The sequence below is a fragment of the Lipophrys pholis genome (assembly GCF_963383615.2).
Source record: "Lipophrys pholis genome assembly, chromosome: 6".
In the NCBI taxonomy this organism is placed as follows: Eukaryota; Metazoa; Chordata; class Actinopteri; order Blenniiformes; family Blenniidae; genus Lipophrys; species Lipophrys pholis.
In genome coordinates, this window is record NC_137629.1 from 23,418,394 (window position 1) to 23,474,255 (window position 55,862).

General features: G+C 43.6%; 2 protein-coding genes and 1 long non-coding RNA gene across 5 annotated transcripts; 2 read left to right on the forward strand and 1 right to left on the reverse strand.

The window, feature by feature from the left end:
* The first annotated feature begins 13,002 nt into the window (after positions 1 to 13,002).
* On the forward strand, positions 13,003 to 18,975 carry fgf16 (fibroblast growth factor 16). The gene is made up of 3 exons (XM_080465647.1): positions 13,003 to 13,496; positions 15,782 to 15,885; positions 17,739 to 18,975. The coding sequence occupies exons 1-3, from the start codon at positions 13,193 to 13,195 to the stop codon at positions 17,982 to 17,984; spliced, it is 654 nt and encodes a 217-aa protein (XP_080321773.1). The 5' UTR covers positions 13,003 to 13,192; the 3' UTR covers positions 17,985 to 18,975.
* Positions 18,976 to 22,820: 3,845 nt separating this feature from the next.
* Positions 22,821 to 48,633, reverse strand: atrx (ATRX chromatin remodeler). Of its 3 annotated transcripts, none has more exons than XM_080465630.1 (34): positions 48,203 to 48,633; positions 46,746 to 46,807; positions 46,598 to 46,647; positions 46,389 to 46,510; positions 46,220 to 46,300; positions 45,943 to 46,052; positions 45,776 to 45,843; positions 43,149 to 45,433; positions 42,963 to 43,026; positions 42,583 to 42,749; positions 42,332 to 42,493; positions 42,098 to 42,212; positions 41,908 to 42,007; positions 41,443 to 41,625; positions 40,690 to 40,831; positions 40,465 to 40,574; positions 40,028 to 40,174; positions 39,752 to 39,929; positions 38,346 to 38,483; positions 38,042 to 38,217; positions 37,835 to 37,952; positions 36,727 to 36,857; positions 36,361 to 36,455; positions 36,138 to 36,274; positions 35,789 to 35,939; positions 35,592 to 35,692; positions 34,671 to 34,779; positions 34,357 to 34,534; positions 33,896 to 34,087; positions 26,312 to 26,461; positions 24,701 to 24,817; positions 23,844 to 23,939; positions 23,627 to 23,755; positions 22,821 to 23,359 (listed from the first exon to the last, which is right to left on the reverse strand). In XM_080465630.1, exons 2-34 carry the CDS (start codon positions 46,800 to 46,802, stop codon positions 23,135 to 23,137), a joined length of 6,384 nt encoding a protein of 2,127 aa, XP_080321756.1. In that variant the 5' UTR covers positions 46,803 to 46,807; positions 48,203 to 48,633; the 3' UTR covers positions 22,821 to 23,134. The 3 variants fall into 3 exon arrangements, with proteins under 3 accessions (XP_080321756.1, XP_080321755.1, XP_080321757.1); XM_080465629.1 differs by having other exon boundaries at positions 42,098 to 42,215; XM_080465631.1 differs by lacking the exon at positions 46,746 to 46,807 and having other exon boundaries at positions 42,098 to 42,215; positions 48,203 to 48,247.
* A 6,151-nt stretch (positions 48,634 to 54,784) lies between these two features.
* Positions 54,785 to 55,303, forward strand: LOC308110988. Its single transcript, XR_013935422.1, has 3 exons — positions 54,785 to 54,839; positions 54,969 to 55,079; positions 55,198 to 55,303. It is a non-coding gene; the product is annotated as an uncharacterized lncRNA (long non-coding RNA).
* Positions 55,304 to 55,862: the final 559 nt, after the last annotated feature.

Below are 55,862 nucleotides of genomic sequence, written 5' to 3' on the forward strand. Positions count from 1 at the left end.
AACCAGTGTACCAGTTTTAGAGGTAGAAAAATGACAACTGCTTTGTTTTCTGTTGTTTCTACCATGTAATGGGCCTGCTTTGCTTCTTCTAGAAGTAGGGGCATGCTCTTGTGATATGTGTAGGATAGAGATTTGGAAGGAATATTAAGATGATAATCCAAAAATAAAATGGCTTCTTAAAACAATGAAACAAAGTAAAGTCCAAACTGATACCTGGATCCGGGTGAACTGAAGAGGAAAGATAGCAGAGGAGACGACAGAACGTAGGAGAAAACTAACCTGACCAGCTTGTGGGTGGCACATACTGTACATACTGGACAATAAGGACTGTCTGACAACAATCAAGGGAAATCAGCGATGGTGAGGCAGCACATGAGGGTGGAGCAACAGGTCACTGAGCTGAACACAGGCAGGGAACATGATTATAACTAGAAACTTTAACAAAAACAACATGGAAACCTGAGGATAGCAGGTACATTCTGTATGAGGGGAAAATTAGAAAATACCCAAGAATTAAGAAATAAATAAATTACGAAAAGGATTGGCAATGTGACAGATGGATTTTTGAGGAAAATGATTTGGCCTGTAAAGAGAAAAACAAGTTAAGGGGCACAACCGAGAGGAGAATGACTGAAAAGGAAAGTGTGGGAATAGCTTGAAGAATAACAGAGTTTCAGAAACAAGCAGCAGACGGATTAAAAACAAGAGATGAGTACAGACGTCAGACTGTCAGACTTTCTACCACAGTACAATACAGGAAGAGTCTTAATTAAAGCTGACAGGCATTTTATTTTGTATTTAATTTCTCTACAAACAAAAAACTTTATTTTTTTTTACTATTGCTGTTTTAAATAAATATTGTAATTATAGACAATGTATGTCATTCTTAAATTTGAGTATTTTGGTGTAACAGTTTCTGCATTGAGCAACTCTGTCAAATACAGATATATATGTGGATTGTTTAATGGGTGGATGGATGGATGGATGGATGGATGGATGGATGGATGGATGGATGGATGGATGAAATCATGATGACTAAATGTAAATGACCCTCTTTGCCCTGTTCGGTAGACATAGAAAAATCTCCCGTCATCAATCTCAGTCACAGAATAAGCATATAAAGAGTGAACTTTCCCGCTGTAATCATGACTCATGTCCTTGTAATCAACTCGGCAGACTCTGAGCACCTTCTTGTTTTCGACTTTGTCTGTAGTTTGGTTAACCTTTTCCTCTCCGACCCATGAGTAATATCAACATATAATATTTTTTTTAATGTTCCAACTGGAACCAAACTTTCACTTAACCACAGCTGACTTTAACGGCATTTTAAAATTAAAACAAAACTGACTTTGAAATAAAATTTTACTTTAAAAGTAAGCATTATGTTGCTAAAATTTAAATTTCACACCAGTGAAGATATTTTTAGGGGAACCAACATTTACATTTCATTCAACTAAAATTTAACTTAAAAATTAAACTCTAACTCATCTAAAGAGTAGGATTTAACTAAACTGAACTTTCACAAAAATCTACTTCACTCAATGAAAACTGAACTACAACTTCAACAGAAATCTAAATAGGATAAGCTTCAACTGAAATTTAACTTTAAGATTTAACAAACACATTAAGTTTCACTGAACTAAAACAGATCTTTAAACTCATTGTAACGCCATTAAAACTGAAGCTTAACCGAACTGAAACTAAATGTCATTAAACAAAAAGTAACTTGAACTGAAATCTAAACAGAATAAACCTAAAATGAAACTAAAGCTTCACTAAACTTACTCTGAACTGGAACTTACAACTGTAGCCTGAGGGAAAAAAAATCCTTTAACCCCATTAAAACTACAACTAGACTTCACTTTACTTAACTTACCTTATTAACATTTAAGTTCATTTCAAAGAGTAAATTACACTCTCCTGGGGGCAAAAAAAAAAAAAAAAGTAGATGAGTCAGCTTTTTACCATCTCAAAGCTTGATCCTAATTCTAAATCTAAACCTCTTGAACCACCAGCTCGACTGGAGGTGCCCCATAAAGACTCCGTTCAAAGTGAAATGGAAAATCAGTGTAAACTAAAGACCTTTTGTTCCACCGCCCTGCGTCTGATAACTACTTTTATCTCTCCTCGCATTTTTCTCCCTTCTAATCCTCGGCACATCGACTCAAACAAGGAAATGAAAACTTCCATTTGATTCCATAAATCCGTTTGGCACGTAAACAAAGCCTCCTCTCAGTGTGTGATCTCCAGGAGAGGCAGCGCCTCATCAAATTACCACAGCTATTCATATCTGCATCGGCTCCACTGGAAAGGTTAAGGTAGAAACCAATCCCATCTTTCCTCGCCAATCTTCAAGTCTCTCCTAATTGTCCGCTGTTTAGTGCCTGGATTCAGTAGCATCGCCTGTCCAGCGGGCGGGAGTGTAATGAGCCTCTTTATGTGAGCGAACAAGGAAAGCTCACATATTTTAATTCATATTGTTTTTACTTTTATCAGCAAAGTTCAACTTTGATAAACTTCTGGTCTTTAGTCTGATCGTCCATCAACTCTGATGGTTTACATGATTTACATGTGTGTAAATAAATAAATAAATAAAAACTGGTGTAATTTATGTATAGCTCATTCTTCTGAATTAAATATTAGTTCCATAGCACCTTTCAGAAATGTAGTGTGGTTCAATGTGTTTCACATGTGACGGACACAAGGTAAAATAGATGGATCTGAATAGACACAGAAACATACATCTACTGTGCATATGTGTATAACTGTGTACGCACACGTGCAAACACTGAGTAATACAAACAAAGCCATGTATTCATCCATCCTTCTTAAAATATACAGCACAGACAGACAACCAATCACACCTACAGGCCATTTAGAGTCACTGTTTACCCTCAAATATATGTTTTTTAAATTAATAGGAGGAAACTGAAGTGGCTGGAGTGAGCGCAGGAAGATTGTATTATTAACTGATTACATGAAATAATCACTGACTCGTATTTGGACATCGAGATCTGTTACGACAAAACATTTTGACATCAGAGTCAAAATGCTGCATACAGCGGGGTTTTAAAACGTCTGAATTTGTGTGCACTTCAGGTGGACATTATTCTCAGGTCATTTATTTTGGACAAAGCAACATGAAGACTTTAAAAATCTAAACCGAGAGCTGGAGGACTGACGTCCTGCAGGGCCGCTGTTTCTTTACTTGAAAGCAACTGTGCAGTTCCACACCGTCTCACACGGCATCCCCACTACACTGTGTACAAAACACATATCTATTTCATGGAGCTTCACAACCCCATAAGGTCCAAAGCCCGATGTTGTAATCAGCGCTTTGGCGTCCATCTGCAGTTTCAAAAGGCCAAGAGTGAAATGTAGTTTTTTTTTGTTTTGTTTTGTTTTGTTTTTTAATCACATTAAATTTCAACAAATTTAATGCGAGATGGCACTTGTGTTTGTTTGGCGGCAAACACCTAGATTGATTAAGCTTTTGCATGAGAGTCGAACAACAGGTGTCTTTGTGCACATAAGACGGCGGCGAGCAGAAAGCGGTCGGCGCTTAGAGTTTCATTCTTTGAAAGTGATATGGGTGAGCTGCTTTTCTCAGGCCTAACCCCAGATCTGCCGTTGATGGACAGACCACCCAACTCTCAGCCCTTATAGCACACAGTGGGGCCGCTCGCTGCAAAGGCAGTCCCCTGTCATTCTCCTTTGGGAAGGAAATGGATCAGCCGACTGTTTGTCAAGTACACTGTCAGGGTCTCCTACAGAATCAAACGGCCGGCGTTACACTAATGGACGCCGCTGAACTTCATTCAGCTCTTTACAAACTCCTTACATTAGTCTCTCAAAGTGGCTCAAAAGTGTGACAGCAGCAACACCAAAGGAAGAAAGTTCATTGTCGCCCTTTGTTGAAGTACAGAAATGTATCTTGTAGGGAAAATGGGACGCTGGAATCAAGCAGAATCCCCAAAGATAAATGACATTTTTATGGTGATCTGTCCCCTTTTCCTGTCAGGCTCAGCCCAACGCCCCCCTCTTTCACTTTACTGTGGGACTTTATAGGAGGTTTCTGCCCCGTATTCTGATCAGAATAAAGATTCTCCCGGGACGTGGCCGTGCCAGAGCGCAGGATGCCAGAGCCATTGGTCAGAGGCGTAGGACCGCGGCTCAGCCTCCCCAGGCCACTCAACTGACAGCAAGCTGCAGCCAAGAGTGGACTCAGACTGAGACAAAAGACTCACACCCATCCTCTCATCTCCAACAACATCTTTCTCCTCAAGCTTGCCCTCTTATTCTCCGCGTTCTGAATTATCCGACATCTGCACGATGATCACACACATACGGAAACGAAAAGAAATCTGAAGATGGAGGCCGGACCTCGGTTCTTCTTTAGCGCAACAACAAAACGAGAAGAGCCAAGCGCTGCGTCAAATGTGAAGCCAAAACGAGCTGCTCAACGTCTCGTCCTGGCACATCAAGCGCTCTTGTCTTCCCGGACACAAACCCCTCAATCTATCTTTCACCAAGATCTCGCTGTGTTTTATCTTTTGTTTTTTTCTTTTGCTGTCAGAAGACATGTTGATAAATACATACTCACACTGAGCGCTCGATCTGTGATAGCATACAAGCTCTATTTGGCGGGCGAAAGGGTGTGGGGGGGGGGGGGGCAACTCTGTAAGGACAAATCCTAAACATATGTCACCCTCCCCTCGCTGGATAAGATCTGAGATACTGAAAATTACCTTCATGGCGTTCCTGGGGGCGGCTCTTATGAGGGAACCCCTCCCCAATTAAACCGGGGCCCCATGTGTCTCTCCAATTGAGGGAAATGTAAACTAGATTGAACAGTTCGGCCAGCAAATAACGCAAGCTGCGCAAATGGAAAACCTACCCACACCATGAGGGGAAAAAAAAAATTTATATCTGACCTCCGTTTAATGCGGCTTATGTCAACATTAGCGTTTAATCCATACGCTTAGGAAAGTGTGGACAATTTCTTGCGATGAGCTTTGAACCGGTGACTTAAAGATCCCACCGTGAAATCAATCACTCTTTTGCCACATAAATCAAACAAGATATTAAACAATGAGGCCGAGAAGAAATGGAGCTCATGATTAATTTTTCTCTGGACATTTTTGTCAAAACGCTTACTTCATCCTATGCTTTATTCATTACTCAAACACATCTGGCTGACAGGTGCCGTGTCTGTTAAGCGTTGAGTAATTTCATTCCAGCAAAGAGGAGCGAATGGAGAGCAGTGGAGGATAAGGTACTCTATCTTCTATCTGTGATGACATCAGGGCTCCGAGAGCTCGTTGGAGATGGAGAGTCACAGCGGCGTTGCTCGGCTTTCTACAGACAGTAATCCAGCCCGCCGCTGTCAGTGTCCTTTCAAAGCACTGATTACTCCATTTCCAAGGGCCTAATCTCTGTAAACAATCTCTGTTTTCATTATCTTTTAAACTGATTAGCCCGATGAATATAACTTTCCAGCGCTGGTCTCAGACAGAGAAAAAAAAAAAAAAAAAAGCCCTGCCATATTGATGCCAGCTGTAGCTGCATGACATTACAAGAGAAATAAAGCTGTGATACAAACACAGATAGAGGAGCGGACCGCAGGGAGGAACATGTGTGACTGAGGCGTGCTTAAGAAGAATGGCGGACATTGGATTGAGAAGGGGAAAAAAAAAGAAAAAAGAAAGATTTGCTTCGGGAAAATCTTTAACCTGTTTGTGGTTTTGCACAATTTGCAACAGAATTTTAGAGTGAAAACCTGGGAATAAACAAAGTCTCAAGCAGATTGAATTGACAGCACAAATGTAAGTGCCTAAAGATTGTTGCTGTCTGCTAAACCTGACGTAATGTAAAACTGCAGTGCTTCGACGCTCAGATATTACGGTGAAGATTGAGAGTTCCCTTATCATTTTGTACTGACCTCCTTGTCCTTTGTGCCAGTGGGATTTAAAAGTTGCTCTCCTCTCGCTCTGGATGCGGTGAGGTAACGTTTGCCCGCAGCACGTCTCCATCTGGTGAGAAACACTTCCAGCGTGCCGAGCACAACATCTTGGCCCTCGGTCTCCTCCATCAGGATGTGATGAACGTGGTGCACCTGCCTCAGCCTCCAGCCTCGTTTCTGGCAGCAGAAAGTCTGTCTCAACCTTACAACTATTCACCCCCCATATCATCAAAGACAGAGAAGCTTTTGGATCAAAACACAGAGTTTCTTTGCATTCCTTCCCGTTTTAACCTCCCAATACAAATTATCAACAGTGAACTCACTCAACCCATTAATCCTTTCAGTGTTTTGTTTTTTTTTGGGGGGGGGGGGGGGGGGGGGGGGGGGTTGGGCCAAAATTCATCTTTAAGTCAGTTAAAAAATCTCTGGTAACAGAGCTGTTTAACATCGATGAGAGAGCAAAAGACGTGTCTTTGGTTCATTGTGTTTGGTAAACAATCCGTGGGTTCTTAGGCACGGGCCCACACAGTCACCCCGAACTGTAAATCACTCCAGACAGTAAATTACCTTCACTAATATACCAGATCTGAGTGTTCACTTAAGTCAACAACCAACCCAACAACAGACGGGGAGAATAACAGCAAAGAAACGACGTCAGACGCCGAGACGGCCTTGATTACAGAAACTGAGAGAAAAACTCAACCAATCACGCCAGGGGAGTCAGAGAGCTGGACGGCGTTTGCATCGTGACATGGAGGAATGTTTAAAAATGAAAGCAAAAAAGAATAGAGGGGGGAAAAAGTCGACCTGCGTCACCCTGCTCTGAACTCCCCACTTTAATTAACTAATGTATCTCCATTTGTCATAGCGTGACATTGCATGATTCTGAGGCAATCTGAGCTGTTGGCCGGGCCCTGAAAAGGGAAAACATCAGCACCCTCTACTGACGAGCCAGCCAGCTTCAAGGCCCCAGCAGACCTTTATTTCATTTCCTTTCATTTATATGAAGGTTGCTTGTCTAATTATCGTCTTGTGATAATGTTGCCACTGAGCTGACTGCTAATGAGGACCAGATTCATCGCAGAGCTGGAAAAACTCTGCACTGGTTCACGTCGTTTAAGTCCTTCTGACTGTTAATAAACCTGGAAGATTAAGAAACTGAGTGCCAGAGAGAAGGGCGGGTTGTGCGTTTTCTGTTATTTCTCAAGGGAGGACAGTCTTATTTGTAGGCCAATGGAAGAGTTTGGTAGAGTTTTCGTCCTCCTCGTAAAGTTGGGTTCAAAAAAAGGTACATTAAGATGTAAGCTGTCCCGGTTGTGGGCCTCGGCCTGCTGCGATGACTCACTGCAGCATCAAATCTGCTCACAGCTTTTAGTGCTCGTCTGTGTGAAGCCGTCACTTAAGAAATCCACGTTCTGATCGTGTGGTTTTCACAAAGTGAAAGAATCGGACACAATGAATAAATGACGATGAGCCCAAGACCCGAAAATGCCATATTTCTATAATGTAAGAAAACTGGATTAAAACAGGAATGATAACACGCATACAGTAACAGTATGACCACATCCTCAGCTCTGCTGCTCATCCCACAAATGCATGCTCCTTATAAACGTGGCACCAATAAAACTAGTATAGAAACTTTCCATTAGTATAATATTAATTGCCAAGAAGCAGTGTTACAGTGGACTTTGTATGTTTATTGAGTCCAGATGGATGCAATTTTATATTTCCACTATTCTTATAGCCGAGATTATTTTAAACAAACAAACCTTTGGTTTCACACTGATTTACAAAGCTACCAAGAGCTTCGGTCACCATCGTGTTCATTTTTCTATAACTTGATCTCTGATTTCATATGCTCAAAACTAAAGATCTGCAATATTGCACCTTCAAGACCTCGAGTTTCCCCAAAACAACAAGAGATTCCGCTTTGACTTCCACCGTCCCTGTAGGACTATAAACTTAATAGATGACTGAAATAAAAATGAATAATTCACTTCGCAAATAACGTCAGTCAAGTTACACAAGCCACGCTGGATGAAACAGAAGTGGAAGGCATTTTATATCACCTCACAAGATTAGTGAGAAAGCAAAATATAAACTATGATTCCGGGAATGATTATCATTATAAATCCTCCTCTCCCACATCTGCTGCAGCCAGAGGGGACAATAAGTCATTGTAGCAGAGAGAATTTTGGGGGGATATATTTGGCTTTTCTATGAAAGGGGCTGACTAAATATAAAGTGCAGGGTAAAGGTTTGCGTCAGTTCCGAGATATTCTGAGATACGGGACGCCTGGCCTTTTTCATCTCTGTGGAACTAAGCCCGCATCGGTATGTCACTGTCTCCTGGACTAAACAAATTAGTGTGTTTGATTGATCAAAGTTTATACGAGAGCAGGTATTTGATTTCAAACAGCAACGGGGGAAGAGAGGGAGACCGAGTGGGAACGGGAATGTAGATGTATGGAAACAGGCAGAGTGAGAGGGCAAAACAGCGAGGGGAGGAGGGAGAAGGGGGGGGGGGGGGGTGAGCAGCTGGATTGCCATGTAAATAGCTGTGCAGATAGGTAGGGTTGGGCTCTGTTCCAAAGGCTCTACAAAGGGCTCCTAACATCTGTTGGAGGGTAGATTCCTGCTCTGTGTTGTAGTAAGAATAATAGTCTCGCTCTGAGGGCCTGTTCCCTCATCAGACGGGATCATGATCACGCATATACACTCTCTAACGTCAGACTGCAGCCCTGCAGAGCCGAGAAACAGGCCAGCCCGTTATGGCTGTCGTTACCCGGCTCCTCAGTGGGCAGCGCGGACACACAGGTGGAACATCACTCAGATAAAGAGGGCTCATAAAACAAGAGCAGACTAATATGCGACCGTAATTAGTGCGAGTCAAGTGCCTGTATAACACTGTAAATGTCTTTTTATTACCCGACTGGTGGCTCTTTGAGTGCAGCTTCAAAGAGCAATGCATGAAAAAGCATTAAAATCTCACTTATATCATGGATAAGTAGGAAGGTTAAGCCATGAAAAATGGCTTTCAGTGTTCCAGTTGAAGACATCTCATGAAAACAGCAAAACCACAAGTTTGGAGTACGGATAATTAACTGTTAAACCAACATGTTGGAAACAAACCCACAATATTCCTACCATGGTTCCCTTTGAGTGAGGAAAAAAAAATGGTGGGACATCTCAGTTGGTGTCATGACAAAGATCTTTTTTTTTTTTTCTTCCCCCTCTGCCCAAAACATATGCAAGCAATTTGTACAACAAATGTTGGTTTTAGACCGTGTTCCTTGTATACAAGTGGCTTCTTAAAACCTGGAGGGCTCCATTCGTTAGTGCTTGAAAGCAAAGCAAACACATTAATTAACACTATCTTTACACAGCCAAGCCAAGGAAAGCAGGCGCTGAAATGTTACACCATTACCTAAATTCGCATGCATCTGTCCGTCCCCCCCCCCCCCCCCCACCCCCACCCCCACCCCCCGCCCCAACACCCCCGCCCCAACGTACCCTCCCAAACCCTGCCCCAGCACACGGCGCCCTTGAACAAGGCCGGAGGACCACCTGTGTGAAAGTGGAGACCCTCTCTGTTATGTCTCTGCTAGGGAATGAAATAACATGGAATCCAGCTCTGCAAATAACTCACAGTAAAGATCATTTTCCACATGCTGCTTGACAAAAGGTAAAATAAGAACAGATGATATCCTCTCCCTCTCTCGCTTTGGGAGTTTGCAGCTCTGCTCTGCAGCCTGGGCTCGGCGGCCTGTGAGCCTGGCTGAGCAGCTCTGCTTACAGGCAGACACAGGGTTTGACCTCTTTAGTGGCCTTGTTAACCGGCTGCTATGAGACACAAGCCCTCATCCCTGGTAGCCGCCGACACTGAGTCAGCCATTTTTTTTCTTGCCCTCTCTTGGCTGAGGTGAAGAAGGGTTTCGAGGAGCCGGATCCTAGATGTGAGGATGACGTGTCAGCCGTGGGGAACGGCAGGAGGTCTTCTTCTAAACTGGGCACCTATCAGGAAGCGGGGGCTGTTACAAGAAAACTGGAGGCCTCCAGGGAAGATTTTGATCCGGGCCAAGAAATAGTCCGGCACACACTCTCCTGTAAAACTGTTGTTGGTTTTTTTGTAGAGATTAAGCAAACAAGACGCAACATGTTAATGATTGAGATGCTGGTTGGCGCGCAGTGTTTCCAGTCTCCAAGCTAAGCTAAGCAGCTGCTTTCTTGAATTTCTGTACAGACATAAAAAGCTGCATCAACACCTTCCTCTAGCCAAGAAAGCATGTTTCCCACAAAACACTGAGCCGCTTTCTTAACTTCAACAAAGACTCTGAGAATTACACTCAACCACCTCCAGCATAATCGAATCAAACCCTTCTCAGTCTGTAGATCATGTTGGCTTTACTTATCTGACCGGACCTTTGCACCGCCCTCCGAGGGGGACGCATATGAAGTTTGTCTAATCCAAATAAACAGGTGAGGCACTTATTAGCCCCCAGTTCCAAATGCAAGTGTAACTTCATTTTCAATTTTGACTCTCTCGCCATGACTCATGGGAGAGTGACTTCAAAGCTGCTGCTATACACTTGAGGTCATTATCTTCATTTCTATATCCTCTGCAGGTTCTCAGCATATGGGAACATTTTAACTCTGGATTTCTTTTTTCCTTTTTTTTTTTTTTGCATCTGCAGCCATAAATCTGCCATGTCAACTATAAAATATGGCTGACCAGCAACAGATGTAGCTCTAATAGCTACCAAAAAAAAAAAAAGAAATCAAAATTTACCACCACTAGATTTTTATTGTAACTCTAAGATTGATTTCTGTTTTGTGTAGAGGAGATGCACAGTGAGCGAGACGCAGGACACACACTCACGAGGAAGGGAGAAAGGAGGATTGGGGTGTTTCCTTTTAATTTTCTGTTACCGTGCTTCACTTGCCCAATTTCATTCTTTCTGCTTGTCTCTCTTTTTTCTTTAATCGCTCTCCTTCCACCCTTGAGCTGAGACGAATTCTCCTTTCATCCTCTTCTCCGGCGAGGGCCCTGGTGTCTGTTCGCACAAAGCCCGGCCATCAGTGACTCCTCGTCAACCCCTTGCCCAATTCATCAAGCAGAGGCCCATGGGCATTCATCACCCCCACCACCTTTCATATCCCGCACCAGCTGAAAGCCACTGTCCCTCCTCTGACTTCAATGCAGCCATGACACACCCGTAAGATTTATAGTGGCATAATTAGTAGCAGTGAAAAGGGCCTGCGTGCTTTGGGAGGTCAATCATACTGTATCCCACTCAGAGGAACTCTCAAAGCCAGAAACATCTGCTTCAGAATAGATTGCACCACCGCCGCCACAGAAGTTGACGGATTAGCCCAAAAGACAAGAAGCCAAGGAATCCATCGAAAGCCTGACAAGTGACATCAAAACAATCATACACACTTTGCGTAATCTCAGCACAGTATTTGTCACCGTTCACTGGAAGCGAGACACTGTCATAAATCCTACTTCTCCTCCGCGGGGAAGCTGCTGCTGCCTGTGATGAGCTGCTCTGAGGTGAGGACTCCCCCTCAGGACGGGGGTTTCTGCAAACAGCTTGGAGGAGGTCTAAAATAACATGCCTAATAGTTAAATGGTGTTATTGATGTAATCACGCCCTCCCAACCCACCCAACCTGCTGTCACTGATATCTCAAGAACAGTGAAGTAATTAAAACACTCCCAGAGTTTGTTTTCATTTCCATCTTCACACAGAAATAAAGTCTTCACCAAACAGCTGCGTTTGTCTTTTTTCTTTTTCTTGAGCTGCCACAAGTTGGGACCTGCTGCACCATTGTGCACACTGGGGATGCAAAATCCCCATTCAGTCATAAATTACACCCATTATTCATTAGTCCTGTTGTGGCTTCCTCCGTGTACTTTTTCATGTGCATCATTAAATCATCATCAAATGCTTTCACTGTACCGCATTTGTTTCACCACTGTGTTTATGATTTTTCCATCATGTCTCTGCAAAATGAAGCACGATAAAGTAACAAGTAATCTTTCAAGGAGAGTCAAAAGAGCTGTTTAAATACACTCATCTCAGCCTGTGTATGAACGGACCTGTGCTACATATCAAGCATTTTTCTAAGACCAACTTCTTTTGAGTCTTTCCACAAACTTCAGCAGATGTTTAATGTCGAAGAGGCTGAAAAACACGTCTGAAACACTTCCTTCAAAAGTGTCCCCGATGACTGTAAAAGATAATTTATCTCTCCACCAGTGGACCAGATATAATATCACGCGTCATCAGCATTTTGGATTTTCCCTTCTTTCCCCCTCCTTGCCAGTAGTATGAGTGGTTAAGCTGCTGGTTTGCTGGAGCACATTGCAAACGTTGTGCAGAGGGGCGAGGAAGCACCTGCTTCCAACAAGGAGGTGGAGAAAATGCTCTCATGAAAAGGTCCAACTTCACCGGTTGGCACTGAAACGTGTGCAGGAGGTTGGTTTACTCTGAGATTATACACAGGGTATTTCGATAATCTTCTGGGGTGCACGTTGCTTTGTGGATTTTCTTTTCTTTTTACTAACTCCAGGAGTTTGTGGCTTGACCAAAAACCGACATGGATAGCTTTTGTGGTGATCTACTTGTTACAGTTTAATGACATTTATGGTTTGACGATGATGGTCTCTGCTCCTGCATCTGTATCGCATTTCAATCCACCATAAACTGTTGCCAGAGTTTCCTCCTCGAGGATAGGCGATGCGCTTTTATCAGGCAGCCACGGCGCGCAACGGGAGGACTGCAGCCGCGCGGAGGCACTTCTGGACTCGGATTATTGCGATCTGCAAGTAGATAGAGCTCTCTGAGAGAAAAAAGTGACATGGTCGTATAGACAGCGGCACCATCAGTCGTAAAAGTTGGGCTGAAAGTGCGCGTAAAGTAAAAGCAAACTGATGCGCGTAAGAAGGGATGCCAGCCAGGCGTGGCTTGTGCGTGAACATCCAATGTGAGAATGCGTGGGGAGCATGTATATAATAGAGTCTTCCATTTGATAAACACAGATATCAAACTCATGATTATAGCAAAGGACTGTCAATAAACTGAGAGGACTCGGTTGGGCTTTTTGTCTTTTTTTTAATTTTTTTTTTTGTGTGGAGGAACTCGGCGCGCTGGGTACACGCTTTGTGCGTGCATGGACCGGACTTGTGTGAACTGTTCTACCTCCCTTACTCCACCGTACATCCTAAATGCCTTCGCTTAATTTGACAGCTGTACACACGATGGCAGAGGTCGGAACTTTTCTAGGGACGCTCGACTTGGATTTACAAAGCTTTCCTGCGCTGGGGAATATTCCCTTACCGGAGTCTCCAGTCGGGCTGAATGAGCAGCTGGGGCAGATTGAAGGCAGGCTGCAGCGGGGGTCGCCCACAGATTTCGGGCACCTGAAAGGAATCCTGAGGCGGCGGCAGCTCTACTGCAGGACCGGCTTCCAGCTGGAGATATTCCCCAATGGCACTGTGCACGGGACAAGGCAGGACCACAGCAGATTTGGTGAGTTTACACTCATTCTCTAACTTTTTTTTGTTTGTTATTGTTGTTGTTGTTGCCGTGAACTTTGGAGACTTTTAGGATTGTGATATATTTGGATAAAATATGTTTGTAGATTGATTTAGTGGTTCCCAATGATAACACTACCTAGCAATTGTTGCCTAATATAAATACTCTTATGTAACGTGTCGTTATCAGTTCAGCTTTGTATTTTTGCAGCTGTTGCCTGCACTCAACAATTAGGAAGCTTTTTTTCCTGCGGCATCCCCAATGGACACTCGCTCGTGCGTCACTGTCACCTGGCGCGCAGGAAAGCGCAGCCACACACCTTTTTTTTTTTCACTCGGCAATCCCCGCTGCGCGTGGGGCGCAGGTGTCTCTGATGGAAACAAGAATGCTCGTGCTCGTCTGGCGGCCCCAGCAACGACGAGCGTGCATGTGAACAAATCCATCCAGGGTGCACCGGTCCATCACACAGAGATAGTGATACACGCTTACATGCACACCTGAGGTTTGTGGGTGCATGTGCTCAGGGAGACTCCACATAGAAAGGTCTGAATACCACAACCTTTTTGCTCTGAGGTCAGAGTGTTAACCGCAGCACCACATCAGTGAAGAGTCGGTGGCTCTAAAACGCCTTCGTTGTTGCTGTTCCGGGTTGTGACAGAAGGAAAAACAAGTGTAACTCCTCACATTTTAAACGACCCACACTGAACACTTTGATCGTATGTCGCCCAGTCTGAACTTGTGGCGTTGAGCCGAGATAACGTCGTCCAACCCGTGAAAAGTCCTGTCTGGTAGTGTGCTGAGAAACGTGGAGAGATAAGCTGGGTGAGTTGGATTGAGGTGAGCCCAACTGGTTGGATCAGTAGTTTTGACCCCGCTGTGGTCGTCAGGTGTCTTTGACCCGAACACTTTCCCACCCTTGAATTCTTTCATCAGTAATGCCATGGTGTTTCGTCACCAGAACCACGAAACACCGGAGAAAGGTGTCGTTCTCTGGGTGATTGAGTTATTAGCTGAAGATCAGTGGACTGTCATGGATGATGGAGCTCCCTGAATTCTAAATCCGAGTGTACTCCTCTCCCCAGCAGGCTCGCTGGCATGCCTCCTCCAGACCTGCAACCTAAAACTCGGCTTAAGACGTCTGAGCATGCAAGGAACACATCAATCCTTGCCTTACGAGGAGCAAGTGTGATAAAAGTGTGTTAGTCGAGGTGGAAAGTATCAGTCCACAACACACCACCAGTCAAAGACATGCGTGTCAGAGGTGATGTTCAGCTCGTGGGAGACTGTCGGGCTAAACAAACGGGGTCGGAGGGCAGACACGCACACGCCTCACATCCATGCAGTCATGCTGCAGGTGCAGGTCAGCTCAGTCACTGCTGGGAAAAAAAAAAAGGCAGAATAGCTCTAAATTAAAGCATGACCACTGTGGAATTCAGAGAAGGTTTAACATTCAGACCTGAGCCAAAACAAGCCAGTTTACAGGGATGGGTGGTCCGCGTGTTTGTTTCTGGCTTCACTTAGCTTTAAAAAGCAAGGTCTTTTGTCAAAGCTGCAAGGAGGACATGGCTTTGATTAAAGGGATATGAAACACGCTTTTCACCCCACTAAAAATTAGAGGGATCTTCTCTGTCGTCCTCCGGCATCAGATGAGGTCGAAGAGATGGGGACCAGGTGGCTCTGAGCCGGCCCCTGCCAGCCGGCACCGCCAGCTGGATCCTCTCTCACTAACCTCCCGCATCACAACAGCCGACGGCTTTTCGTTTTACCAGTTGTTTACCGGCCTTTGAAGTGGATGTTCACTTTGCTGCAGCTTCCTGTAAGTCAGCAGTTCGCTGAACAAGTTGCCCACTTCTCAGCTGCATAAAAGTGACTTGTGGGTTTGTTATAGTAGCCAGTGGGAAACTCCCACAGTCGGAATAAACACATTTACAGACGACCTCAAGCCATTGTGATGAAGTGATATGTGGTACTTAGACAAGACTCAACAGAAAGCTTCTGCCAGTCTGTGTTTTTTTTTTTTCTTTTCTTCTTTTTCTTATGTCATTAATGAGAATGTAAATCTTTTTGTAGCGTCAGAAGTGTAATTGTTCAGGTAAAACATGGGGTAGCCAGGAACTCTACCCTGATTATTTCCTAAACAGGAATTCACAGCTTCATCAGTACCAAATCAAAACCAGCTATAACTTAGGCGGAGGCCACCTTGCGGCTGTTTCCTTCGGGCCGCCGACACTTTGTGTGTTTTCTTGACCAGTTGGCACCCTGTGTGTGTTTGACCTCAGGTATCCTGGAGTTCATCAGTCTGGCAGTGAGTCTGGTCAGCATCAGAGGGGTGGATGCCGGACTCTACCTCGGCATGAATGAGAAAGGAGAGCTCTATGGGTCGGTGAGTTCAAAACGCCTCCATTCAGTGGCAATCCTGCCCACACCATCTCAGCTCAGGCAGTTATTCAGCAAATGACTGTGCTATCAAAAAGTTGGACACCAAGGTTCAATACGTGGCAGATATGAAACCCGCAGTGAGACAAAACAAGTGTGTGTTTCTTTTTATTCTTTATACTCGCTTTGCACGAGAGAGGATTCAAGGAAAAGCAGCTTTCTGAGAGAAAATCCACCTCTTCCTTTAGTTTTCAGATTATGCAGAAATATTTACATATTTTCCCAAAGTGGAGGCAGGGAGGTTTTGAGTCACGTTGGATGTGAGCTGCGGGTGATTTTTGGTTGAGGTCACGTCCCGGTGCACTCAAGTCTGGTGTGCAGTGTTTGCAAAAGTTTGTACTCCAGTTCCACGAGAACATCTTCGACATCCTGAATGACTTCTTCTCATAATCGGTGGCTAGATGGACACAGAGGAGAGGGGAGACATACAGACAATGAGGGGGAAGTATGTGAGGGCTACCTGTATCAGGTGTCCCAGGGCATTACCTGAGGGCCTCTCGGGGTGGGGGCGGTGGGGGTCACACTCCCCCATGGCTCTAAACATTTGGAACAGAGGCGACTTTTAAGACTGGCCATTATGTTGAGGGTGCAGATATTGTTACTGCGAGCTATCGGAGTCTTCCATCGTGGAGCTTTGACTCTGTGGGAGGAAGGGGGCAGATGGCGGTGGGAAGTGGTGATTTAGGGGTGTGGGGGGTAATTGCACACCTGACTGAGTCACCTGACTGACATTGAGAGATGTAGGCATGTCTGTCTGAATGCGAGGGGCCGGGGGGGGGGGGGGGGGGGGGGGGGGGGGGGCAGGGAGATGGGTACTTCCGTCCCAAAACCACCACCAGACCTTGACAAGCTTTTGATCCGATGAGGGTGTGTGTGTGTGTGTGTGTGTGTGTGTGTGTGTGTGTGTGTGTGTGTGTGTGTGTGTGTGTGTGTGTGTGTGTGTGAGTGTGTGTAGTTGGCCCAGTCATGTGCCCTCTGGGCTGTGTTTACAGACAACAGCTTCACCACACAGCCGCAGCCAAGCAGAACCTGACAGCCAATCAACAAAATTGCCTCTGGAATTAAACACAACACTCCTGCACAAACACTTGCCAGGGCAGTAAAGTGTGTGAAGGGCAGAGATTGACAAACAGATGGATGTCTTCGCTGCCAGGCCAAGAGAGAGTGGGAGGTAGAAAGTTTTGTCAGGACACCCCCTCCCGAGACGTGATTTGCACTTTTGGCTGTGGGTCCTCGGTGACACCTTTCTATTTGAGTCCCGGGTCTCTCAGAGCAGCAGAGACTGAACGTTCTTGGCAGGAGAACAGTTCTAACCCCGATGTGTCTCTCATTGTTCTCGCCCGCTCTCTCAGCCAAAGCACTCTCTCACCTGCTGAACCTGCAGCCATCGCTCATGTCTGAGAGAGAGAGAGAGAGAGAGAGAGAGATAGAAAGAGAGAGAGAGAGAGAGAGAGAGAGAGAGAGAGAGAGAGAGAGAGAGAGAGAGAGACGGGGTATGCCTTCTTACTGTTTTCGCTGCATCACAGGAGGAGAAGTAATTCTCCGTGCGCTGAGGAGAGGTTAACAGGTCTAAAGAGTGAGTGTGGAGCGTAAAGAGAAAAGCTGCACATAATGACTTCCCCTCTCTTGACATAATGAGCACCTGCCCAAAGAGTTTCCACTGGTCCATTTCAAGTCCGAGCTGCAGTCCAGGATAGTTGAACTTGGTGAATTAGTGGAATCTGCCTGCTGAGTGTCATCTCCACCTGTATTGTTGTGTGTCTGTAATCCAGACTAACCTGTGGGTTTCCTCCCCTGCAGAAGAAGCTGACGGCGGAATGTGTGTTCAGGGAGCAGTTTGAGGAGAACTGGTACAACACCTACGCTTCAACTCTGTACAAGCACACGGACACGGGACGCTTTTACTACATCGCATTAAACAAGGACGGCTCGCCCAGGGAGGGCAACAGGACTAAGAAACACCAGAAGCTCACCCACTTCCTACCCAGGCCGGTGGAGATCGAGAAGATCCCTCAGGCCTACAGGGATGTATTCCAGTACAGGTGACCAGCGCTCCTCGCTGGGAGAACTGGTTCCGTTCAGAGGCACAGAAATAAACAAGGAAGAGGAGGAGGGCGAGGCGGGGGTGGGGGCGGGTGGGAGTGTTGCGGATATTTTCGACCTGGTACAGAACTGTTTACCCTCGACTCCCCCCCTGAGGTCACTCTGTTTGCACCTCGGCTCGCTGCCAAGCACGTACGGCGGTGACATAAACATTGTTCCTGGATGTCGCTTCCTCGCCTTCGCAGCCGAGGGGAAAGTCGTCTTGTAAAAACCACTGGGAAACGAAGAACGCCCCCCCCCCCCCCCCCCCCCCCCCGAATGTGGGCTGATCAGGAAAAAATGAAATCAGGTGCCTTGTTAGTCTCAATACTCTTCAGTCGTGTGTAGATAACTGAAGTTACACAGAATGAGACGTGGCTCTGTGCAGCACTATACTAAACTGACGCTTGACAAAGAAGAGACTCTGAGGAGCGCTCGCTGACAGAGGGCGCTGCGGGCGACACGCTCCAACCACTACACACTCCGCCACAGAAGCATTAATGTACGAATGAGAGAAGGTACGAGTCAGAGGAGCACAGACGATCTGCTGCGTTGGATTGTCGAGTACTGCAAAATGGGTAGGAAGAAAGTCAGAGAGCAAACTACTGCCAGACAAACTGGGGTTCTTCAAGTTTTCTTCAAGTTTCAGAGACGGACGAGGGGAATAACATTCCTGTGGTGGCTATCGGATCGATGACACGGCACTTACTGCACATTCAAGAGTCCCACCCGGTCTAAACGTCACGTACATCATATTTAAATAGATCAACTATCCAAAAAGTGTCCTGTAGGAATTATATGCAAGACAAGTGATTAAGCTGGGGATGAAAGCACTTCTCTGTCGTTGTAAAGATTAAGCAAGGGGATTTTTTATTTTTTTTTTTATATAATGGATGGCGACTTGTAATGTTCAGAGTGTCGGGAACATTATTAAAAATGCAAGCAGCTGAGGTGTACATATGGGTGATCCTATTTATGAGATGTACAATATATTTATTTTCTACATATAAAGTATAAATGTAAATCTATATATTTATTTATTACAAAGACTTTATTTTGTAATGAACTTGAAGTTATCTGGACTGCAGATTCTACTGAAATGACACCAAAAGAGAAAAAAAAGTAAACAGAAATATGAAGAACTGCAATGAACATGACAATAAAATTGTCTTGCTATCGAGAGCTCATTGTGAGAGACTATTTTTGCCTGAATTAAAGTCTGATGTACCAATTAAAGCCAGATATATAATATATGTGAATGTTGCATGTCTTTCCTTTGATTTGATGTGATTTCTTCAGCCTGTGGAAACGACGTGTTGCTGTGAGGTGCAAGATATCGAAACAGAAAAAAACCTTTTTTCTTCATCCCAGTAAAAGAGGCTTTACATTTGAAAGATAATAATGCAGCAGCAGTGTCACGTGAACCATACCTCCTTCAGCTCCCTAATCTAGTCTTTATACCCTCCAATCTTCACTCTGTTAACGTTACAGCGGCAGATCGCTCAAACATCTGCAGATAAATGTAAAGTAAAACTGAAATCTCTCACCTGTTTTTACCCTTTTTAAATGAGTACTTATCAACTGAAATGAATCTTCCGTCACTTGTTTGTGAAGACAGTCACTACGCAGTGTTTTACAATCTTGTCCAAAGTAGAGACGGATTTATTTGAAAAGATAAGAGCAGATTCTTTCCCAGAGGAGAACAACCTCCACAGTCTCATGCCAATTTGCCCCCCTAAACCCCCGAGCAAGCGAGGGTTACATTATCAAGTAATGTGCACAGTCTCTCCCTGTCTCCGTGAGGTCTTAAGTCACCCTACATCCACCGTACAAAATCAGATTCCTTGTGCAACTGGATCCCGACTCGTAATTGGCTTTACACATCAGCGTGGATTAGGAGCAGTGATTGGTTGTTCATTGCAGGGGCCTCACAGACTCCACGCTGCCGTCTGCAGCGGGGCCCGGCTGTGCAAACGGACAGAAACAGCTGAAGGCAGAACCAGCGGGATGTGCCTCGGACCCGGAGTGGCGGTAATCTGGGGGTGGGGGGGGCTGAGAGGGGGGGGACGGGATCAACATTTCAACATCTGCAATAGTTGTAATGTTTCTCCACTGGCAGATATCTGTAAGCTGTGAGAGCAAGCTCCCCTGGGGGGGAGGGAATGGAAAAGTCAAAGACATGCAGGGGGAAAACCCTGGCAGACTGAAAAATGAAAACAATACCAGGCGAGGGGGAAAATAGATGAAAGATTGGAGGGAGACAAGGGAGAGAAAGAGACAAAAGGCACTTAGTGCTGCGCGTGTGAAACACGGCGACGCCGTCGGGACGCTTCGGCCGACTGCTTCCTAAGCGTTTGACATTTCCTGTTGGAAATTGAATTGATATGAAACCGTGAGGTTGAGCATGTAGTGAGTGTAGTATGTAGTGATAAATAAAACTCCATCTACAGGTTAACGTGACAAAAACCAGAAATAGATCGACCAAAGACAGTTGCGTTGTGGTTTTGTGCAGGGCAGCGTTTATCAGCTGTGAGCCTGACGGTTAAATAGCAAACATGTCTGGTTATAACCACGTGTTTACTTGTATCTTTATTTATTTTTTAACGCAAAGTAAGCAGCTCTGTGCTGCGTTTACCAGAGAATTAAGAGCCGTATTAATCCTGGCAACAAAGCAAACCTAATCCAAACACAAGACCGATCCCATCATGTAAAATCTATTTCTTAAAATCAGTCCTTTTATCGTTTAGTTTTTAGTTGGACGTCATTCCTCACATCTTAGTTTTTTTTTTTTTTTTTAAATCTTTGATTTGGATGAGAAAGGCCTGAAATGAAAAGACAATATCTGTGAATCAGGAGAACTAAGCGCTACCCTTTTATAAACTTGGACGGCTCAATGTGAATTTCTGGTCAAGGTTTCACTCATGACTCAGATTTCCTCCCAACACTTGTGTCCCCTGATAAACGGTGACGTCTCCGTCCAGGACCGTCGATGTGGTGACTTGTTGAGTGTCATAAAAACCGATCTGGGAGGAGCCGCTTTCATACAAATCAGGTTACATGTGAGGTTTAGAGGGATCTTGAAATGTCCAGCCGCTGAAAACGGACCAACTCATGTTGGCGCGAGAGCGAACACGCATCACAAAGCTCAGAATCACATTTCAGAGATTTTTTTTAATTTAACGTCGGGGCGCGACCTGTCCAAGGTGCGTCCTGCCAATCGCCCATAATGAACTGGTGGAGTTTGTGCTTGGACAAACTATTATAGTGCTCTTTAAGATCGTGGTTCCACCAAAAACTGACAGCCTGAATGAGTCATTTCACCGTCCAGCCAGTGTCCGGTGGCGACATTTCTACAATAAATGTAGGAACAGGAGTGAATGGTGTCCGGAAGGTACCGGAACAGCGACTCTGAAAGTGTTATTCCCACTTGATGTTTGAGAAGAAATCATTAAAAAAATATATATTTTTAGAAACACATTTTTATTACTGCATATAAGTATGATGGGGGTGGGGGGTGGGGTACTTTGAAAACAAGCTTCAGTACAAAAGCATGAGTGCCACAGTTTGACAGATGCAGACTTTACATGAAGACGTAACTAAAAGCTTCTAACTAGCACAAGAATTGTCTTTATTGCCTTACGGGTCCCTACAGCCATCAACAGTTATACGAAGTGAAAAATATCAGGAATTCCACCATTTTACGATAAGTTGGTATTCGACACGAGAAACTGTCACGAGAGCACCGGCGCCAGTGATACGAAGAAATGACAAACACGGGAGATGCTCATCCTTTTGGTCACTTTATTAAATGTTCTATTAAATACTTATCAAGATAATAGCAGATCAGATTCATGGTAAATCATGTGTTGGGGGGGTATTTGCTAATAACATTCTTAAGAGGAAAAGAAGAAGAAGAAGAAGAAGTAGAAGAAGAAAAAAAAACAACTACATTTTTGAAATAAACTTTGTGCAAACAGAAGTCCAACAGAGACCGAAGTCGCCTCCATGTGAGGAAGATTTATGGTTCCTCACGTCTGACAGCTATAACCAGCTTGAGCATCGAGAACCAAGAATGTGCCAAAGTAGAATACAAGTAGTCGGGATGGGGGGGGGGGGGCTTCTAGAAATGTGCATTTACAACTTCGAGAGACAAGAGATCAGGTTTTTGACACCCCCCTCCCCCCTCTCCCACCTGACTGCAGTGAATGCTTTGTGAGACCCAGTAACTCACACAAACCTGGGAGGAACACACGTGGAACGAAAACGATGAGCAGGACGCACGGTGCTATGCTAGACAACACGTGACAATGAGAGCAATGTTACAAAAGGGGGGACCGGCAGGCAGTTTTGAACAACACAAGCATTCCATTATCATGTTCAGCAACAACTAATGTAAACACTTAAAAGTATAATAGAAAAGATCTCCAACATAATCTCAAATCTTTACAGAGCTTTTTTTTTTTAGGAAATTATTATAAGGCCATTTTTTTTTTCTCCCTCAATTTTGTGGCTTTCTTTCTTGTTTTTGACTTATTAGTTTCCAAAAAAAGAGCAGGACACTGCAGCACCGACTGCACCGCTAGATAATGGTGGAGGAGTCTACTGGGGAATAACCACAAAGAGCTTTACATCATAAAGTCCTGTCACCAATGATACTGGTCCCACTCAGGTGTAGTTAGGCATTTAAAACAGTATAAAAAAACTAAGTGAGTTTAAATAATCAGGAAACCTTTCTTTAAGGGGAAAACAATCCAATGCTTAGAGCATCGGAGGGAACTTGTTTGTCCTTAAATACATGAAAAATGAAGATATAGAACTTGAATAACATTAAGGCGATATATACATTTTCTTTTTTTTTTTTTTTCTGCTGAAATTCCTAACAGACTTCTCACATAGTCATTTATACATCAAATCCCACCGTCTCTCAGTGAATTACAGAATGAGAGTCTATCCCACCTGAGGCCCCAGACGACAGTAGAAAACTACTCCGCCCTCTGCATGGTGCACTGGTGTCTTGCGAGCTCTGAGCGGGCTCGCAGTGCAGTTTTCTTACAGAGATCCGGGCCGCCGGGAGCCGACTAGCCGAGCAGGGCGTGGCAGAGACTCCACGCGACCTACATGCCCTTGGAGGGGCCGGGGTTCTTGCCCATGCCCTGACGAGAGCTCTGGCCGTGGAGCTGCTGGTAGAGCCCGAGCAGATCCATCTGGCCGAGCCCGCCGCCTCCCATCATGCCGTTCTGCATGGCCAGCTGGTTGAGGTAGCTGGCCTGGTTAGCCAAGGCCAGCTGCTGCTCCTGCACCTTCCTGTTCGTGATCAGCTTCTGCACGATCATCATCAGCTGCAAAAACACAAACAGAAGCACTTTGGACGAGCACAGAACGGCCAGCTGGACAATCAAGACCTTGCATATCTGGAGCTCGATGTTTACTAAATATTTCATATAAACTTATTAATTTGGACTGAAGGAAGCACTTCTGATTTGAATCAAACAAACCAGCAAAATTCTGGTTCCAAGTTTGTGTCCTCAACATCTTCCTTAACAAAAAAATCCTAATTTGGGAGTGATTGCGGGCTTCTTCTGCGGGTTAGGGTTAGTGGCTCTTACCGTTTGCTGTCTGGTGAGAACGTCTCTGTAAACAGCTTCTCGGTGTTTGATCTCCAGATCCAGGTTGGCATGCCGTCCCATAGCCATGGCCTGGACCTGGTTCTCCGTGAGGGACGGGTTCTCCTTCCACTGAGGGCAGACACCACCATTCACGCGTCAAGTCAAACTTCTTGTTCAGATAAACATTCACAGTGAAAGTCAAGAGGCTGTAACTCACCACTGTGGCGATTATGTCTTCAAGTGACTCCCGCGCTATAGTTTTTAGAGCGTTTGTTGCTTCGATGACTTTCTGCCGTCCCTGGTTTATAAGGTCCTGGAAGAAAAGACATTATTGACTATGAGCAATGCATTGTGGGTATTCACTGGCAAATGCACACTCCCTTATTACTTTCATGTGCCACACAGATTATTTTAAATGGGTAATAATCGGCATTTTGGAGATTAAAGTAAAATAAAATGAAAAGGTATCGCTCATCGTGACAAACCCACAGTGAACTATCTCCACCTGTGCAGCTCCAAAGAAATTCTTTTAGCTCATTATTTTCATTTTTACTGCCTGCATATTTACGGTGTTGTTCAGTTTCACCACTTCCAGCAACTACCAAGAAAAAAAAAAAGAAAAAAAGCTGCAACTGATTAACTCTGCTCGGCAGACAACGTTAGCCACCAGCTAATCCTGCTCCGCGTCTGCTGGAGACAAAGTGATCGCAAAAATCCCTTTGATATTCGCCTCAAACGATATGCTTGGAGCCTGTTTACCCAAAAAGTACTGATGAAATAGCATAATATCTCACATGTGATAATCACAAGAATTCAAGAAGGCGTGCAGTGTTTTTTTGTTTTGTTATTTTCTTGTAATTTCTTTATTGAAGTAGGCTTTTGTCGTCCCCCTCGCTCGTCGCCTTATAAACAGCCGCTGGCCCAGACGCGGGGCGTTATGGAGTGTTAGGTGGACGAGCTGGGCAGAGCTCGTCCGCTACTAGACTGTTGTCACAATTAGCAGTGAGGTCTGAGGAATGTCGGGGGGGGGGGGGGGGGGGCAAAAGAGAGGGGCATGTGGAGCTCATTACTTACCTCCAGCTGCTGGTTACTCATGGTGGCCAAAGCCTGCACGTTGTATGAGAAGTAGCCCGAGGAGCCCATGTCCATCTGAGAGTAGGCCGTCTGGTAGTTGTTCCTCATGGACAGGCCCTGGGAGATGAAAGAGAGAGGAGGCGCCGGCCAATTAGGCAGGTGTTAGGAGTCGGCCAAGGCGTGATGGGAGGGCACGTAAACAATCGCAGTGCTTGAACCGATTCGACTTTAACCTCAGTCACAAGTACGACTCGCTTCAGTCGGGAATTGTTTATGATCAGACTGCTCCCGTTGTATTCGCCGTGAGGAGTGACCTGAAGTAAACAGTCTTGTTCCTGTAAAGGCCAGCAGGATGCCGATGTTTGTATGTAATTGAGTCTCTGCTGCAGATGGTTGTCCCGTGCCCTGTAATCTGGCCATCCGGTATGTAAGGGTGTGTGTGTGTGTGTGTGTGTGTTGGGGGCCAGCAGGGGGTCTTTGGACCTGGTCAGAGACAGGTGTGCAAACCCAAACACTACAAAACCTCAATAACAACAGCGAAACCACAGCACAAGTGAATGTACACAAACACAAGAGCGCTGCGACTCTTAAAGGACTTGGGTTGCGTCCTCGGATGCTCCGCGAGGTTTCCCGCGACGTCAGACAGACGGATGTAGAATCTAGACCTGACTTAATTTCCAACGTCTGAAATATGAATTTGTGACATGAGCCCCGCTAAGCCTTGCACCACACTGAAGTCATCCCCACGAGACCAAGGGCTCTTGGGTTCAGTTTCATTTTGGGCACCCGATGGCGTTCTCAGTTTTTCCCCATTTTGCCGAGTTGAAAATCTGATATTCACACGCATAGCTTTTCCTGGCCGCCGCGCGCCAACCCTGTAAGTTGTGAAGACATTAGCAGAGGTTGGGTTACGTTCCAGCTGTTTCTCCTACAAAGCACTGAGTATACAACACGACACTGTGCCGCCTCTCGTGGATAAGAACCAACAACTCTGCATCTTCTACAGCAGGACTGTTGCGACGGTAACTGAAGCCTCCACATTTGACCTCAGCGCCGCCGTGGTTCCAGTGAACCCTCTGTTCTCGTACAAAGCAGACGAGCTCGGAGGGAAAAGCTGCTTAAGACACAGAGGGCAAGAGAGGGAGAGTGTGTTGGAAAAATAATCATTAGAGTGAATTAGAATCTAGGATTACAGGGGGGGGTGGAATGCTCCTGCTCTCTCACAGCATCACCCCGCCCCTCCACACACTTCTCCATCTCCAAATAAACCGGACCAATTGCCCTACAAGATAGGAGAGGGAAAAGGAGACGTGGAGTGTGTGTATGCAGAGGACGAGTCCTTGAGCCTCTATGGATCCACAATCTTACACTAAGTAGCACTGATACTGCTCAGACTACCTCGGTGATTTATAGAGCAGATCTTTGACCTGTCAGGGAGCCAAAATGGCCGTCACTTCAGTATGGCGGACACCATCAGAGTCCAACATCATAACAAACATGAAAAAACAAAAGCGGGCCCCTTGCTCGGCTCACTTTATACTTAGATGCCAATTCTTTAGAGATTGATGGAGATAAGTGCAGGATTTATCAGCCGTTTCTCTGCTTGCCTACCTTCTTCTCTGCTTCGTACTCGGCCCATGCAGCCTTGCGATCCTCCTCGCTCAGCGCTTCCTCCTCTTTGTGGTCCAGCAGGGAGTCGTGCTCGTGGTAAAATGCAATCTGGTCCTTATTGTTTTGTAGTAGCTCAGCCAGGATGGGATCCTGCAGGAAACAGGAAAAATTAGGTGTCATAAGGAATTATTAAAGAGATTAAAAGACATGACACTTAAAAAAAGACAAAGTAATTAAAAACAGAAAAGTTGTGTTAAAGGAGCTTTTTGGGCACATTTTCTCCGGTCTAGTACTCTCCCATATTGACAGATAACCTCCAAACGCTGAGATGCTCTTTGCACTCAAATATCCCACTTAACTCAAACACTGAATATCAAGTAGCCTGTATGGATCAAATAGCGTCTTTATCGGAGGACGTGCACTGAAAAGAAACACTGCTCTGTTTTGAAGAGCATGGGTTACATCTTCATTCATAAGCTCGCCTGCAGCTGGACATTATGTATTCCTTTTAGGAAACCACAGCACAAGCGAGCATATGTTCAAATGTCAAGCAACAAAAAGAGGCCAGTAAGGCCTGAACACACCACTCCAACTGCATTTCCAAACACAATGTGGGCTCCAACAACAAATACATAAATAAAATAGGCTTTTTGGGATTGTGGTTGCCATGGCTACATTGTTATGGAAAACAATACCTGAGTAAAATTGGGAGTTGGACCGAGCTCCACTCACGCAAACATGGTTTGAATTAGCCTCCCTACAGAACGTTTGCTTTTCTTTGTCTCGACTCGGCTTTACATTAAACTGGAACTTCGCAATCTGGAAACGACGTCATGCAGAAGTTGCATCATTCACCTCCACCGGGGCCAATTCACCAAGGGCCACGTCTCTTTGAACAGTGACAATGAGTGTGAAGGTGCAAACAGAATAAATCTTAGAAGTCACTGTAATTAAGGATTGAGAAAACTAAACAAGACAAACAAAGCAGAAACACCAAACTATAAAATTAGGCAGTGATTGCAAAGCTGTATTGAATAAACAAAAAGTAAACATGAGACGAGCCTGAGTGAACCTGCATCCATTAAAGGAGAGAAGTGATCTGTGAGAGCACAGACAGCCAGGTTATTTTTTGTTTTGTTTTGTTTTAAACTCTCAGCCTTCAAGTAGTGACAGACAAGGTGTGTGAAACCAGTGGAGGAGCTTCTCACCTGCACACACTCTGCTGCTCCTCACTGACATGTGTTTATGTTTTGCAGCATCACACCTCATCAGGACTAAACCAGGCCACACCTGAACAGCCAGACGGGAGGGAGCGGCGGCGCAGCCTGCTGCTTTACTCTCTAATTAGGACATAAAAGCACAGAAGAGCCATGCTGGCCCGACTGATAAAAAGCATCCATTGTGGTTTGTTCTGGCAGAATAAGCGAGCACGAGGTCAAATAAAGGTCACAGCCAATGCTGCTGCAGACACCTTCACTGGCCCTCACGCAGATGCATCTCGCCAGACTGAGGCATTATGCATATCTGCAAACCAAGTTTGACTCGGTGGTGACAATACAGGTTGTTTCCAGTGAACAATCTGTCGCTGCTTTTACAGATTCGAACAATCTGAAAGTTTTGACTGGTCTCTTGCCTTGTGGAGAACTTTACTATCTGCATTATGTTAATTACTTAAGGCTAACAAATGAGCTCCTGCAATATTTTGTATAACTTCATGATTTCTTGAACAGGTCCGCTTTAAAAGGTGAGCATTCAGGAAGTGAACCACAGCAGCAGGGAGCTCGATTGTTTCCTGGCACAAACAGAAAACTGTTCTATTCCTCATCTTATGTAGAAAAAAAACCAACCTTGTTTTACTATTCAGAACCACAACTGAAATATCGATAATTTTTTGAAAGAAGTCTGTTGAGAGTGTGCAAAGTATGTTTATATCTAAATTCATTAAAAGAAGAAGAAAAAAAACCCAGCAACATTTCACTGGTAGACAGGTCAGTGGAGCTGCAGGTCAAATGACACCATATGTTCCCACTGGATCACGAGCATTCTGGGATACCCAAGTAATCCCCACCAGCAATGCCTCTGGGGTGGTCTGGTCCATCTCCCATCCCACTGCACTCCCTGTGTGTGTGTGTGTGTGTGTGTGTGTGTGTGTGTGTGTGTGTGTGTGTGTGTGTGTGTGTGTGTGTGTGTGTGTGTGTGTGTGTGTGTGTACGCACACAAGTCCATCCTGAGGCAGCACTAATGATTGTAGGTAACCTGACCTACACCATTGTCATCCTGCATGGGGAAGCCTATCATTTTACTGTGGGGGGACAACAGAGGGTGGAAGGCACTGGGTGGGCAGATGCTCAGTGAGACGGAGGTAAATCATACGAGTTGACTGAACTGGCAGGTCTCGACCCTTTGAGTAAAAATAAGCAGAACACGGACGATGATCTCAAAGCTGACATTTGGCACCACAAACCTTTGTTCAGATATATTAATGTAGGCGGGAGGCCACATCAGCAGCATGCTTTGACTTTCTTCAAGTAAGACAGAACAAATTCATATCCAAGGCCTTCAAAACATGAAAAGAAAAAGTTAATCCTTATCATGAAAACACTCCCACTAAATGTGAAAAACACACAGACCTTCACTGGGGCAATGATGGCTCTGCACCCATCAATCTTAATGGATGGAAACTGACCGGTTTGAGTTTTTGTCCCTTTGAATGCGGAGAAGACGACGTGAAAGAAGTTCAGACCTTAGATCAGCTTCTAGAAATGCAGAGCAGCTCTCGTTACTTTGCAAAGTCGGCAAAGCACAAAACTCCTTTTTCCAAGTAGAGAAGATAAGATCATCAATGCGTCCATTGTTTGTTTTCCCCTAATGAACCGACATGTGTTGCAAATTCACAACAGGACCAGTTTAAACTGTTTTGATGTAAAATATTCACTGGCAAGCCCTTTTGCATTGTTTTGTCCCTTTTTCGGAATGCCATAAAAAGTCTTCGATTGCACAAAAAGCTTGAAATGTCAAGTTTTCGATTAGAAACAGCCCTCTTGTGTAGAAAGCAGCTTCACCTGTATAATGTGACATCAGCTGAAATAAAGTAACTCTTAGTTCAGAACTGATGTGTTATTTTTAACCTGAACCAAAGGTTTGGCTTAAGAAGCATTCGGCATATATTTTACACCCACAATGTGTGAAAATCCTACTCTTTTGACTGAGAGAAAAATGTATGCCTCCTTCAAGCCAAAAGCTTGTACATGTATGAAAGCGGCTTTACTGCCAGCAGCTCGCAAATGATGTAAAGCGATCAAACTCGGCAGCTCTCGCGTCACAGAGATGAAAACCTGCGAGTCTACATAAGCGGGCCTCATGTAGCCTTTACTACTTGGCACAAGCACTCACATGTACTTCACCAATAGATTTTAGGTGGCGATTAAGTGTAAAAGGAATGATGCAATTAAACACTGGCCTGTATTAAGAGGGCCACATTATCAGACACTTTCTCCAACTGCAAACATTCTCGGCAGTGTTAACCCAATTTCCTGCACCTTAAATGACCATTTAATGTGCTGAGAATGTGTTAACCATGCTTCCATGGTCTCAGTTTATTTCTGTCATGGCCGCAACAGTAGAGCGCTACTTAAACAAGGAGGAAAACAAGAGTCAAGCGATAAAAATGTGCAGGAGGTGAGACTAAAGCTTGGATTTACAGGGCTTCTGATAAGATGTCAACATAAAGACAAAAAATTACAAAAAATAAACCTTGACGGTGACAGAATTTCTAAGCAGTTTTGGTCAGGAGTATTTGAATGCATTCAAAACAGCTGGGTCTGCCAGAAACCGCCTCTGACGCACAGGTGCTTTAACCATAGCAACCGAGGGGTCCGAGACAGGATCCCGACAGCAGGAATGCAAGCGTCTAAGATATTTGTAATACCTAAACATAGCCAGTCAAAACTCTTTCACCCCAGCTGCACACCAGCGATACGCTTAACTCTGCTGGGGCTGCTCTAAACCTCTAAACAGTTTCTCTACAGATATGCACTTTGGTAAGGACACTGAATCTGACATCAGGAGGAGGCCGCCGCCGTCGCCGCCGCCCTCGCCACGAGAGGCTCTTTATACCCTCTGGGGCACGTCAAAGGGTTTATCAAGCTGTCAGACTAATACAAAGAGGAAAAATCAAGCGTGCCACAATGGGCTAACAAAAACAATAAACATAGCACATTCCTTTACAAACAAGCCTCGGCAAGCAGCAGTATCAAGGGGGGGTGGAGGATTTCTACAAAAGGCTTCCACAACATACAGACGGCTGAAAGAGGGGGTGCAGAGGACAATAAATGATCCTCTTCCTCTTCGTGGTAAGGTGTGGGTGGGCTTAACTTGCATTTCCATGGAAGACATTAGAACTGGACTTAATCGCAGTTCAATTCCCATTTCTCATCATTTATGTACAAGTAACCACTGGTAACACTGACAGTATCCAAGCACCTTTGATTGTACTATTTGTGGAGGAATCAGTAATATATAACAAAGCTACTATATTGGCCTATTTAATGAAAATTCCCTCAACAGTCCAAAACTGGATTTCCTTGTTGCCATTTAATTCCCCCGTTATCATTGCAAACTGCGGGAGGTTCAGAGTCACTCAGTTCGAATCTCTGCACTTACTTCTTTGTTTGTCTTAAACAATCAATTCACCAATGCTTGTAGAAAAACAACTATTAAAAAAGTGAATCCCAGATGGATTAACGTGATGATATCGTGAACCATCTGAATCGGGCCGGTGGCCTCTGAATACACTCTGGATACGCAGGACTTAAGGTTATAAATGAAAGCCTGAGAAAGAACTTCTCTTGAACCATTTGTCACTTTTGTTTGTACAAGCAAGCACAGCACTGCAAATAATTGAAGAGCCTTTTGAAATGGCTATTAAGACATTTCTCGGAGTGATCACAGATCACATTTATTACATGTAGTCATAAAGAGACAGATGTGGCCGTCAGTATGAGGACACTACAGCCACTGTCAGGACAGAGTCTGTGTCCCATCATCAATACTACACAAAAGACATGATCAACCATCTTCGTCGTGTCGTCCGTGGTAAAAAGGTAAGGGGGAGAAAGGATTCATCTCACAAAAATGGCAGTCTACATGAACCAATGTGCAGAAAACAGGCCATCCATGATACAACGCAACAGGCTAAGGCATGCTTTCTGAAGGCTGGTAAAAGGTCTTATGTAGGCTAAAAAAAAAAAACATTTAGTTGAAAAGATTTAACTGTGGGATACATAAAAAAATAATTTATGACCCTACATTCACAAAATAATTTCTGCAATCCACTGATATAATGTGCAAAAGGACACAACGATTTCCCTTTAAGGTCAAAGTGACTTCCTATCCCTAATGAGACGAGCATGGTGTGGTTTATTGCTCCAGCCTATACGCTGCAGAAGTGCAGCCTTCCCACAACTCGTGGGGGCTTAATGACCACTCCAGCCATCGCCTGCTGAGAGAAAATGCACTGAGACAAGACCTCAGCATGCCAGCTTGACCCACAGTGACACAGTGCAGCAACGTTGGCAGAGAATGCTGCTGAATCGAGTTCGACTAAAACAGTCCCAAGACTGTTCAGGTGATCAGGTAGACGGTAGGTAAGAGCGTCTCTGCAGGGTGGGAGCCTTGAGAGGAAAACATTTCATGTCTGGGCTACGAGAACCTTCTTTGTCATTACCAGGAAGTGTGCCTTCTTCCTTTGTCTCCAATTAGGTCCCTCCCCCCCCTCCAAAGAGCAGAGAGACATCTTTAAGAGAGGGGTTTGAATAATGACCCTTCATCATGTAAGGGAGGCCAGAGGGAGAATGAAGAAAACAACCAGACTGAGCTCGCTTTGAACATTTGGAAGCAAAGTGACGAGTCATGGCAACAGATGGCCACAACAATGGCGGTGAAAACACGATGTGAGGAGTGAACGGAGACACAAGTAAAGACATATGGGAGGTTTGGTAAAACTAAGGTAAGAAAGTTGAAATAATAGTTTAAAAGATAGAATATGAATGGTGAGAAAACCCACAGGTGGGAGTGATGGCAGAGAGACGTGAACTTTTTTTCTTTCAAGTTTTCACTCAAGCAAAAGGAAACTGAAGTCTTCTGCATCAACACCTGCTCCTGTGCCCATTTGACCTGGATTTCAACATGACGTGGCCTCTGTGGCTGAGAAAATGGCACTTCATGGTGTGAAGAGGTGGAGAAGAAGGACAAACTCTGCCTTTTGTGGTTTCACTCCTCTCCTGTGCACAGCGGTGTTGGCTGAAGGCTATGGACGCCGTCTGACTCATCTTCACATCATTCCAGACGGCAAATTCCTTCCGAAATACTGCAGCCCCGCTGCCACATCATAGTTAACCCCCCTGGCCAAAAGCAGGTTGGGCTTGTTAAAGAGCTTGTCAGCCTCTCCGTCTTTAATACGGTGTCACATAAATGTCACTGGGCTCATTAAAGATCATACACATCTAACAGGCAGCAGCACAGTGAACACATCTTTCCTCTTTAAATCTCCAACTGTGCGCCACAGCATTTTAAGCAGGCTTCGGAGGAATAGAGAGGGCGAGAGCAATGTTATCAGCAGTCGACTGAGTGGATTCATGCTGTGCTCCTACCTGTTAATACTCACAAAATGATACATCAATAGCAAAGATCCTATAAAAGCTGAAATATAAAACACCTGATTTCTGGATAACGGTGCTCTGAAAGGTCATCTAATATTTGAGTATAAGGACAGGGAAGCTGGATATGCAATGTTTCCTATATTGATTCAGTTTACAGGTTTTGTGTCATGTAAAACAGGACAAATAAAGCAAAGAGGTAAAATCACTCCAGTGACAGATCTGAATAAACCTGAAGACTGCATCAAGGGAAGGAGTGGGAAAAGATGGGAAGTATTCCAAGATTAACAGAGAAGCAAAAGACAGAATGGAATGAATGAAAAAAAAAAAAAAAAAGAGTGCTGGTTTATAGCAGGGCAGCAGTAGTGTTGCAATGAGAAGACTATTTAGTAAATAGCTGTAAACAGAGATCGCTGCAGCTGTACCGAGTTGGATGGCCTATCTAAGGGTTGTGTTCCTATTAAACCCCAGGAGGCTTAAATAGTGACACAGCACCTGCATTAAGTGGAGAAGAAGCGATTACGAAAGGAAGCAAGGAGAACTAGAAAGATCCGGGAAAGGCCAAGCAGGATACAAGCTGGCATTGTGTCTAAATAACAGTTTATCACTCAAGTGCTAAACTTCAAAAGAAAGAACATAGAACTTGTAGCAAGTTTGGGAAAAACAAGCTTGGCATTTAAAATGGCATTGTTTGCCATGTTTGCAGGAGGAAAAACAAAAAAAAACAAACCCTAGTGCACTACTGTTAATAGGTTTCAGCTTGCTTTCCTGCATTTCTGTAAGGAAAGTAAGATCTTGGTGGATGGTTTCTCACAGCTCAATTACATGTCCGATTTGGACTAAATTTAATTTGTACAAAGATTCTTGGCTCAGCATTGGGGGATACCATAGCAGAGAGAGGACATTGATTCAGCGTGTGCATGTTTACCTTGGGGAGCATGGGCGTGGCCTTCTTGCTCTTCTTCTCAGAGGGATCGTCCAGCAAGTCCGGCTCGAAGGTGTAGAGTTCAGCCAGCTCGTTCATTGTGAAGTGCCTCTCGATCTGCTGCTGGTCCACGACCCGATATGACAGAGACTGTTTGGTTACCTGCCGGTCGTAGATCTTGTCCTCCATAGTACCCTGACAGAGGACAAAACATGGATGAAGACCGACCGAAGTGGTTTATGAACTCTAACAAATAAAAATTGCAGTCTAAACTCCAAATCACTCAGGCATTATTTATTGAAAGATAGTTTTCAGCTACGTTCAGCATATAGGTAAAAGTACTTTCTATTAGCAAAACAAATCAGGTAAAGAAAACAAAAGTGGTATCTCAGATACTACATCTCATCGGCATACCGTGTTAGCTGATCACTGAGACTAGAATGTGAGAAAAGAGAAAGGCTCACCTGGGCCAGAAACCGGTAGACGTAGACCGTCTTAATCTGACCAAAACGGTAAACTCTGAAGATACTCTGGATGTCATAGGACGGATTCCATGAGGCGTCAAAGATAATGACCCTGTTGGCTGCCACCAGGTTGATGCCGAGAGAACCGGCTCGCGTTGAAATGAGGAACAAACGACCTCTGTGTCAGGAAGTCAAAGAAATGAGTGATCAGCATCAGTTTGGTCTCAAAATGTTTAATTTGAGGTTGTGCAAGGAAATCATTTAATATTTAGGTCTTGTATATTTGCATGTTATGACGAGTGAAGGCACCTCACCTTACGTTACTGGTGTCATTAAACTCCTCAGCCCACTTCTTCCTGGTGGTGGCGTTAGTGGAGCCGTCCAGACGATAGTAGTCAATGTTTCTGAACCACTTGCCTTCACCTTTGCAGGGGGAAAAAAAACAACAGCAGCAAAAGAGTCTCTTTAAACTATTTGTCACCATCTAAGATCCATAAAAATCTTCCAGAGCACATGTATTTCCATCAACTAAGCCTCTCCTTTGTCAAAAACACAGACTTTGCGTATTAACAGAGAGCAGATAGATGCCTGTGTTGGTTAGAGGCCAGAAGGTGTTTAGCCTTCAAGATGGCCAACCGCCCCCCCTCCGCACCAGCCTTCACAACCAACATTTCAGCATGTTTCCAATTACGGCACTGTGATCTTTTCATTACAAATTACAAACCCTTGAGCAAACATTTTTTTGAGGAATAAAAAGTCAAGGTCTAATCATTTTTAAAATGAAAGCAAAGACAGCTGCTGAAGTTTAATTAGGAACATGACCTTACACCAGCGGCAATGTGTACGTGTGTGGGTCTGTGTGTGTTTAAGGGTAATAGGCACACCAGCGTGTACAAGATTACATGTTGCATGCTGGCTGTCTTACGAGTCTGAGAGCTACATCTCTTGTGAAAACATGGCGTCTCTTTATATCTCACAGACAGTTTAGTCTCTTTAAAAAAAGAAGTACATTGCAAAACCATAAACATGAGCCATGAGAAAGAAACCTCATCATCAACAACAACCTGAATATCACTCAGTATGGTGCTTATTTTATTAAACACTGCTTTGTCATTTTAGCACATCGTGAAACCAAGAACAGACTCCAAAAACACAATAGTGGCATGCGGCTCATGGAAGACTAAAGGCCAACAGGCAAGTCGACAGAGCGCCTTTGATTAAAGCAGAAGACCAACCTTTGTATGGAGAGACTTTTTCTTCATCTTTAGCCCTGCAAGCCAGCTCCAGAAAGTCTTCGATCAGGTCCAGAGAGATGAGAGACTGACTGAACACCAAACTGAGGACAAAGAAAAAGAAAAGGCGCAATCGTTAATTCAACTACGCGTCACTCTCTCAGGTAACAGAGTCTCATCCACAGACACTGCACACTTACACTTTATCTTCGACTTCCTCGGCCATGCGCAGGATCTCAAAGAGGATCGTCAACTTCCCAGAGTGCTCCAGGATCTCGGCGTCGGGATCAGTGACAAACTCTCTGTGCCAGTCAGCAGTGGGGCTTCCTGGTGTCGAGTTCACGGGCCGAGCTGTTTGAGACGGTCATGGCGAAAGATAAGTGCCTATTCAGACGCTAGAGCTACTATTCTCACTAATATCTTGTTGACCTTCTTGCACTCACAACTATCAATAAGTGGTCGATACTTCCCTACATAACTTCATATCATCTATATGCATTAAGTGGCCCGACACCCACAAAAGGAATAAAAAAGAAAAAGAAAACGTACGTTCTTCAACAGGCTCCGGTCGGCTTCGACCCTCTCCGTTGCGACCACGAGAGCTTGAGTTCCACTCTTTGATAACCTCCACTTCGTCACTGTCCGAGTCTTCCGATCCCCTCCTTTTCCCCTTCCCTTTCTTTTTCCTATTCAGGAAGAAGGGTAGATGAAATGAGCATGGCTACCGGATCACAGAATGGACAGCAATAAAAACAGAAGCGAGTGGTTTTACTTCTTTGCTTTCTCTTCTTCAGAGGTCACACTCATGGAGGATTCTTCAGTTTCCGACGCGATGAACTCCTCCATGCTGTCCTCATCAAAGTAACCCTGCAAGAAGGAACGCTTGAGTGAGGCTTGACTGAGAAGTGATGTAGGTCAACCAAACAGAGCTGGACTGTGGCGTGCACAAATTATGCACAAGGAGAAAATTCTGCTGCAGTGGCAACATGCATGTTGCTCTCACCTGGTGAATGACCTGCCAGCAGTATGCTTCAATTGTTTTCCCAGTGTGTGTGGGTGTGAGTGTGTGTGTGTGTAATTTGTGCTCATAGAGTCCTAGTTTTTAGTTTGTGTTTGGTCTCATCTTCCCCAGCCCTACCCTGTTTTCTTTACTGATGTAGTCCAGCTGAAGGCACCAGGGATGGGTCCAGATTCTGCTGAGTACTTGGAAATCCTGGAAGAGTTTTGTCCCAGAGCGGCCTCGGCCCCCTTCCATAGCATTTCCCACACCTGCACGTAAAGGGGAGGGGGGTGAGTATGAGGAGGAACATAGCTGCATGCTGTTGACTTTTTATTCATTTATTCAATTGGAGAAAGACCAACAAAATGGAACCTTGATGTCCATCCTGAAGCACATGACCTCGATCAATTCGTCGACAGAAAGCAAACCAAGACCATGTCTTTCTGTTCACAGCAAATTATAAAAAGCTTTCAAATCTGTAATTAATGTCTCATCTTGGTTCTAATCAGTTGATTCCTAAAATGAGCAGCAGTGGTTGAAATACTAACTATCTGCTTTGTGAGCCTTTTTTTTTTAACCTCAGGTCAAAAGTTATCCTGGGTTTTACTCCAGCAGCAGCAAAAGTACTTAACGTTTACTGCCTTTCCCACACTGCAGACCAACCGACTGGTGGTCTTTGGTTCAAAAACACCACTATGGAGGTCTCGAGCCACAGTCACAACATCAGGACTGTGGACAACCTGGGCTAATGAGCCACAGCACATACCACCAATCCCCCCATCACCACTTGCGCTCTTACATACCAGGTCTCCTGTTCTTTGTTTTCAGTTTTGGTGTAAAACCTCTGGCCCCTGCTCCCTCCGAATTTCCTTTATGCCCTCACCCCCGCCCCCCCTTTCACCCACTCTCTCTCGTTCCTCTCTCCCAGAGCTCTTCATTAGGGAGACGTGGGAAACTGGGCTTAAACCCTGCCTGCGGCACTGTGCCAGCTGCCACTCTTACACACACACACACACACACACACACACACACAGACATTATACACACACATAGCTCCTGAGCCATATTCTGGAGTAAAGTCCACTAAATGACTTAACAATGCGGCACAAAAAAAGTGAAGGACCAGAAGGTGCTTTCATTTTTCTTAAAAAAAAGAAAAAGAAAAAGTCCCAGTGAATGACATGCAGGAATAAAAAGAGCACAAGATCCTGTACAACATAAAGCCCCAGCAGAGCGTGCTTCTCACCTGTAAAGTGCTCCAGGTAGTATCTGTACAGCTTACACTGAATCGGAGTCACTCGAATCGACAACACGTATTCGTGTTTTGGAGGCAGGAACTTAGTGAGTGCTGTGTAGTCTTTTCTCTGTAATATTAATACATAAATAAATTGTTGTATCTAGTAAGCAAGATCAAGGAGAAGACAAGTGGACCACTTTAGAACGGTTTTCCTACCTGGACGCAGCCTGCCAACATCTCATAGAGAATGTGAGCCCTCTTCTTCATGATCCGCACATCGTGAAGAGTGGAGTCGGCACACTGGCCGTTCTGAATGGGGTTAATAAAGCGGTTCCTGAACTCCTTGACTGACCCAAGCAGGTTTTCTTTGATGAAGTTGACCATGCAGTGGTCTGTATCAAAGGAGGCAGAAGTCAAAGATTTTGTGTTATTGTCCAGATAAAAATCACCTATCTAAAATCATGCATGTAAGACAGTGTTGAGGGGGTTAAATCACACAGAAGATGACAATAAAGCTCACATTCAACAAGGTTGTTTTGCAGAGGAGTTCCAGTCAGTACAACCCTCCTCCTCGTCCTGATAGAATTCATCGCTTTAGACACAGCTGAAGCCTCATTCTTCAGGATGTGACCTTCGTCACAAATCACCAAGTCTGGACCTGGTTGAAAATGAACAAAATGGCAGGTAGACTGAGGTCAAAGCCAAACGTCTGAAGAGGCACCCACAATAAACAAGTCATCACTACCCGTGAGCATAACAATGGAAAGCCATCAAATGTGGGCTTATGGGGTCATTCAACATTTAATCTATTCATTCTTTTTTTAAAGATCACTTGCTAAATGTTCAGCAAGGGAAGTGCCATCTGTAAGGCAATTTATAGGTTTTAAAATGGATCCTTTGAGTTATTCTGAACATTGCAATGTTCTTCCGGGGTGTAAAAAAATTTTCTTTTGAAAAAGAGTGAGAGAGCGAGAGTGAAAGGTCATAAAAGTCTGCCGGTACAAACACTGGCATGTTCATGAGTTTTGAAGTCTGTTTGAGATTTTCTAAGTTAGTGAGGTGACCTTAACAATGTGTTATTTACCAATTACAGGATTGTTTTTTATTGCCATTTCCAGCACTAGAAGATCATGTTTTTTGTTCTAAGAAGAAAAATACAACAATTTGTAGAAAGCCAAACTATTTGAAGCATTCAGAGTTTTGCAGCCATCTGTTTCTGAAGACACTTTACTTTGAGGTATTATCGTCAGATTTAATTTACCCTATGTTTACTTGTGTTCTTCATCAAAACAAACCCAAGTCAAAATCATTTAAGTTCGGGGGCCACAGACATCCATGTTTGATCCCAATTGGGCCAAACTGATGAAACGACAAGCAGTGTTAAGACGCAGTAATAATTAAATTTTCACCCTTTTTCAGTGGAAAGATATATTTGCACATTCTGAAATTCTGCACATATTGAATGTAGTTTCTCTGTCAACACATATTATCAACAGCTTCTCTCTTTAATAACTATATGAAATCCAACCGTGCCACAATCATTGTCTTCAGACCTTGATGGCAACGTTCTCAGGCACTGCAATCGAAGTGATGCTCATGCAATTTTGTCTGCCCTGCTTACAGCTTCCATGGCAGCAACTTACAGATAAGCCATTTAGTTTTAGATCCTATATTGAAAATTTGAAGCCGCAAGTTACTTTTAATCCCCAACCTAATGTTGATTCAATAAACTTTCCTCAAAGTATACAAGACAAACTCTCAGTTTTCCTGTCATCACTCGTCATTCCCACTCTTTATATGCTCAGCCAATAAGTGTGAAAGTAGTGGATGAAACTCACTGAAATATATGCTGGGCTGCACAAGCCGGCAATAAAAAAAAAAAAAAAGTTCTCACATGGTAACATATATCGTCATACAACACCATACCTGGATCGACCAGTGTCTTCTGGAACGTCTCTTTAAGCTTCTTGCTCTTGATGTTCCGGCCCTGAGTCAGGTTTCGATACATTTCGTAGCCGATGATCATGACCCCACCGTCCTCCTGCCACCGCTGGAGAGCATACGATCGCTCCTGTGGCCTCTTAACTGTGGCCAGCTCAGTCACCTGTTAAATACACAAAAGGTCAATTAATCTCAGTGAAAGTTTCAAAAAAAAAAAAAAAAAAAAAAAAAGGGGGGGGGGTTACAAGAGCAACTCTTCACCTCTAAGCTCTCATCATCTTCCATTCCTTCCTGCCACTTCTCAAACTCATTGAGCCAGTTCAGGACAGTGTTGAGGGGACAGACCACAAGGGCTGTGCTGAACTCCAGCTTCTCGCAGAGCAGCAACGTATGAAGGAATGCCACCACCTACAGGACCAAATGAGAACTGCAGTCAGAAATCTGGCCAGATTTATTCAAAAAGGTTTGTAAAGCGCCACCTGATGGTTTCATTCGAGATCACAGCAGCTATTTAATGTGCACCTTTTAAAAAAACCTGTTGAGGTAAAGAAAGTCACTTTAGCAGTATTCACAACCAGTCCACGGTGCTTTTTGTTTCTTTTATGGAAATATTAATTTATATGTAACCTTCTAAAGTTTGTGCATTTTAAGTATAGCTTTAGCATAATTTACAGCAACATGAGAAATGTGTGGCTCACCTGCAGAGTTTTCCCCAGACCCATACAGTGAGCAAGGATGCATCCAGAACCAGAGGACTTTTTAATCTTTTTCATCGATTCACAGCAGCAGTCCCACATAAACTGAACCCCTGAAACCAAAGACAGTAGTGGCTTGACATCAGTTTTGGAACATCACAGGCTTGTTTGGGTGATATTTCAATGGGGCCCTCATATGTTTAAGGATGGAATCTACTTTGTTCTTACCATCGACCTGGTGAGGTTTGAGTTTTGTAACAAGGTTCCTGTGCACCTGCAATATGGGCTCCTTGGTCTCTTCATCTTCATCCAGCACCAACTTGGTGGTGATGGGACAAGTCATCTGAGAAGACTCAGTCACCACAATCACCTGATGACAGACGAAAGGGAGTCACACAAAGAGGGGAGACTTTGGTTTTCCAAGCCAAGGCTGCTTTTCCCTTAAACAACTTCAAAATGTATGTGTATGGGATGCGATTTTGTATGCATACAGTCACAAGTTCTCGATTAAAAAACGCGTCACACAGAGTTTTTGAAATGTGATCCAACAAAATACCCTCAGCCAGTCTGAAGTGATTCCTGTGTTACCATTACACCAACATCCCCAAAGTGCAAATGCATCAAAATTGTCAGAGGGACATATAGAAACCAAGAAAATGTAGTGAACCAATAAACGAATTGGTTGTAAATCTACAAAATGTTTAGGTTTTTTTCTTTAAAACAACCACATGATGAAAGAAACTATTAAACAATGGACACAGGAGAAAAACTATGAAATAGTTTTCATTGTGTGAAGCTTTTAGGTGGCTGAAATGGTTATCTTATGAGACACTTCCTAATTTGAAAAAGGTATCAGTCTTATTAACTATTTGTAATGCCTTGATTGGGAAATGTAATTATTTTCAGTAAGTATAGGTAAAATGTTTGAGACCAACAGCTCCAGGCTTTGATCCTATTCCCTAGAACATGTCACGGTTTTACCTCTCGAAGTTTCTCCCTGAGTGCTTCTCTCTCAGCGATACGCTTCCTCCTATCCTCCTCTTCTTTCAGAGCGTCTCTCGTCTCTGTCCGCAGTTTGTCGTCCTTCAGGATTTTGCGGATCTTCTTCCGGCCTTTGCGACCCTCTCCATCTGGGTCGCCATCCTCGCCATCTTCCTCCCCACTCTGTGAAAACAACCATTTAGCTCAGCCCTCTGATCTTCAGCCCTCAGGACGAAAAATTCACTTCCTATGATCAGAGGCTGAGCAACCCTATGATTCGTTTGTGCCCTCAATAATCTGCACAAACCACTGCAGGGGGAAGTTCAAATAACATTTTATATGTCATGCATGACTTGACTAGTGAACTGTATTTGGGCCCATAACCTCTGCCTAGTAATCCCGAAATGAAAAATTAAACCTTGGTACAGTTCAAGAGTAGTTGCAAGTACATTGCATTTAAAATACCTTCTCGTTGCTTGAAGAGGAATCCTGAACTTTGATCCTGCGTCGCTTCTTTTTCTGTTTATAACTTCTCTGTTTTTCATCGTCCTTCTTCTTTGAGGAACTACAAACAAAGGAAAAGTTCTTATAAGCAGACGCATCCCTTTAATCCCGTACAATCACAACCAAGGATTAAACTGTTTTCTTTACTCACCGAGTCTTTCGACGTTTGCCATCATCCTCTGATTCACTAACTTCTTCACTCATTGCCTCCGACTCTTGGCTGGACTCAGACTTTTCAAAGTCGGAGTCTGCGGAGTCATCGCTGCCTACTAGCAAAAAACAAAAACGAGAAAACAACCAAAATTAATATTATTTTCAAATGTGAGGATTTTTGTCCTGACAGTGTCACGTTGCATCCAGAACGAAATAAACATTGGAAATGAACCTGTGCGGCTCGACTTCTTCTTTTCCTTCTTGCTCTTCTTTGTGGAAGCTTTCTCGTCTCCCGATTCGCCCTCACTCAGTGACAGTTTGTGACGGAGCAGTTTGTGACGTCTGCCGCTCTTCTTCACTTCAACATCAGAACCAGAGTCCTCGGAATCCTCGTCTAGAAAGTCAGAAATAAGAATGGTGATATAATGAGCAGTGAAGCGGGCTTAGAAAATAAAAAGGAGGCACATTTAGTACAAATAATACCTTGCTGCTCATCTTCATCATCATCGTCGTCGTCATCATCGTCATCTTGTTTTTTAGCTTTCTTTGATGACTTCTCTTCTTTATCCGCTGCTTCATCATCAGAGGAGCTTTCTGCTCCAGACGAATAGTTGGATTTTATTTGGGCGAGAAGCATTTTCTTAGCAATCCTTGAGGGGGGAAATAAATAAATTAGAAAGTTGTATGTGATTTTTTAAATAATGGCTCATCAAAAGATATTGCCAGAATGTCGCATTGCGTCACACAAATGAGTAACAATATACAATTGACTGTTCTTTGCCTGCATTTTGTATGACTTTATTGTTGAATAAAGTCTCTATACTTTAATGGATATGATTGACAAGTCTTGTTTTTAAATTCACCTGTTTTCAGGATCGTCGTCATCGTCACAACCAATGCCGGCTTCTTCTTTGTCAACTTCATCTCCTGAACGAGAAACACACACATGCAGGTTATTAAAAAAGGTCACTTTGCACAATAAAGTAAAAGCCTCTTTAAAACTATAAATTAGTTTTAATCCTATTTCACTAGATGGAAAGCTAATTTACCTGAGGACTGATGAAAGGGTCCACTGCCTCCTGCCACGTTATCGTCCACAATGGGCTTGATCTTTTGCACGTCGCTGTCCTCTCCAGAGTCTCCTTCAGCCTGCTGCCCTTCCTCCTCCTCGTCCACCTCATCGTCACTGGAGGACGACCGCAGCTTTGAGGATCCTTTGGAGCTCCTTCCCTTCCGCTTCTTTTCATATGACCGCTTCCGATCACCCTTCCTTTCCGGTGAGGTTTTGTCTTGCTCCTTCGTTTCCTCTTGTTTCTTCACACGACTGGACCTCCTCTTTGACGTCCTCACCTTGCCCCTCGTTTCCTTCTCGTGCTCAGAATCGGAGTCGGAGGAGCCGGATTCTTTCTGCTGCTTCTTCCTTTTAGACACCTTCTTGCTTTTGCCGTCTTGGTCTGAATCAGAGTTTTCAGACTTTCTTTTGCGCTTGGACGATTTTTCGGAGTCCTGTTCAGAGGTTTTGTGCGAGCGCTTTTTTGGAGAAGTATTTTCGTCTTTCTCCCCAGCCGAGCTGTCGTATGCTGCAGCCATCTCGATCAGCGCTTGTGGGTATTCATCTGAATCGGAGTCCACCATCTTTTTCTCAGACTTAACCCGTTTTGAATCCTTTTCCTTGGTGTCCTTGGTTTTTGTGGAGGACTTGGCCGTGTTCTTACTTTCCTCCTCTGAATGCGACTCTGAAGATTCCTTTTCATCAATCTTCTCAGCCTGTTTCCTCAAAGGAGTAGTTTTCACTCTGCTTGACCGACGACTGGGTGGTGGGCTGGCCGTACTGTCTACTGGACCAGAAGCAGCATTGTTCTTCTCTTTGTCCTCCTTCACTTCTTCCTTCGTGTGTTCTTCCTCCTCCTTATTCTCCTCGTCCTCTTCCTCAGGCTTTCCCTTAGATTTTTTGGGTGTCCCTGTATCGGCTTTTTTGCTTTTAGACCTGGATGAACGTGACCCACATGTTTTCACAACTGGCACAGGAGTCAGTTTGACTATGAGGTTCTTCACCTTGGGCTGGGAGCGCCGAGAGTCTGTTGGGCTTTCATTTGACTTGGCGTCACTGTCTGCAGGCATATTAGTGGCCGTCTGTGAGAGCATGGAGGAGTCCGCAAGACTCTCCACCATCTGAAAAAGCTCCTCGGGAACTGAAGGAGGCACGGACATGATGTCGTGATCCAGTGACATTTCAGTGGCCGACACCAACTCATCGTCACAACCTTCAGTTTTAATTACATTTTTGGTTAAGTCAGTTTCTGTTTGGTGGCATTTCGTGTCAGTCTCATTTGATACTTGATCCGTGTCCACATCCTGCTTACTACGGACTTCTGGTTCAATGGACTGCTCCTGTGTGTCTGGTTCAGGATGCTGCAGTTTGCTTGCATCCCGTTCATTACGGTGGTCCTTGTCCATGTCCTGCTCACTATGATTTTCATTGTCCATGTCTTGGTCGTCTTCCGGTTCATTGTCTACGTCCTGGTCATCATCCGGTTCGTTGTCCACCTCCTGGTCATCATTCGGTTCGTTGTCCACCTCCTGGTCATCATCTGGTTCGTTGTCCATGTCTTGGTCAACATCTTGTTCGTTGTCCATGTCCTGCTCATTCAGCTCTGCCACTTGAGCCACATCGGGCTCATCATCTGCCACATCATCAATGTGATCATTTTCTGCAGAAGCCAAAAAGTTTACAGTCTTTTTCACAACATGCTGCATTTCGTTGCCATTTTGCAACTCCATGCTTTTAAACTCGGGATCCAATGCCTCCTCCAAAGCACTGTGGGCTTTTTTCAAGTCCGAGAGCACTGCCCTGAAGGCTTTCAAATGTCGATACCTGATGGACTTATCGCCCTGCTCTTCGGCTGACTGCTGGATGAACTGAATGAACGTATTGTTTAAACCGGTTGTCGTCTCCACAAGCTTTTTTGTTTTTTTAATAAGTTCTTTGGGTACTTGCAGTTTTTTGTAGGAAAATGTCATGGTCCCAGAGCCTTCAGTGTGTTCTTTCCCATTGACAACTGCTTTGTGCTCTTTGGCTGCTTTAAGCTTGTGCCTCTTGCGGTCTCGCTCTTCTGTTTTAGGTTGCTTCAGTTCTTGTTTTTCCATGACGCGATGGCATTTGGAGACCAGGTCCTGGAGCGGTTCTGACCTGCAGACATAGCAATGCCATTTGGAGTTCTCATCGGTAATGTCCGACAGCTCCTTCCGACCCAGGTTGCGCAGAATGCACTTCTTGCAGAAGGCGTTGTTGCAGTAGTCACAGCAGATGAGTTTGCCACCTTCAGCACACCACCTGAGGGGAAGATCAACAATGTTTGAGGGATAAAAGCAAAAAAAGAAGTATTTTAAAAACCCAAAACACTTTTACACCCCTACCACATAATGTTATCTAATTAAAAAAAAAAAACACTGCAAATCAACTAAAAGTTTAAGACAAAGGTAAGGGCAAAACTATTTAGCAAATGTCACTGACATTAATATAAATAAAACCATATTTTTTAAAGCTGTATTTCATATAGTGTTATGCTCTTGTCCTAATGTATTAAAAAAAGTTTAATTCTACTGCCTATGGCTCATCACTTTGGGCTACTGAGTGAAATGCAGTCTTTTCCCGATGAAGCTTGCGATTTAGTACCTGCACTGCTCATCCATCCCATCAGAGTCTCTGCTGATGTCATCACTTGTGTAGAAGTTGTAGCACGCCTTAACGACAAGGAAATAACACATCAAGAATGTAAACACTCAGGAATGGTATTATATGGCTCATGAAAATTCTCGAGATGTGTATCTGGAGTTTCTTACCTTGCAAATAAGTACTTTAAGTGCAGGGTGCTCATACACCGAGTTGCGGTTAAACTGGTTGACTTGTTTCCCGCAGGCGGTGCAGTTTACCTTCTTTTGCAGGGTATCATCTGTGATCAAAGACATCAATAATTGACAATTCATCCCAGTGACTTTCTAACCTTTAATACGTAAAGTAGATTATTCATTCCCATCAGGAAATCAAATTCATTCACTCTACATCAGTTCACATGTGATCATCAATATTGTACACAAAATGATTTTAAATTAAAATCACCTGATTTTTTCTGTTTGAAATCCACTCTGAGCTTCATGGCGCCTTTGTTGTCATTCCCAGCTGGCCTCATCACTAAAGTGCCTGAAGAACAAAACAGTTGCATCTTCCATATTAGCACAGTTATCGGCAGGTACAACACTTTCGTAAGCCGCCCCCTCATTATTCCCACCTTTGGAATTGCTGCCCGTGTTCCCATCGGACGGATTGTCAGAAGTGGCACCTTCATTGTCACTTTCAGCTGAGGCATCCGAGTCATTCACTTCAGTGTGCTTAGCTACTGTGGAGGACTTCCTAAAAGGAATAAAATGTTAAAACATTAACATAACATCGACACTAAAAAGCCTAGACAAAATTAGAAATGGGAACAATTTTCTTTACCTCTTGCTGCGGGAAGAGGACGGCTTCATGGTTTCTGTTGAGCTGCCAGGCTGGCGAAGACACAAGAGTTTAGTGACAAAGCTGAAATAAGCAAGTTTCAAGTATTAGGTCTTCAAATCACATTGACTGCCAAGCAGACCACACTAACCTCCTCTTCTTTATCTGCCATTTTATCCAGATGAGATTCAGATGAAGCCAAAGTCATTCTACCTGCAAAGACATTTAAATTGCTTTCTGAATAGAAAATATAAGCAATGTTGCATTATAGTCATTCAGTTGTGTGTGCAAAAAAAAAAAAAGAAAGACTATTTTGTATTTATTGTAACCCAGGCAGACAACAATGATCCATTTAGGATTTATACACTGACCGGGGAACCATATAACTCAGTTATACTGCTCCCTTTGCTTGTTTGTTAATAATGGATTAATATCACATTTGTAGATATTAAATGTATCAAAGGTTGGATCATCTGAAGGATAATATGTATTGAAATAACAAATATTACACTACTGACATCATAGATCCAAAGAAGAAAACCAAAATCAAAACATTTCGAAATATGCACTCAATGTCAAAAAGCAGGGTACATTGTGTAATAATCGAGCAAATACACATACAAGACATTATTCATACAAAAGTCAGACATAACAAGAGCGATCTACAATCGATGACCTACATTACATGTATACGGAGGTGAAGCGAGCCGGGGGAAAGTTTAGTGATTATTACTGATAAAATAAAGTGAAAATCGTGATTAAAATGCATGAGCACAAAAACTAAACCCTTAAACGAGTCAGCGAGGAAACAGGCGGACCTGTGCGTTGCCTGGATGCACGAGATGTGCAGATGTTGAGAGCACATTGTTGCTGAGACAGAGGCGCCGCTGTTTATTTTGCGGTGTTGCGTCATCATAATGTGCTGATTAGCCGCGCGCTCCGCGGTGCCACCAAAAACGTGTACAAAGATCTCGGTGTCAGTGCGGGAAACGCATCGCTCTCACTTTCTGTGTCTCGAGCTCAGCCCCCGCTCCTTTATCCTCCGTCTCCGGAGCAGTTTCCTTGTTTTGACAACACGGAACCTCCTGACCGTCAGGGACACCAAGTTCACGAGCTGGATAGACGGGCGTCCGTGTAATGCAAAACTACTTCTTTCCACAGCCCCCACGTTGCCCTGGCAACCTCGCAATCTCGGCGGTGCATGCGAGGTCCAATGCATGGCCATGCACCGATGCATGCACAGGCCTTCCTCTGACGATGCCATGGCAGGAAAAGCGGGGGGCTGCCCGCAGCCTGGCACTGCCTCGCAGTGTCCAAAGTGGCCGTGTAACAGTTCGCTGTTCGGCTCGGCTGCAGTGTACATCAATTAAATACGAGTTCGTGGGCAATCACAGTTCATGACGCCTGGTTTCTTTGTAGAACTCGCGATCACCCGGGAAACTGCGAGTGCGCGAACTTCAACATTGCCGGCTGCGTAGCTAATGGCTAAGCCCGTGCTAAGCTAAAAGCATAGCCTGCTAACTGGCGTTATGTTGGCCCGGCTTGCCGCTAGCAAGGGAAGCGCCGCGATGAACGTCTAAACAAACACACTATAAACCCCGTTCCTACCTGCTGCCCACTGTCGTCATCGCTTAACTGATGGAGGCGCGTTTCGTTTCGGGTATTGGCAGCCCGGACAGAACCAAAGCGCGGATGTGCCGATGGTACGGGGGCAGGAAGAAGCTCTCAATCCCGAAACAACTCCGGTCAGGGCAGACAAAGCGAGGGGACCATCTTGCCGGATGGCGGTGGACGCAGTAAAATGGCGCACTAGCCTCAATCCTCTGCGCCTTCCCATTGGCTGATGGCGCCACGAGCTCAACTCGGCTCTGATTGGTCTGTCACGTGAGAGCGAAAGGCCGCTGCTACACGACTGATAAACATTAGAGCCGCGGCAAATTCAGTCAAATCCTGCACAAATCCAGCTGCAAAAAAGCATGTCAACATGCAGCTGCATATCATTGAATACTACTTGTTAGCATTAAGTCCATCACGGACTCCAGCAGTTCATCAAAGCGAAAGTGAAAGATCCTGCAGGAAATAACAAACATCAGACTGGTTTAGATATGCCACTTCTATCCTTATCTGTTTGTCTGATGCTTTCATCTTGATGGTGAGGGTCGCATTGTGGTGGAGAGATACAGAGTGCATGCTTTAAGGCCTTTCTTTGAATTTGCACATGCTTCCTGTGTGCATGGGTTTCCTCTGCACACTCAAATTTCATCTATCACTTTTGCATTGCATCTAGAACTGTTGAATGTAATCTCATGGTTTCTAAAGCAGCAATAATGCATTATGTAAAATGATAAATGGACTAACTTATACAGCACTTTACATAGCTCATCACATTCACCCATTCACACACCATTGGAGGCTGCAGCTGTGCAAGGCCCTGTCACTCCAATGGAAGCAGTTTGGGGTTCAGTGTCTTGCCCAAGGACACTTCTGCATGTTGTCAGGCAGAGATGGGAACCAAACCTGCAACCTTCCAATTGGGAGTTGACCGCGGCGTAGAGGCAGAGCTGAACTCTGGAGTGCTGACAAAGGAGTTGAGCGATCACGCCCTCCTGATGAAACCCATTTGCAGTTTTTCTCAGTGGCTTTGGTACAATTCTCAAACCATCCTCGACATTTGTAAAGCAGTAAGTGCGTTTCTCAAAATGATTTGCACAAACAGCGAAACATTGTGGATCAGTCTTTTGCTCAAAATCCTTAGTTCATTTCTCAATAGTAAATATCTGTGTCAATGAACATGTCAGTGTCATCAGAATGACAAGTCTTTGTGTCATTGTTTACGGATAAGACGGTTAAATTGCAGAGTCATGTTGTCAATATAACAGGAGAGATGTTTTAATGTAAACTATGGTTAAAGTTTTGATGACAATTATTCTAAACTGTAAGTTACACCTTAGTGTCGGTGGGAGATTGATTGCAGGAGATTCACATTTATGCCTGTACTATTTTTATTGTTATCTGATGATAGATCATATCATTGAAAGGTAAAGACAGCACAGAGCACAAAGGTAAAAACCAAAGTAGAAATATGAATATTGACCAATCTCTTTAGAGAAAACTATACATGCAGTGCTGTTGGAATTACAGCGCAGTCTTCCTATCACATCCGGACGTTCCTGTCTGTCGGGAAACAAATTCTCATCCACGTCACAACGAATGCCTTCTCTTGTGATGCAGCATGGAAACTTTCTGAGTGTCTTATCTGCAGGCATCTGCTGTGATGTCATCACACGCCGCATCCATGGCAGCCAGAAGGGTCACCTGTGTATGCAGCTCCCGATCATAAACTTTCCATCGTCATGCAGAGAAAAATTCCTCAATGGGATTAAGGAAGGAGGTGTAGGGCGAGAGGAACTCCATCAGCATCCTGTTGTGGGGTGTAAACTATTGCCTGATGATGTTGGAGTGATGGAAACTGACAATGTTCCAAACTATCACGTACTTTGGCAAGTCCTCCAATTTGCCAAATTCCGATCTGACCCCTCTCTTGATCAGGGATGACATCCCCGTACAGAGTCTAAAAAGGTGACAAGTCTCCGTATTGTATAGCCCAGTAGTGGGAATAATATGGTGGCCAAGAAGGGCCAACAACACAACACACCAACAAAAGTCGCAACACCATTCTCAGAAATAGCATCACCCATGGTTATGTTTCCACTCCAGTGGCCTGCCACTGATGACATTTCGACCACAACGTCTGCATTTTATTAGGTTAATGCCGACCTCATCGATGTGGAGGAAGTTGTGCTGTGGTTCACTGGTTTCCAGTTCCATTTTACTCTACATCCAGAAGACTCATTTCTTTCAAGTGCACAGCTGCTTCATACAGATAACATCAAGATAGCCTTTAAATTGTAAAAGAGAAACAGAGTTGATTTTATACTGGAGTCAAGACAAAAGTACAGCTTGGATTAACACATATTTTTTATATATATATATATATATATATATATATATATATATATATATATATATATATATATATATATATATATATATATATATATATATATATATATAAAATATATATATTTATTTTATTTTTTATTTTTTATTTTTTTTATTATTATTATTTTTTTTGACTGCAACCCCCAGTTGTTCAGAGAAAAGTTCTAAATAACATATTGAACGATCGAGACTGGAATGACTAAGAGGCACCAAATTGGACAGAATGATGGAGACTCGGTCAGCCATGAATGATGAGCTATGATAAGATGATTATGTCTGAGTATGTCCTAATGACTCGATTAATGGAAAGAATAAAAAAATAAAATAAAAAAGAGATCGTACACACACGCATTTCTACCTTATCTGATCTCAGTAAAAGTGAGAAAAGGAAAGTTTAAGAAAGTTTAGTTCATGGCATTTAATGGAAATGATCACAGAATGATTAAACCTTTCTCACAGTGTTAATCATCAGTATTTCATGGGGGTTGTACACTGACCACTGTGGAGCAAATTTTAATATGGAGCTGGGGTTCCCCACATACTACACAAAATGTGAGCATTATGTTCTAGGTATACATGATGCTTATACTGTATGAGGATTATTTAAGTAATATACTGTTCAAAGCTAATCAAAATTAAATTTATTTTTTTTTTTTTAAGTCCATTGTCTTGCAAAAAGAGACATATATTTCTCCACTATATGATGGACTACTTAAAGTATTTACCCGCCATTAAAATTTGCCCGATGGCTAAAATGAATGTCACATCCATTCAATAATTAATAAGAAAAAGCTAAGTTAGTTATAAAAAAATAATAATGAATTTCTTTGACTTTCAGCCAGAGTTGTGGCTCCCTTGTGAAACATTGGCTCAAATTATGCCCCAGAAAGGTAAATCTCTGTAATCTGAACTGAGTTCAAACATTTTGATGGTCAGAAGTTCCAAAAAGTATCGCGCCAATAACTGTCAGTAGAAATACAGAATTTCAACTTTATGAGTTTACTACACGATTATGCAAAAAAAAAAAAAAAGCTTTCAAACGATTTAAATGAAAACTGAATGGGACTACTTGCAGTGTCTCTACTGTGACTTACTAAAACAAAATGACGTGGCAGAATACTTTAAAGTTTAAGTTACAAACTAGAACCTGAAGATGGAGCTCTTATTCAAAGAACGTCTCCTTGTAATGGTGCACAATAGATGGATAGATGTAATGTACTTTATCAATTCCAGTTAAGAGAATGTCAGCCTTACATCAGTAGACGACAATGCAGCAGAGAAATCTATTTCTCCTGGGTATGATAGGAAAAAAAGAGAGAACAAAGAAAAATGAGAACACTCCAGATTAATAAAAGATTTCCAACATCTTGACTTCCTCAGGAAAAATAGTCTTTTCCCTCCTTTACAGGCAGGTTGATGTTGATCCTCCATCTTAGTCTATGTCGACACCCTCCTCCTTGATATGAAGGTCTTTATAATGATCGGCCTTCATTAACAGGAATGACTAGAGTCATTGACTAAGTGGAAATTGTCATCACATTGAAGATACATTCAGTTTAAATTAATCCTTTCAACATACATTTATGAGGCCCTTCAATGGGTGCCACTCATGTCATATAAATATTTGAATAAATGCAAGTTTGGGGACAGAATTAATCTTTCGAAGAGTAAATTCACTGAATTAAATGAAAGTATTTCACATAAAACACTTTTTTTGTAGCTTCTTTCAAAACAGATAAAAAAAAACCTGGAAAACAGCTTTTGCAGTTGTTGTTTGTTCCCGGACATCACAGGCAGCGGATATTGTTCAGTCTGTCTTTGGTTCATAGGAGCCATCTGAAGTAGCACCTTCTCTCAGCTTCACAAGAAGACACTGGCATTGCAAACTGAAATCTGGTGTTAGTCCAGAAGTGAGAAAAGCAAATAAAGCATTCTTCTTTAACTTGGTCTAACAACCCCTGCACCTCAACTAGCAGCCCTTGGAAATCTCTGTTGCCCATTCAATACTGCAAGAGAATCCTCTAACTCTTCATTGAAGGGTGCACATTCAAACTTTTGCAATGTCATTAGTGCCCTCGCTGCATTCGCACAAGAGATTCAACCGCAAAGGCAACGGAATGATACAAATCTGTTTACCTGCAACAAATGACGTGTTTGCTTCTATTGAAAAGTGAAAAATGATTCAGATGTCCAACTGTTGTTTTAAATGAACATTTTGGAAAGTACTTACTCACTGTCTCTCCTTCACTTCCACTGATCCACAGTCAGCCTATGTCGTGTGCCAGCATCAAGTTTTTTTTTGGGTTTTTTTGCATTTCACTAAAGTGACCACCTCTGTTAATGTACACGGACACAATGAGGAAGATATGGTCAAATCCCACCACTGATTTGTTCTATTTTCATGTTTGATAAAAAACTTGACTCCAAATAATCAAACATTTTCATGAAACTTTGACAAAATAACAACATGCCTGCTTGTAAATACACACTAAACAAGTTTCAGTGAGATATATTCACACATGAAATCCTAATCACGGTCATGTGAAATGCTGAATCATTCAATCAAACTGACTAAACACAAGACATACAACTGAAGTAATGAACACACAAATGGATAACTAACATGTAGACCATCTGTACATGATGTTTTTGGCAAGCTATGGATCGTAGTTAAAAAACAAACAACACAATGGAATTTTTAGCAACTCACCACGTTGTGCACATTGTGTGAAATATAGTTCCGGATGAGAAAAATACGTGGGCAAAAAGGATGTGACACCTGAATGTGGCAGAGGCACTCACTCACAGTCACAGATCTTCATGCTGGTATGTGAACTGTAAAGCAAACAGGGGCAAGATGTGTGTATGTTTCCTATTCAATGTTCACCATTACACAGGTTGACGTAAAAACAAGCAATTTTAAATCTTGAACAAAATACTATGTTCATGAATCAAAAATAAATGACTGGATAAAAGCTGGTTGCTACAAATCTAATCCTTGTGCTAAAAGCAATGAGTCATAATTTGGACTCCTGGTACCAAATGTGAACGTTTTGTGGCCTTCACAGTGATCAAAGCTGCAGTCGAGGGTCCAGGGATATTTTGTGTTGCAGTACCAACCTCTCCTGCACCATCGTCACAGGTAATGTGCAGGCAGCCGCTCTGTAGTTATTGAGGCCTGATAACATCGACTCTTGAGACATGCGCGCCACAGCAACATATGTACAGCTTCAGTTTTGGTTATACCAAAGAAAGTCAAGCAGAATCACTTTTATTTTCATGGCAACATGATCAATAATATGGATGTGATGTGGCTGAATTTGGCTCCATTTGAAGTAATCTTGGACAGACGTACAATTTGAAGTTTAGCATTTCTGTTTTATTTTTCTTCTGTTTTATTTTTTTTTTTGCCTATCTTCTTAAAAAGACAAGTAGGCAGATAATTAAGAGTCCACTTACCAAAAGCAAAACTGAGGTTTTTCTAAAACCTATGTCATAGTTCCCTTATGATGTGGAGCATGAAAAAAAAAGAAACTTAACTTGACTCATAAATATTTCCCAAGTGCCCACACATGACAGTCATTTTTGGAATTTGATGCATGAATGGTGCAATTATTCAAATAATGTTACCAATATTAATAATGATGAAAACAAATAGACTAACACACTTTATCAAATTGACCTGAATGATATCAATGACACAGTTATGAAAAAAGAAAAAGAAAGATCTTTGTTGATTTTGTTTGATTACAACATATAGACGAAGAAGGGTTTCATCAGATAATAGAAAGGATACACATCTTCCTGTGGTCCTTATTTGGTGATTTTCTTTTCCGATTAATCTGTATTTTGTGGTCACGGTGTCACTGTGATGACACTATAAGTAGTAGCGTCTTAGAGTGTGCGGGGTATTCAACTCTACCGGGCAACCTGAAACAGCGAGGCTCAAAGGTGAGAGACATGAAGATCCTCGGCGTTCAGAACTTTGCACTGATGATGGCGACGGTGACTGTGATGGTCTACCCAGCGCCGCTGAGTCCGCACAGCTGCAAAGACCGGCTGCTGCAGATCAAGACTTGGGCCAACAATAACGAGAAGCATGTGGTGAGAAACCTGTCAACCACATTCTGTTTTTGTCTGTTGATTATTTGGTCGTTACCATACTGACACTGTTATCTTACCACTGAAGCCGCTGGACAAACAAGTGGCAAGAACACCAAGGAGCCATGGAATAATATGCGTGGTATGTAGCTCAACTTTACCGGCTCTTCCATCATGGAGTAAACCTTCCATTATTGGACACCTGAATTAATGGGATCCTTTCTCTGAAGTGGTTGGATACCTTCACTAACCCACGTCTTTCTCCTCACAGAAGCAGTTCTTCTGCTGGGCTGAGAAGATCTTGAATGAGACTCAGAGACATCTATCAGGAAACCACAACCTAAAAGGACTCACTCGCTCCGTGCACGTGTACAATGAAGAGGTAACAAGAAACACACTGGTTCTTCGTAGTCCTATCATCAAAACAATTTTCAGACACGATGTTTCATAAGGCTGCCCCGTGACCCTGAAAAACAAGGAGTTTTGTGTGCCTTATTTAGTTTCAGGACAAGAACATCAGCTGTCCGCTGGACACCGACGTAGAATACGAGCTGGGATCTTTTCTGGAAGATATCAAGTGGTGTGTCAACTACACTATAACGAGTAATCATTGCAAGACATGATCGAAGTCTTCTATATTTAATATACCTGCTATAATGTATTGACAAATGTTATTTATTTTCTGAGACATTTTTATTTTTTGTACTTTCATATTCAATAAAACCTAATGTGGAAATGGTTTTGTCATGAAAGTCTTAATTGAGCAGCACCTCTTCATTATTGACGGATACTCTGTCTGAGAATCAGACATTTTACACTGGGGGACAAGATGTTACACACCAGTTGCTGACCTCTAGTAAATATCCACTAACACATCTATTCATGGAAGCAGTTTTTGAGCTATGAGGCATTAAAACGAAGGCGTAGTTACGCTCCCTGGAGTGTCGGTGATCTTGTTACTTGCTTGTGAAAACTCTCTGCTTTCACCCTCCCATCATCCAAAGCTCTTCGACTCTGGCAAAGAGGAGCATGGTCACTATTTGACTACACTCTTATTTACCAGAGGATGTGCGCCTCATTAATCCTGAACTAACACGGCCCTGGAGAGCTTAGCGAGCTCACCTCAGCTACATCAGTGATTTGATTAGATAAGATGTCGACGGAG

What these genes read in the sequence shown, in the direction of transcription:
- fgf16 (XM_080465647.1), top strand. Translation starts at nt 13,193, where the DNA reads ATGCCTTCGCTTAATTTGACAGCTGTACACACGATGGCAGAGGTCGGA. An exon ending in GCAGGACCACAGCAGATTTG is followed by an intron (nt 13,497 to 15,781) that starts GTGAGTTTACAC and finishes GTTTGACCTCAG; the next exon opens with GTATCCTGGAGTTCATCAGT. An exon ending in AAGGAGAGCTCTATGGGTCG is followed by an intron (nt 15,886 to 17,738) that starts GTGAGTTCAAAA and finishes CCTCCCCTGCAG; the next exon opens with AAGAAGCTGACGGCGGAATG.
- atrx (XM_080465629.1), bottom strand. Translation starts at nt 46,802, where the DNA reads ATGACTTTGGCTTCATCTGAATCTCATCTGGATAAAATGGCAGATAAA. An exon ending in TCCTCTTCCCGCAGCAAGAG is followed by an intron (nt 46,511 to 46,597) that starts GTAAAGAAAATT and finishes TATTCCTTTTAG; the next exon opens with GAAGTCCTCCACAGTAGCTA. An exon ending in GAAGAAGTCGAGCCGCACAG is followed by an intron (nt 42,216 to 42,331) that starts GTTCATTTCCAA and finishes GTTTTTTGCTAG; the next exon opens with TAGGCAGCGATGACTCCGCA.